This window comes from Chanos chanos, chromosome 2 (assembly GCF_902362185.1).
Source record: "Chanos chanos chromosome 2, fChaCha1.1, whole genome shotgun sequence".
Classification (NCBI taxonomy): Eukaryota; Metazoa; Chordata; class Actinopteri; order Gonorynchiformes; family Chanidae; genus Chanos; species Chanos chanos.
In genome coordinates this window covers 28904822-28971271 of record NC_044496.1, presented here as the reverse complement: position 1 = coordinate 28971271, position 66450 = coordinate 28904822, and the positions used below count along the sequence as shown (strand labels likewise).

Here is a 66450-nt window from a genome sequence, read left to right as displayed (position 1 = left end):
GATAACGACATCCTGGCCATTTGAAATCTTCTTTCTATCAAGCTCAGTGTCAGGACAAATGAGGTTTTCTTATCCTGGTTTACTGAAAAATTTATGGCGTGCCAATTTAATTAGCTCCTGTAATACCAGCCACTGGCCAAAAACAGCAAAATCTGTGCGGTAGCAACAGTAACTCAGTAGGGGAACATTCAGAGATTCACATCAGATAGGGCGTGAAAAATAGAAATAAAAAATAGATTTTCAGAAAGCTCGCAGCAGCCACTAAAAAATTGGAAATAAATATCAGAAATAAACATTCACAATTGCTAGAGAGCTAGCAGAAGGTATTAATGCAGGACTATGCCATGTGTGTGTGCAAACATCTTCTGAATTGTGTACTGACATATTGTACACACACACAGCCTTCCTGTACAGTGACATGACTAATGTTACATACACACACACACACATGCACACAACCTTCCTGTACAGTGACACGACTAATGTTACATACACACACACAACCTTCCTGTACAGTGACACGACTAACGTTACACACACTCTCACCAGGAAAAGACTCTGCATCTTCACTAAGTCAGCCATGCTCAGTCTGCTCTCCAGGAGCTCTGACTTTCCCCTGGTTTCCATGGTTTCCAGTCAAAACACCTGTCAATCAGTGGCTAAAGCAGAGAGGTGAGATCATCTCTGGGGTAAAGGGAAAAAGATAGGGAGGCTTCCAGGAGACAGGACTCCTCTGAGACTGAAACATGAGTTTAGGAAATTTTACTTCACAAAAAGAGTAAAAGCAGCCAAGGATTAGACAGAGTGGTGCGTGTGAGTGTGCGTGTGTGTGTATCAGTAAGTGCTGGAGTGAGGCACCTTTTCAGCTCAGTCTATTTAAGGTTAAGGTTGTGTAATGGTGTAACTGTGTGTCCATGTGTGTAATGGGATGCATCAAGGTTACCGTTTATTCATTTTGTACTCAGTTACCCCAAGACATTCATTGCAATTATAACCGATGCTGCTATTAAGAAATCACGGAAAACTGCAGTTATTTGAAAGGAAATTTCAACTCAGTGTCAGAGCAAGACCTGCCATGAAAGAGGATGCAGTGCATGTGTGAGAAAAGTGTTTCTCTAAAGTCCATCAGTCAGAGTAAAGCTCTCACAGTCCCCCTTTTCTCTCCCCGACGTCGCTATGGCATCAAGACCATAAAATGAGGGATGTAGTTATGAAAGCAGGCAGTGAGGTGGGGGCAGTGTGTTTATGGGGGTGGGGGGTAATCCTGCTTAAGCAACTACCGTTAAAAGGTAGGCAAGCTTTCTATTCAGTCTTTTTTCACACACCCTGTACAAAAAAAATCACCTTACAGAAGTATGGTGGTATCAAAATGATTAGGAATTTAAAAGTTATTAGGAATCTCTGAATTGAAGCATCAGGGCTAAGCCTGGGCTTTTTCTGCCCAGATTATAGTAATAACAACATAATTAAGATTGAGCATGTTTAAACTGATGGCTGGATATTTATGAATATAATGAAATACCAAGTACTCCTCATAATCACTGGTCTCCATGGATGACAAACTATTTGACTTGTCGACGAACATTTCAAACAGAACTAAAGTTGCCATCATTTGAACACAACAAATGTTAGAAAATGGTTAGAAAAAATGTCTTACCCAAAATCTTTTGTGTCCGAAATAAAGTCCAAAATTCCCTCAGTTCTTCTCAGAACAAAGACTACAAGTTTTTAAGACTACAAGTTCAAGTGTAGTCAGAGTAAATCCTCACCCTCTTCTATGACAAACATACACAACTCACAGAGAGAGAGAGAGAGAGAGAGAGAGAGTGAAAGGCCTTGAAGAGAATTAACTGCTAGTAACGGGCAGAGTGCACTAACACACATTCAACACTCTTCCATTCTTTTTTTTTTATTATGCCTCTCTTTCAAAGCTTTGGGTATGTTTCCCAGCAACCAAGGAGCAGGAGAGGTCTGTGTTTGTGCGTCCAAACCGGTTCTTCTCTTTACCAATTGGACACCGGAGAGAAGCTCATCTCAGCCTAAGGCACAATTACCCCCTCACACACACACTCTGCAGGAAGGAGGTGGAGGGAACAGCTTTTATTACAGTTTCCAAAAGCTCCTACAGTCACACTGTCTTCTCTTGAGAGCTTAAAACAGTTGTTGTTTAGAGCATCATAGAAAGTTTTCTCTCTCTCTCGCCTCCAGGGTCATACATATCAAAACAAACTAGTTGTTCAGGGGGGTATTCCAGAAAGCGGGTTTAGTGAAAACTCAGAGTTACTTAACTCAGAGTAAGTAGTAAACCTCCTAATAGAAGAGCCCTATGGCTTTGTATTGCTACAAGAATGAAGCCATAAGGCTCTTCTATTAGGAGGTTTACTACTTACTCTGAGTTAAGTAACTCTGAGTTTTCACTAAACCCACTTTCTGGAACATCCCCCAGAGAACTCCAAGGTATTAAACCTCAACCACACACCACCAAATGACTGGGACAGAGCTATTATCAATCATAAAAGGGTAATCACACACACACACACACACACCCACACACATCTGAAACCCTTCTTTTCCCTTATCTTCTTTAAAAAGGATGCCTAATAGGGGAAAAGGTCAGTGGAATGGAAGTGCAGGCATAAATTTCATAAATAAATGTCATATCACACTGTCGTTAATTCAATAATAAACCAATGTTAATTCAAATAACAAAGCTGAGGAAAAAGCGCACGCCAACACCACTTTCCCCATGCCTCTGAGAAGGGAGATCTGCCCATAGTCCATTTCTCCAGCAGAGCTGCAGAGTGAGGAACAATCTGCATTAGCTGATTACAGCCACTCTTAAAGCTGGCTGAATGTCTGAAATTAGGCCAGAACCATTTCATTAATGACCTTCTTAAATGATTTCTTTTGGATTTGATTGGAGTGAGAATAGATAGAGTAGAACAGATATGCCCTGTGATGCTGTATTGATGCTGTATTTGGCATTTTGGTAAAACCATGACAACCAAAGGCAATAAAACTACAGACAGGTTTTATGTAAAACTTTTCCAGCATGTGCAGCGTGTTTATTTGGAACAGTTCTGCTTAGACAGTTATTAAGTTAACAAAATCATCATCTTATAATTTCCCATTCTTTGAAGCATTGAGCATCAGACAGACAGGCAGAGCCATGGAAAAACAGACAAAAAGAAAAATGGGAGATGCAGTTGTGTACAAAACAGACGAGGAATGTTTTCATGACGTTGTCGCTAAGACTCAGAGTCGCGCTGGGACATTTTGTCTCAGACAGAATGGACAAGCAAGTCACGGGAGATAAGAAGAAAGAGACATAGAAAAATAAAAACAGTCTTGGTGTCCATAAACATGATGGTGAAGTGCTCAGAAGGAAGGAATTTGAGGAAAGACAAAGCTTGCCATTAAACAAAAGAGAGAAATTAAAACTGTTACGCCTCAAGTGGTTTCCCCTTGTGAGGCAAATTTTCATAAATTATACAAGTCCAACATCTTTACATTGTTCATATAAAGGTTATTTTTATGTTCAAAAAATAATGAAAAAACAGAGAAAGAGAACGTCCTATGCCACAGTTTTAAAAGTCTGCAGTATCAAGTTGGTCTGGTGGATAAGCCTGTTGGCACTGATGAACACATTTACTGCCCTGAGAGAGGGAGGGGGGGGAGAGAGAGAACAAAGAAAGGGAAAGAAAAAGCACATATCAGTGTGTTAACCTTTGAAGTCTGTTATTTTTTCCCCCATACAAAGCATATTGATAAATGAGAAGATGAAAATCAAGGTCTATATATATATATATAGTCTTTAACGTCTTAAAAACGCGCAGTCCGTACAGGCCTTTATCATAAACACGTTCAAGTCGGCCACAGAACTTCATTAATGAGCCAAAAATGCCCCATTATGGTTTACAGTAAAACATTGTAATTAATTAAGTACGGTATAACAGATTAAGAGCAGTAAATGTAGAAAGCCCCATAAAGTAAACTTTGAAAAGTTCAGGGTTGTGAAAACTTCCTTACTTTCCGTCTTTGAAGTATGTTTTCAGAGTGTCACTGAAGCTTTTGGAGTACTTCACAAACTCTTTCTTCTGGTGCTCCAATGCCTGGAAAACACACATACACACACACACACACACACACACACACACACACACACACAAAGTTTAGCAGCTCTGTCTCGATAATTGAGCGGAGAGGAAAGGACCGGGGGAAGTGATGATCTTATAAAGCATGCGTGTGTGTGTGTGTGTGTGTGTGCGTGTGTGTGTGTGCGTGCGTGCGTGTGTGTGTGCGTGTGTGTGCGTGTGTGTGCGTGTGTGCGTGCGTCGCTGACTCACCCTTCTGTTTTGATACTGGTATTTCTTAAAAACAGTGTTGACTGTGTCCAGCAGCTCCTTTATGGCACTTGCAATGTCTCTGTTGATGACAATTAGAAAGAATGATCAGAACATTTCTATTGCCCCCCCCCCTCTTGCTGTCTCACACACACACACACACACTCTAACCTGAACTTTCCAAACGTATACATCTTCACCCACTCATGCACAAGTTTTCTTTTATTTCTTCATCTCTCACTGTGTTAAAGTTCTTTGGAAGTGACTCAGAGATGGAAAAGGGAATTTTATGAAAATGAAAAAGCAAAGTGAGTAAGGGCGGGAAAAAAAACACTTCACAAGGAAAGAGGGGAGAATTCTAAGCCCTCTTTTCAGTCTGCTGCTGTGGAAATAAATGTCTGTATGAGGTGTGTTAGTGTTTGCCAGTGTGACACCACACTGACCACGTCTTTGGAGGAGTGCTCATCACTGTGTGTGTGAGTAAGAGAAATTAGGATGAGTAGAGTTTGTGTGTATGGGTTAGAACTAAAATCCTGAGTTCAGCCCAGGCCAGGACCTGTTGTTTTAATGAATTTAAGCGGCTTCCTGAATGTTACAAACTCAGGTAAAGTCTCTACTGAAATCTCAGGCCCGTACAGTAGTCCAGCTGAGGCACTGCTATGCTAAGGCAGTCAGGCCATATGGACATTCAGTCTGTTTGTGCTTGTTCCAAACTGACATGGCTAGTGAAAACAAACATTTCTGCACTGACTGGAACATGGTATCAGCCACTGATTTTCTCACAGGCACAGGTCATCACTGAATCCAGTGTACGACAGCTGAAAAGCAGATATGTAAAACTGTGTATTGTGTAACCAGGCAACTCATAAACGCATACTGTTTTCTATGCATTCTGCTCAAGAACACACCGGCAAATCACAGAAAATGATGCATTATTTATGTATTTAAAATCTGTGGCTAACGCCCCTTAAAAACTGTGTGTGTGTGCGTGTGTGTGTACGTGTGTGTGTGTTTCTCCTTACTTGATTGTCTGTAAAAAGCGTACTCTGTCGTTGATCTCGTCTGGGATTTTGCTGAGGATCTGTTTGAGTGCCCGAGCCCTTTCATTCAGGTCCTGAAATTCTGGCTCCGGCCTGTCAATCATGTATTCTGCCCAATCACAACACACTATCAGTGTCCATAGCAACAGCACAGACAAACAACAGATCAGCTTCACCAAAATGACCTTTAATTTTTCACAGGAATGTGAAAGTCTAAAGCAGGAATTTGCCTATATGCCTCATTGCCTGATCTGCTCTAAGAGGGAAATGCAATTCTTTTCCTCCAACAGCTTCATGAAATAGGAATCAGTATACATCAGAACAGATTTTAAAGGACATGTATTTCAATACGTGAATCACGGAAACCTGCAATGCACATGCACGTTCAACCAACATGAGTCTTACATTTACAATAGACAGATCATGATAGCATTACCCACATAATACCCACACATAACCTTAAATATTAATCAGTTTAATTTTACAGTTCTCATCACACACACACACACACACGATGGTAAAGGATTACAGAATAGAGGAAGGGGAGGAAAGGGGAAAGAGAAACAGAGAGAGAGAGAGATATGAAGGAAGAAGAACAGGCCTGGATTAATGTTGGAGGTAAATTTAGAATTCAAACATGAGTCGTTGGCCAGATTCTCACTGTGTGCCCATGAATTCATTAGTCACATAAATCTGTGAACCTCACAAAAAATGCTCAGCGAGAAGAGGAAATTCAATTATGAAGTGAGGAGAAAAAATCTACCACAGGAGATGCTGCAGTTTTCAGCCATTTGTGGTGAAACAGCACCACCTAGATGTAGGGAAGAATTCAAAAGGCAAGGCACACTGAAATATCACACACAGGTGGAACAAACACACACACACACACACCTTCGACATCATCAGCAGCCATTCGCAGCAGTGACTCAGTGAAGTTAATTTCCACATTCTTCTTCTCCAAAATCTTGAGGATGATGTCCTGAGTCAGACCTGGGTTCTCCTTCTCAGCCTGACCAAAGGGACAGCCAATCACAGAGAAGAGCGTCAGGAGAGGAGAAACACACACACCCTCCACCTCCACACACACACAGCTAACAGAGATCTACTGCCTCACACTTAACACAAGGCCTTAGAGCAGACACAGCGGCTCAAAGTGATCAGCTGACAGCAAGTATGTAAAGACCAACAAAGACAATGTACAATGGTATGAAAAGATAAAGCCTATTGATAAACCCAAAAAACACAGTGACTGACAGACAAACCATTTATTTGATGTCAAGCTGAACAATTACTTGTGTTAGCAAAAAACAATGACCAACCAGGAGCCATGTGACTGGTTTTTGGCCAAGATTCAATCTTTACAGCTGTATTAAATGGAGCTCTGAGTGTTTAGTGTGATGTCAGTGAGATATGACTTACTTTTATAAACGCAGCTCTTAGTGTCTGTGCCGCAGACATGTTCACTCTCTCCAGCTGTACAAAAATACACACACATACACACACACACACACATAATGGGAAAACACACACTCACTGGATCAACACTTTGCAAAGCTTTGGATAGAACATAGAGAGCAACTCCTCAGTGACACATGAAAATCAGAACCTTCCCTGTTCACCAAGTGCAGGCCTTCCTTTCCCATTAAATGAGATCTTAATACACTAGGGCTGTCCCGAATATCATTTTTTGGGCTCCGGTAGTAATGAACAGCAATTATTCGAATATTCGAATGTGTGCCTCAGGAGGGACTCAGCCAGACATTTTTCCCCAAAGTGTTCCCACATTACTTCTTCTGTTTTATTTTAAATATTCGGGTCAGTAGCAACTATTTTCCAAGCAAAGAAAGTGCACTTCACGTTCATGCATACGCACATGTATGCGCTTATGCACGCACTGTAGGCGTTTTCATTAATATGATCTTTTATGTTGGCATTTCCACCGTGCGCGACCGAAAATGTACCCCTGCAGTATGTGCAGAACACAGCTTTTTTGTTTCTACTTCACGTAGAAACGGGTAAGCCTTCTGGAGGTCTTTGGTCAAAACCGACTTTCTCTTCAGCATGATGCTAGCCATTAGCGTACTGATAGATTCTGTCAGACCGAGGCACAAGCGTCCGACCAACAGCCATGACAATGACACATTGATTGACACACAAATAGACAAATCAGTGTTGAATTTGTGGGGTTTTTTTTACTTGGGTTAAGTAATAATGAGTCGGACAGAACGTGATAAACGTCTATGTAAGTGCCGAAAACAAGAATATTATTTTAATTATTATTATTTTTATTATTATTATGGTGGTGAAAACTGGGGCAATTTGGTAGTGAATGACGAAAACCGTGACATTTTAGTGATTTAAAGATATGTCAGGACTCGGGACACCCAGCTTGAAACCGAGACAATCCCGCACCAACCGAGAGGTCTTGTCACCGTATGTGTAACGTTACTGGTTTAACAGTATAATATCAGTCAACTATAAATGTAGTGCAAGAATGTGCTGACAAAATGTATTTTGCAGTTTGCCTTTTATAGTGGCAAAATTTCGTTTTGTGTTCGTTATAATTAAACCACTTCTTTCACGTGGGCACAAAAGGTAATTCTGACTCGCATCTGTATCCACTTGTAACTTTTATCATTCACCAAAGCCTTGAAGCATGCAACACACAACCAAGTCCCGGTGAATGTCGGCGTCGTTTATTTTCAGTTTCATCAATCAAAGTCGTTGTAATTTTACAGAAAAGCGGTCAAAAAGCTGTTTGCTATAATGTGCGCACATGTCTAAGAAAAGCATTCACCTTGAAGCGGCGTCCCAACTTTCTTACCAACCTGATCCCACACATGCGCACCAGAGGATCCACAATCAACCAATCACAATCCACAGTTTGCACTAATCCCGACTCCACAATTTACAGGCAGCACAAAAAATGGCCTAATTCAAACAAAACAATATAAACAAATAACAATAACAATATATGGCTCTTACACCTTTATTGATAGCCTACATTTAGCAAAAAAAAAAAAAAAAAAAAAAACCAAAACAAAACAAAAATCAGAATATCATCCGAATCCCAAAATTGAAAACCGAATGCCTACCCAACGAATGAATATCCAAATAGTTGAATATTCGGGTCCAGCCCTATAAATACACACTCTACAGATCACCCAGCACTGACAGTCAGCATCACACCTCAACACATTACACCAACAGGTAACTGTCTGTGGGCTAGGAATTCCTGATAATCCCGTCAATAAAACTGCACCATTAAGGAAACCTGTGCATGGATGATTTGGACAAAGATGTTTGAAACTGTCTGAAACTTGGTAATGCGTGTACTGTGTGTATGTGCGTGTCCTCTGTAGTTATGCAGATAAATATTTTGCTACCACCTGGATTCTCTGACCGTACTGCACCTGGAATCTCCAGTGTTGATCAAAGACAGTGGCTGCATCATTTCCATTACAAAGTCAGAGCCACTGGACGAGAGTGATTACCACACACACACACACACTCTTTCACGCTCGATGCTGGACAGCTCATTATGGGCTGGGTTATGATGAATCAGACCTGACAATCCATCACCAGCCCTGTCACAACTTTCAATGAATTTTCTTCAAACAGTTTTGATATTCTCCTAATTTCTCATTTCTTTCTTTCTTTTTTCTGAATAGCAAATATCAATATTGTATTATTGCCTCTTGATTTACATCTGGTTGTTATGGGCCTCACACAACTCCATCCAAACTGGTGCTCAAACTCAAGATAATGGCATGGGAAAGACAGCAGAATTGAATGGGATAAGAGTGAGACATGATGATTTTTAAATGAGGGAGGTTACATTTGGGAATTAAAAGTGTCTGTAATAACATTAGACTTTAAAAATAGAGGACGACTCTGAGCAGCTGCTAAAATCAACGTTGGCACGCTGTACACATTTTTAGTGTTATTCAGCTGTTCCTAAGGTTTAAACTGAATATATCTGCATTGTTAGGTCACACAAATGCTAATTTCTGTTTCATTCACTTGCCATTAGGCCGTATAATTTAATGAATTGAATGAATTTCATTCTAAATTTAATATGCCTGGTCTAATACACTCCAGTGGACACCGAGTTTGACCTTGAATGTTAAACAGAAAAGTTTGGTGAAAGAGACATCCCTCTCACTCATACACACAAACGCAGCACACTGGGGCTCCACGGCTGGTACAAACACAGATCTGTCAGTACACTGAGTACTCAACTGATCCTCTCTCACTCAAAGCCTCCCTGCACTGCAGTCTACACTCAATCTGTGTGTGTGTGTGTGTGTGTGTGTCCGCCACTTATTTGAGTTACTAAAGAGTGTCGGGGACATTTACTTTAAAAATACTCATTTTATGCCCTTTCACATTCACTTAGCAATGAAAATATTTTGCCTTTGGATCACAGTGTTCCAATGAGTGAAGAAGACACAATTTAAAAATGGACTTTCAAAATGGTTGTAGGAATCAGGCAGCTTCAGGTATATTTCACCCATCAGTCTCTCAAGAGGAGGACTATCTTCCCTGATTAATAACAGACTGTTGTCATGTTAGCGTACCTCATTGAATACCGGGTACATGACAGCATAGAGTGTCATTGACACCATGGAGTTTGTCTCTGCTTCGTTCTTCATCTCTTCCATGGTCATCCTTGTACGGAGTGCGGTAGGGTGGTGCGTCACTCACTCGCTCACCCACTCAGTCGGTGGTGAGTGCGCTCAGGAGATGGAGAGAGGGATGAAGGGTGGCCTCAAACGGTTCCTGTCTCAGATAAATGAGAGAGAGATTAACTAAAGGTGAGGGTGTCCTGTTTCAGGCCTCGAGAAAGGTCACGGTGCTATAGCATTCAGGAGAGCCGTGACAAACACTGGGTTCTGAGGGAAGATTTTGTCACATGAGACCAGGCTTTAAGATGAATAACGACAGGGACAGTGCATCATCGTAAAAAGGGAGGGAAGGGATATTTCAGTGTCTCAGAACCATTAACCAAGACTGAATCTCTAGAACTGTTCCACCTCATAAGTGTTTTATCATTGGCTTGACTGAGAAGGTAAACATATGGGAAGGGTTATGGGACGAGATCACACTTGCAGTTTCCTTTTTAAGACAACAAAACCCCGATCACACTACAAGGAAACAAAATAGCCTCCATTCTTTCTCTGGGCATAGTATGCCAAGTGTGTATAAGATGGGTTTGCATTTCCCACGTCGGTGAATGCATCTTTGTAAACCGTGGGGATCATAACCAGATGGTTAAATAAACAGATGAATAAATGGATAAAATATATCAATATATTGATAAATAAGCAGCTTATCAGGATGCATAAATCACTCCTGTTGACACAGGTTTCAGTTTATGAAACTGAGTCACAAACGCAAATCCACAGCCATAATCTCCTGTTGTCCCTGCCTCATCTTACAAGCTTTGGTGGCACAGTGGGAGGTGGAAAAAAGAGCCACACGGAAACGTTTTATCTCGTTGACATTCAGCTAGAACATGAGCCACGTCACTAAATACAGTGTTGGCTAGTGTTGCTGGGATTACAGGCCCATAGTGACAGTAAAAGCATGTCCTTGTACCATAAAGTTTCCTGATTACCAAGTTTTCCACAACACACTTTTCTGACAAAGGGCAATCAACACCTGATTCCTGTAATGCTAGGCTAATGCTAAAAGAATCACCGCGGCAACCACAAACACGGCACACCCTAAAGAGCACAGCTTTCACTTTCATATAATGCTTCTTACAGAAAAGAACACCACTATAACCCATTATAAGACGGCCAGCGAGGGCTATATGGCCATTTGGATGCTGCAAAGGGCAAAATGTGTAAACAATGTAACACACAATGTGAAAACACTCTGTTCATTAGCTAGCCTATTATTTTAAGTCCTTAAAAAACACTCCAGCACATCTGTTTAAACTAGGAGCTTTGTTAGGGGTGGTTAAATCCGTCTTTTTATTAACATTCACTGTTCACATAACTGATGGACGCACACTGGCTGGCACCGGGCCCTCTGACTGAAAGAGGACCTCTGGACTGCAGAGCAAATGGGCTCGTAGTGATGAGGACAGGACAGATCTGTCCTCCAACACTACCGTTTCACGACGTATTCACACAGGAAGCCATAACAATCGGCTCCTTCATGTGAGCTCTGTAAGCTCGGTTAAAGATAAATTTGTCTTTTAATAATTGTGTAAGTGATTCCATAATACATTTCCAGTGCCTACTAACACATGATGGGTAGCCAATCTGTGAATGCAGGTATTCACAAAAATAACTAAATGACATATAGTCTCATTCATAATAAGCTTTGCTGTAGACATATTTCACAAAATTTGCATAGTTTTGTACTGGCTTTCACATGTGAAGGTAAACATGATCTGTACTATGAAATGACAAATGTTCTGTACATGTACTTTTTCATATTCAGTAGGTAATACTGACATGTTTCTATGGTAGGCTACATCACGTACTTTGTAATTTGTGACTTCAGCTATGTATCGCTATCCTAACCAATGTCAGAGTGTTTAAAGCCCAACTTCAGTCTCAGGCTCGGATTTAATATCCTACGTTCATTCCACTGTTAGCTACTGCTCGCTCGACTACTACCAGCTAATTACCGATTGCTTTGCCGAATTTGGTACAGATTACACTACAGTTAGCGAGAGCCGCGCTATAAAACGCTAGCTTTCAGATGCAAACTTGTTAGATGAATCGACTTCAGTTATCAATATCAATCATTAACCGTACGTCAGTGACCACAGGCCGACCAGGACTATGAGTCTTATGCTGAAACAAGAATCAGCTAGCAGTTTCTTTACCTCAAACCCAGCTAGGAATTTATGTTAGCACGGCTAACCTTGAAACGTAATATGGTAGCATAGCTTCACCCTAGAGTCATGGTAATCATAAAACACAGCTTTACTGACATGTTCTAGTAACATTTTTAGTGTACCTAATTATACATTTTCTGATGAATACGGTGGTACAGTACATAGTCTGTTTGTTTAGCCTAATCTCGGACAGTGGCATCTAACAAACTCTGTATGCTAATTTGCTATGGCTAGTTTTATTATATCTTGGTAATGTTTACAGAATCAAAGATGAATATAGACACTCGCCTAATCTAAATAACTGCGTCGCTGTTTAATTATATCTTACAAATACTTGCCTGTTGAGGTCGTTAGTTAGTTATGGTCTTGTCTTCAGTTTATTTCCCTTTCTGTCTACGTCTGGGCTGCTTGCTAAAGACGGAAGTGTTCTGCATAACCAAACTAGAAAGGTGTTTGCTCTTTGTGAATACCAATCAGTCAACAGTACAGGTTCCACCCTTCACATCCAAAGGCAAACGGAATTGTAGTCTTTTCAGGTCTCCAGCAAAGCGCACGATATAGAGTTGCACGATACAAAAGAATACAAGTCCTAGAATTGTACGTGAGGGCCTGTCTACTCGACAGTGATTGGCACCAGATTCACCAAATGATTATGATACAGCCTTTTACGTTTAAAAAATGATACAACTTGGAACGTGATTATTATGAGGGGGTATCAGTAAAAACCCTACAATAATGCCAACCAATAAAATGTCATCAGCTAATTTTCATATTTACCCCAAACAAGAGATGAATCGATGTCTCACTCAAAAGGTGTAGTCTGAAGTTATGAGTGGTAAGGACCAATCAGAATTGCGAGGGGGCTGGAACAATATTGAAAATATTTAGCCGTGTGAGAAACCTGTCTCGGTGTAGGAAAGGACAAACCAGGCAGCACGCGCGGACGCGGACCCCAGCATCCTCCTATAAGCTTACGATTCGGTAAGATGTTTTTCCTCGGATAATTCGACAAATAGCGGAAATCACCGTGCAATAACTACTCATAAGACTGTCGGTTTATACGAGTAGTATACATTTACCTATTGAATAATGTTGCTTGAATTTTGGGTATTCTTATTGTTTGTTACAATTTTAATCACAGAAACATATGTTGTATGACCGTAAATATCTTTTCGAGCTATAAGAACAATAATTTTCCTTTCAGTCCGTAAATAGCCCGCAGGATTGATGGTGAGAATACTCTGCTGTTTATGAGATGCCGCTCTCAGTGATCAGTATCGTTTAATATTGTGTCGAACAGTATTTTCACGCCCTGATGGTCAATATAGATATCTAAAAAATTCCGTATTATTATGCCGAAATTACTATAAAATGAATAAAGAAAAAAAATATTGTAAAACATGCTGCACTGCATGAGAAAAGGTTCCCTCATGCAGTGCAGCGCGCTTTCGTTCAACGACAAGTAAACGCGTGGGAAGGGACAGAAATAAATATGCTACGGTGAATATGTGGAGGATACAATGTAGCCTACGATTTAAAACAAAATACGATCCTGTAGTGAGATTGCGTTAATCTGTATATTACTTACATTTTGCCATTACTGATTTGACTAGTACACAAGATGTTAAAAAAAAATGCTCTCTCAGTAACGATTTGCTACTTTGGATCCTATCTGTGACCTGAAACTGCGCATCGATAGAACGGTCCATGATTTACAAGATAGCGCAACGAGTGTCTTATTGGGATTATTTTATAATTTGTGGGTAAAAAGATTCGCCTGATGATGTGCCCAGCAGTTATTTTTGATGTGTTCTTGGTCTCACCCATATTTCTCCCGCTGTGCCGCGTTAAGTGTATTTCAATAATTAAATGCCTTTTAAGACGAAGGAGACAGATGAACACCAGAGGATGCAGCTGCAGGCAGCACACGCACACATCTGGGTGTGGAGAGGTGTGTCGAGAAAGGCAAAAATCATCTCCTCCAGGAAATCCCGTTTTATTATGTTCCTGTAAATGAGATGCATAGAGAAGAGTGGGGCTCCCTGGTGAATACTTAGAAATGAGAAGACTAAACCAGCAACCACCTCACACTAGAGTATGTCAGTCAAATCATAAAATAGGTTTGTATGCACTATAAACTGGTGGAGCAGATTCAAAAGGGATTAGCACCATGAAATTTTGAAGAAGAGGGAGAGAAAAGAGGAACAGAGAGAGAGTAGGAAGGTGAGGACAGAAAGAATGAGATCAGTACTGAGATGGAAGCACAGGGGGCGAGGATGTCAAATGTGTGGATAGATGAGTGGAGAAAAAAAGGAAATTTCTCTCAGAGCTTCACTATGTATCATTCTTTGAGTCAGCATGTAACATTAAAACTCATGCACGCACACACACACATACACAGGCTTTGTGGTGGTCAGCTGCCATCATTCGCGGTGTCAATTGGGAGATTGATCAATGCTGTGTAGGGCGGACGACTTGCTAATTTGCAGGAATGACTAACCACAGCAGCTCAAACCTTCATCACGGCTGTCAGTGCATAGACACAGCTTTCCATGGTAACGTCCAGAAACAGCATGTAAAACACCACTCTCAAGCTTTTCCATCTTCTCTTTTTGCTTTCGTTTCTTCTTTCTTTTTTACCTGCTCTCATCTGTCCTTTTCACTTACCACCTTTTTACTTACATTTTTAAAAGCCCTAGGCTCTTTTATTTCGCTTGGTGACCCTTAAACAGAAGCGGATCCAATTACTGCTGCGGCCTGCCGTGTGTGCTCCCTTGGTGGCCGTTTTGGGGCTAGGAAGGCAGCGTTTCAAACTAGGCAAACTAAGCCTGCACAGCCTCTCTTGCCAGCACACGATGACAGCCCATAGAGCCTCCTTGGCACACACGCACACACACACACACACACACACACACACACACACACACACACACACACGCACGCGCGCAAACACACGTACACATACCCTGGATCTCCATGCCAGGGAGGCTGGTTTGTGTGCTCTGGGCTCCCTCACTTTCTGTGCTGAATGATCCTTTTCTTTGCCAGCCTGTTAACAAGGATTAATAACCTGCTGACCCCCTCAGCTACGACCTTGAAAAAAAATGTGTCATGGGAGTCTCAGGAAAGCTTGTGTGACTTGACTGATTTCAATTAAGAAGGAGTGGGAGGCAGTATGTGTTCGTGGAGGGGTTTTTTTTTGTTTGTTTGTTTCAGTTTGTCCAATGCCACGGTGTGCATTTTGTTCCTTCACATACCCTTTAGCCTACTCTTTCATTCATACACAATTGCAGCCTTGCAGGCTTACAAATAGATACCTTAGTTTCATTATTCAGTTAAATTTTCATTTATTTCTTTTTGAAATAAGAACTTTAAATAAGAGGACTGTGTGTGATGTCATTTTCAGAGTTGGGAAAGAGCTGCTTTAGTCATGTCAGGCTTCTTGACTAAAGTGAGCTTTGGTCAGAGTCTAAGCAGAGGTGACATTGTCTGTTATTAGGCTCTTACAGTAAGCACAGGAAAATACAGATTTTAGGCTTGTTTTTTTGGCCAGTCTACCTCTAGTCAGCAAGTATAGCCTGCTGTTAAACCAACAGAAGAATCTCAAAATCAATTATATAGCTAGTTTTATTTTCACAATTATATATTTCATGATAAAAAAAAAAGAAAGAAATTACGTTAACGGTAGATTTACCCGTTTTAACTTTAAACCAACAATGGATTCAGAAATGTAGCTTCAAAATGCAGAGAGCATAGTCTCATCCTTCTATAAAAGTCATGTGATTCCCAGAGATCGCTGAGATGTTGAGCTCTATAAACAGATCTGCTAAGCTGGCCTTGTTGACTCTCTCCTGGATAAATCTGAAACCCTGTGAGACATATATTTAAGTCATTACCCAGAGCCCAGCTGAACGTGGTGTAGAATAATACATACAGTGCAAAGCTGAGTGTGGTATTCAGGGTGCAAGTTGTGATGGAGATTAGAATGATGCTAGTGGGCAATCAAAGCATCTCTCTCTCTTTCCCTCTCTCTCTCTCTCTCTCTCTCTCTCTCTCTCTCTCTCTCTCCCTCTCTCGCTTGTAGGTCAAACAGGTTGTCGTATTGCATGAATAAAGAGGCACACCACTCATCCATCTGTTTGCCTGGCTGAGTGTGAAGGCGAGTGCCAGTACCCCCTGTGAATATTAGTGAATCCGTGTGGTAATGAAAAAGGGTATGTTAGGGCTAGTTTCTTCTTTTTAGCATGTTAATTGTACGTGTGTAATTATCTTGGCATCAACTGTAAACACACAAACCATTTGGAAACACGGTGAAAATTCTAGCAACCGTGAATTCCTGCACTGATTGTATAGTCATGAATACTGCAAAATATGCAGGTTAGCATGAAATGTGCTTTTAAGAGAGCTTGGCATCTGTTCACTCACTCTGATGTTCAGAGGGAGGATTTTGAAAGAGGACTGTTGTCATTTCGTCCATGGCAGCATGACACTCAAAGCTCATGGGGATTAAATGGCACGTGTCATTCATACTGGGCAAATCTGACCAATTTTAATTCTGTCATGTCAACTATCAACAAGATCACACATCTCTCTAATTTCCTGTTTTAACCTCACACTTCAGTTTGTTATATCTATTCCTTCTTTCTCATAATGGCTGTTACCTAATATTTTGGCAGCGATATAATATCTGAATCCTTTTGTATTCCTCTTCCTTTTTTCCTTTACTGCTGTCAGTCTCAGTCTCCCTCTCTTGTGTACATCCCCAGTTATAGCCTCTGCAATGCTCCCTGTTAGTCCGTCTCTCTCTCTCTCTCTCTCTCTCTCTCTCTCTCTCTCTCTCTCTCTCTCTCTCTCTCTCTCAGAGACCACCTATAGCTATTCAGCTCTATTCAGATTGTCATTTATCTACTCATATCCCTGGTGCCATAACACAGCCTTGAGCTGACATTGAAATTTTACATTGAAGTTGAAATGCTCCTGACTCTGGGGTCCTGACGCTGTCTATGCTGGAGAGAAGGTTACCACAGAAATACTGAAGTGCTGATGGAAGGAAGGGATGTTGGGGTATAAGTGAAGAGATCTGAGGGAGTCTGAGATGTTGACTCAGTCCCTGAGTGACAGGGTTTGACACACACTCTGCGCCACCTGAAAATCTCTCTGTGGGGTGTTTTTTCTGTTCTGACTCTGATGAGAGACAGTGGTTTAGATGGACACTGGTGACTGGAGCTTTGAGTCAGAGGGTTGTCTTATTGCCCAGAGGTGAAATGCATTCTTCTTCCTTTGAACTTGGCAAAGACAAATGCTCTGAGGGCTGTATAATTCCCATATGCATATATTGGGAGTGCAGAGGAAAGAGGAGAAACCTGCTTATCTACGCTCCTGAGGAAATGTATCCAATAAGAGGGTATGATGGAGGGAGAAAGAGTGGGGGAGAGATAAAAAAAAAAAGAAAGAGAAGGGGGGGTGTTAGAAGCACAACTTTTAAAGGGCATGATTGAGGGAATGGAGGAAGTAGAAAAAGAGTGAGAGAAGGAGATAGACGGAGGGAGAGAGGAAAGAGATGTCTCATGGTTCCTCTCAGAGGCGAACAATACAGGGCCTGTATTGGGAAGATAAATGTTTCTGTTTATTGCTTATTGGTGAGGCTGTATGATTGACAGGTGGATGTTGATGCTAGAGTAGCTTTCCATACTCTCTCCCTCTCTCTTTCCTCATATGAATGTTAGAGTAGGGAAGAAGGACAAGAGGTTTGGAACACACTCTCATGGCAAAAGGATGATAATATCACGCGCGCACACACACTCAGGAGAAAATCCTCTTACACTGAGCCCCTGTCTCTGTATGGTGAATGGGACTTTGCAGCACTCCACTGTCCATGACAGACAATCTGCTGTTTGAGCACACTGGCCGTGTGGTTTTGTTGTGCAGGTGTAGAGGTGTGGAGTCAGCTGGGTTTGGGTCTATACTGAATTCAATTAGAGACTAATGGTTGATTCCAGTTCAGTTCTTGGCATAGCAGTCTTGTAAAACAGAATCAGAACTGAAGTGGAATAATATGGAACAGAATTTAAATATATATAATTGTATAGTCAGGAGAGATGTTATTTGCAATTACTAATTATACAAATTACTTAATATATTAGGACATTAAATAAAATAAAATTTTATTTCGATGAATATGCTTACTTTAATATGTCAGAAAATTATTTATGTAAGGTTGCTTTCTTTTTTTCAGGATTTAACTCCCAACAAAGTGAACTTACACTGAATTTCATGGTTTTCAGTTAAACTTCCTGTACTCACAGTTCAGATAAAGTTCTTTTTTTGTCCATTCCATTTCGCTTTCCAGTTAATAACGAATTGACCTAAACCCAGGACAGGTCCTTATTTTACAAATGTGTCTCTTCAAAAATCCTCTTTCTTTACCTGCCCTCTGTTTTAGTTGTGTTTTCCTTTCTTTCTTTTGTTAGTTCAGTTTCAGGTTTCTGTCTAGTTTTTCTGACTAGTATGCCTTGGTCTTGTTCTGTTTTTTTTCTCTGTTTTAAGGTTGTTAGACTCTTCCTCTGTCCTTCTCTCTTTCTGTGTTTCTGTTTTCTTCTCTCTCCAGTCTCTGTTTTTGTGAGTGACCTTAGAATGGTGATAATGGGAATATCGTGTACATGAATTTCTCTCAGAGATTGAGTCTTAATCGAGGCTGAGTTAGGGTTGACCAGTGCTGCAGTCCAACCTCTCTCCTGCTTCAGAGGACCTCATTCTCTCAGTACATGGCTCCTTAGTTTCTCTATCAGTTTACCAGTCCCTCTCACAACCAAGCATAAAACTGTCCTCCCTCAGTGCCTCCATCACCTCCTCTGTCTTCTTTACCTCCCTCCTTACTGTTACCCTCTTGTCTTGTCCTCCCCCTCTCCTTTCCTTTTTCTCTAATGCCCAGGTCCCATCCTTTTCATTTTTCCATTTAATTTTCATTCTTTAATTTCTCCCTCTCTTGTTATCCCATGGCTCCTCCTTCCTCACAATTCCCGGTCAGTCCATGCTCTGCTGTCGCAGCAGATGTACTCCAGAGCTCCAGAGCGGGGGGTGGGATCAATGGCAGTGTACCCAATCTGCTCTTCATTATCTGGGGCACTCCAGCAGAGAAAACGGGGCTGATGGATGAGGGTTCACATACACCCTGCCACTAGGGATCCAGCTTGGCTGCACCCGTTACAGTGCCCTCTGTGTGTTTGTGTGTGTGTGTGTGTGTGTGTGCGCGCATGTGCGTGTGTGTGTGTATTTACATATTTGTGAAAAGCAGAGCAAACAGGAAGGAGGATGGTAAGCCCTGACTGAAAGCATGTTTGGGTTTTTCAGAGCACCAAAACCTAAGGATTCTTCTCCTTCAATCTTTAATTAACAATACATGTACATGAGTACCTTTTTACTCCATTAAGACATTAAGTTTTTCCCTTAGTCTGGATGGCAGTTGTGTGACCAACTTTCTAAACTTATGATCATGCAAAAAAAAAATTGCCTGTGAAGCCTAAAGCAGAAGAGCATTCATCCACTGGTCTTTTTTACTGGTTAATGGTCTCTGTGGAGCGAAAGGATGGCACCTCTTGCAGCAGTAACCAGCACTAAAACGAATGTGTGACAAGAACGTTCTGTTTAATCGTAAGACAGACATAACTGACATCAAGTACACAGCATTACTGTTTGTCCATCCAAACTGGATATATCTACATGTGCACACACCCACACGTCCCTGATTTTGCCACTTTCAGTGATTTCACCAGTTAACATTTTAGTTCACACAGGAAAATCAGAGGGTTGCAAACATGACCAAATTAGTCGCAGCCTGGTGCCCTTTTCTATTTGAAAAACAATACAAGGGATCTCTTCATGTTAACTAGCTTAGTGGATTGATCCTACTGCAGTTATCTGCCAGCTTTCTTGAAACACTTCTACATGCAAAAAGTTGTCATGGTTACGAAGCCCACTGTCTCTGCATATGGAGGTAGGAGAGACAACCAGGAGCAGACAGAAAAAATTACATTAAAAATATTTTAAATTTAAAATGTTATGAAAAACTTATTGCAAAATAGGGAATACAACTGACACACGGTCATGTGAATAATTATCATTTTGAATGGCACCGACAAGAAAAAATAATTGCAAAATGTTGATAAAAACAAACAAACAAACATACAAAAAGATTTCGGAAAGTGTAGAGTTTAGGCAGATGAAATCCTAAACTTGGATCCTAATCCTAAACTAAGCTTGGTGTTGCCCAACTCTTGGGCTGGTAACAAACATAACTATTAATTGTTCCTTTCCCTGGATTACAATGTACAACTCAACCAAATCATGGATTTCATGACTGGCAGGAAGAGTTGAATTGGATCTGGGGTTAAGTATGGTCTGAAACAGTGTAACTGGAGTGGATCTTTAAGTTCTGGATGGGGGTAGATATAGCAGTCCCTGAGGGACTGTGCTCTGAATTGGTGATGGAGACTTGGTTCCCTGAGTCTGGTTTACAGATCCACAGACTGTGTTTCACTACTGTCCTTACACCACTCCTTCAGTGGAATGTCGATTAGACCAGGTGACAGATTAGGGATAGAGCACGACAGAACTGGAGCAGGTGCTGTGTGTGTGTGTATGTGTGTGTGTGTGTGTGTGTGTGTGTGTTCGCGCGCGCACGCAAACGCGCGCATCTGTGTAAGACACAGAAATGGAGAAAAAGATTGGAGCGTGCCTCAAATCTCTGTCCAGCTGGCAGAAAGGCAGACAGGCACTTTCACTCAAAAATTCAGTAAAGAGGGAGAACAGCTTTGGACTGCTTGGCCTTGGCACACGGGAACAGTCGTCAGCAGGTGGGGTCAGGGTTTGATAGTGGCCTCTCTGGAATTAAGTCAAATATATGACAGTCTTTCATCAGTTGACATGTGAACGGAGGAGAACACAGCAGCTGCTTTGACTGAAGCAGTGCTGCATGTGGACTGACCATGTCAGTGAAGAGTTTGGTGGATGTGGACATGTCATTTATGTGTGCTTAAGGAAAGATAGAGACTCATGCCCAAACTCATTTAATTTTCTCTCTTTTTTTTCTCTACTCTCCCTTTTCTCTTACCCGCCTCCCTCTCTTGCATCACTCATCTCTCTTTCCTCATAACATGTTTTCTTCAGTGAGTAATAGTCCTCCAGTCCCCAGCAGTCTGGATCTGTCTGGCTTTCACTAACCCAGAGGCATCTTATGATGAGACAGGCTTGTGGCTAAAGACAGACCAGAAAAGAAAGCTCAGACAGGGACAGGAAATGGGGGTCAGAGCTTTGTTTTTGAATGTCAGTATTTTACTCAGGTACGCACTTTGGCATGACCACCCTGGAACTCTGAAGCTCTTGATTTGGCTGGTCAGGTTTTCCCAGGAAGACATCAACAAACCAAAGGTCAGACACTTTTCTTCTTTTCAGGTGGTACTCCCTCCCTTCCCTTCTCTCTCTCCCCACCTCTTTTCTCTTTGTTGTTCACAAACTGGGCATCTGTTTTCATGCCTGGATACCAGCCATCAGTGAGAGGTTCTCTTACACAACAGGGTCATGCCAACACACGTGAGAGAGTTCTCAGAGGTCCGGTTGGATTTCCTTGGGCCGTTCCACAGAAGGCTCTCAAACAAGGAGATTTGAATTAAGGACTCTGGGCGAGAGACATCAACATGCTGTTCAGGGATTATTGGGGGGAAAGTTTGAGGATGACAATGTCTAAGCAGAAACAGTGGAGAGTGTGTGATCCCTGTAATTGGATTATAATATAGAATAGAGGTCCTGGGGCTGGGGTCGGGGTCTTAGGGGAGACTGCAGGATCAAGTGGTCAAATTAGTCAATAAGAAAGTTCCAGAGGAAAAGTTGTGAAGCCATCCGAACCATCAGAATTTAGAAAAGCTGCATCTTTTCAGGCTAGAACCTGAAAACATTTGTCTTCATTAGGATCAAAACAAGTCTGCTTGTACATTTTAAAGGTCTTGTGGCCGACAGTCTGGTCCACAGCCTGGTTTAGATGTTATGATTTGGCTTTAATGTAAAACACAGAGGACGTGACCCAGCCTTAACACATTAGTAGTGACTAGCAGTGTTTTGGGACGGAATGGGGGAAGGAAGCTACAGTACTGAGCTATGTTTGTTTACTGAGGTGCCAATGTCACAGCGGTTAACGCGGAACAATGTTTGTGAGCTCGCTGATGCAAAAATAATGAGTACTCTTAGCCCACGAGGTTAACTCATACAAAACCACACAATGGACAAGTCATGTTCTGGTACATGGCAGCACAGTGCATCGAGGCCCACACCCTGTGCACACCCCAAGCTACAGATGGCTTTTCTTTGTGCTATTTTATCTCTCTCTCTCTCTGTATAGGCACCGCTATGACATACACTTTCCAATTTTCTTTGTTTGTGCAGAAAACAACGTTGCCAAGCAACAGCAGAGGCAAAGAGATGGAGCATTTGTGTGTGCCCTGTGTGTGTGTGTAGATGCAGTGAAGCTGCATATGTGAACATATGTACTCTTTCACTCTGAGGAGGTGCATAATGTTTAAATTGTCTTTTTGTATTTGAATAATTGTGCATACCTGCACTGTATGTGTGTGTGTGTGTGTGTGTGTGTGTGTGTGTGTGTGTGTGTGTGTGTGTAATAAACAGCAGTGATGATGTAGCAGCCACCGAGAGGTGCAGGGAAGCCTTAATTCCAGATGAGCATATAGTATGTCAGACAAGGGCAAAGAGAGAGAGAGAGAGAGAGAGAGAGGCACAAGGTACATCTCAATCATTGATAGCCCATGCTGAGCTGGGAGTTAGAGATGATAGAGTAGAAGGTATGTTGACTTAAGACATGCGTATAGTACCACACACATGCACACTCACTGATGCAGGGATGTTTGAAAAGAAGCCTGGGATCGATTGGATGGTCAGCATGAATATTCATGAGACTGTAGAATACATTAATCTCCACAGAACTGTGATACAAGCTGTGGGTTAATGTACAGTAATGAGGCATACTGCTCAGCCTGTCTCTGCTGCTGAGAATTCATTATCTCTCTCTCTCTCTCTCTCTCTCTCTCTCTCTCTCTCTCTCTCATATCAGAGCTCTCCCTCATTTCATGCAATGTTTGTTCTTGGACTCTTGCCGCTGTTGCTGCTGCGGGTGTGCTGTAGCCGGGCGGCGGACATTTCAGGGGATGTGACTACCGAGTTCTCGGTCAGACTGTACCATCAGCTCCAGGCGGCGGGGGGCGAGGACAACATCATCTTCTCCCCTCTGAGCGTGTCCCTGGCCCTGGGAATGGTAGAGCTGGGAGCCAGAGGTTCCTCGCTGCAGGAAATCAGAGAGGCAGTGGGTTACAGCCACTTCAGACAAGGCACGTAGTAAAGAGACTTCACTTCTCACATTCAGAAATGGTACAATTAAAAAAAAAAACAAAAAAAAACCAGCAAGACACACAGTACATCCTATAAATGCATAGTACATATGCAGAGTACATACTGGAGCTAGACCTGTAATGGAAACGTCCGATGGAAAAGGACTTGAGCTTTGAAGTAATTAATGACATTTACAAAGTCAGCTACAAAAGTGAGTCTTATTAAAATGAACATTAATTGCCAATATGTGTATTAAAGAGTTAAAGCAGTGTTTTAATGTGTACATCTAAAGGATTGTTAAAGATGTAATGTTAAACGGAAGCCCATGCTCAAATCGCAGGTTCATTGGTCACAAAAACAGTTTTTTCTTTTTAATGTGGAAACGGTGACAGAGACCAAAATCCCTACAGCAAGGAAAACTGATGTCAAAACAGTGGGAGAAGGTTGAAGGTTTAAGCTCACAAGACAGGAACAGAAAGACCCTTTCATGGACCACAAGACAGTGGCTGTAAAACACAAAACAACAGACCTCAGAAATGACCTCAGGACTCAGCATCTCTGACCCAGTCTGCTGTGAGCTTCAGAGAGGGTTAGATTTACAGTAGGCTTGCCATTTGGAAACTGCTTAACCATGGCCAGGCACAAAAAGATATGACTTTGTGTAATGCGCCAAAGAGAAAAATCTCTGAGAAGTGGAAAGCCACAGTATAGTCGGATATGTCATCCATTACTCCTACATTCAGACGAGTATGTGTTTGGAGAGAGTCAGATGACTGGCAGCCAGTGCTTGTGAAACAGAGTCGTGATTCAGTTATGGTATGGATAGTCATCCAGTGGGAGTTTCTGAGTCTGACAATTACTCTGCATGGTAGAGCTACAGAACAAGCTTAAGGCACTCTGTAGTACAAATCCTGTTTCCTAAAGATGTTTCCATATTCCAAGACCTTAAAGCCCCATACTCACTGCTGAATGGATCCAAGCCATCTCAGTGGTCCTCAAATTGAATTGACCTGAAATGTATTGAATCAGGCTGTTGTGAACTGATGTTTTGTGAAATCTGTGACCGACATCATTCCAGATGAGGAGTTCTCTTTACTCAGGAACCTGACCCAGACCCTGTCTGTGGACGAGGCCCAGTACGTCGTTCGGCTCGCCAACTCCCTCTTCCTGCAGAACGGCGTCCATTTCAACAAGGACTTCCTCCGTCTGATGAAGAAGTACTTTAAGGCAGAGGTGGAGACGGTGGACTTCAGTGAGTCGGCGGCCGTAGCAGAACACATCAACACATGGGTGGAGAACCACACTGACAGTAAGTAAGGAAAGAATCACAGAGGAATACACACAAATTACCTGACGTTACGCGCTTCATCCCACAAACACAGAGAAAAAGTGCTTACCTTGACCTTAACAAACATACTACAGACTGTATTCAATGTTAACTGGGAGACACTCTACTCTCTCACCAGTATGAAGGAGAATTTCAAGCATATGTGTGAAACTAATGTGTGTTATGAAATGCGTAAAGCAAGTCCTAAGAAAAAAGGTTTCTGTAAAAAGATCCTTCTCGTCCAGTTTAGCCAGCTCTGTTTCCACACACAGGTAAAATCCACAGCCTGGTGTCAGCGGACGACTTCAGCAGTGTGACCCGGATAGCCCTGGTCAACGCTGTGTATTTTCGCGGCAGCTGGAAGAACCAGTTCCGACCAGAAAACACCAGAACTTTCTCCTTCAGTAAGGATGATGGGAGTGAAGTTCAGACTCTGATGATGTACCAGCAGGGAGAGTTTTACTATGGTGAGTTACAGATTGTCATGTGCAGTGGGATTTCTCTTATGGTGAATGTTAAACTGATGGATGGATGGAAATTATTACTATTGTGAGCCCAAAGCAGACATGTGGTTAAAGTCTTGCTGGAGATCTGGTTTGTAGTCTGAGTGGAGCTGAATCTGGGTGGAGGTGGTGGCTTCAGTAGGTCTGATAAGAGGTTTGTCTGGGTGGCAGATTGAGCTGCCTCACAGCAGATAGAGAAGAAGGATAAGGAGAAGACAATTCAGGTTTTATAAAGCAAAGGGAGTTCCAAATACAGGATTTGCAACAGTTTTTGTTTTGCTTCTTCTCACTTGACTGGATGGACTGAAATCTGGTTTCAAGTAAATATCATTTCATCCATAATCAGGTGACAGTAAAATAAATATATTTAGTTTTTAGAGAAATTTAGCGAGACTACAGCAGAAAATTCAAGAGAGAGATCCTCTCTCAAACCAGAAGGAGGAGGAGAAGCCTGGGCTGGAGAGGAGCATGACGGTGTTCAAATCCCTAACCAGCCTCCAAGGCTGCCCAACTGAACAGAACAGTCTAGATCACAAAAACTCAGATCAACATTTTTCAAGTGTGTGTGTGTGTGTGTGTGTGTGTGCACGCGCGCAAATCCTCGTAAAAAACAGAAAACAAATCATTGTACAGAAATAGACAGTGTAGTGTCTAGATGTTAGCAGATTACACATCTGTTGTATTGATTAATTTATTTCTCATCTGTATCATGTATGAGTGTGTGTCAGTTAAAAGGTGCTTTTGCCAAGGGCATCATGACAGGGATTAGGAATGAGCCAGTCTGAAACCCTAATATCTCAGTTCATTTCCATAACTGCTGGTATTCCTATGTAACACACACACACACACACACAGATCTACACACGGATATACACACACATCAGGCATTTAATTTTGAAGTTGAGAGATAACTTTAATTTTTTTTTCATAAATGAGAAACAAGTTTGATAGACAGGCAGAATTCTTTCGCAAAGCATTCAGAAGATTAAATGAGCAATGACTTGATTCATCCCAGGCTTAAAAAATATCCTGTCTTGAAAAAGCACAGTTGATTATATTTGTTCTCTTTAATGCTCAGAGTTCGAAAATAACCAGTTTGATCTGTGATTTCTCTATTGACTGAACACATTTTATGCATTTGCTGCTTGTGCCAAGAAATGGACGTGCATGTGTGTGTGTGCATGTGCGTGTGTGTGTGTGTGTGTGTGTGTGCATGCACCTTATTTGGCTGCTTGAGTGTGCAGTGATTTGAATCTGGGGAGAGAGGGCCGGCACAAACACATCACAGGGTCATTGCAATGTCACAATGTGTCAAAGTGTGTGAGCTGTTCTTTATTCTCTGTATTACACAGAGTTAGAACACGGCCCTGGGTGAGAATGACAGATGTGGTGAGAAAACCTGCAATAAGATAATTTACGTGTATCAGTCATTTAGAAAGGTTAAATGAGTAAAGCAGAGTCTGTTTAATGTCTATAATAGTAAATAGAATAGCTTTCTGATCTGACTAGGGCCAGGTTGGAGTTGTGTTTGTCAGCTGCAGTAAGGACAGTCAGCCGGCTGTCTGACTCGACAGTCTTCCTCTCTCTTAGGCAAACGGCTGTACGTGGAACTCTTTAATGTCATAGGCAGTGCATAACTGGTTTTGTTCAGTTCTGTTTGAGTTGAGTAGTTTGAATTGAGGTCTGTCCACTCAGACACCAGAAGAGGAGATCTCTACTGCACTAGTGCTGCAAGTCTCTCTCTCTCTCTCACACTCACACACACACACATACACACACTTCACACAATACAGTACATAAACACACACCCAACTTTCAGTCTCATTGATTAAAAACTAAATGCTGTCTGTTCCTTGAAGGCATTTCAGACTTTGTCGACTGCTGGTCCTACTAAAAGCATACGATTTTTCATATATAGTGTTATGCATAAATATATATATTATTTACATACACTTAATACAAAATGCATACAAATATTCAAAGAACATGAGGTTTAACATGCTCAAACTGCCGTGGAACTGGCTGTTTTGTTACGATGAAACAATCTGCGTTAACCACTGTTCAGTATATTTGTCTACAAGCTAATTGATTAACACTTAACTGCATGGGCTTTTGAGAAGTTGGAGCCTCTTTTCTTGCTGTGGCCATTCACCCTGAACAAAAGCGACGTTTAAGTTTTTGTGTTTCTGACTGAGTGAACACTGGTTGTATTTGCGGTCTGGCCCATTTGAACCTGGCACAGGTTGTTACACATCACACCTGGAGGTGAGAGAGAGAGTGAGAGAGAGAGGAGCACTGACTACCCCTGTCTTGTTTGGCAGGCGAGTTCAGTGATGGTACGTCGGAGGCTGGTGGCGTGTACCAGGTGTTGGAGATGCCATATGAGGGAGAGGAGATGAGTATGATGATTGTGCTGCCGAGGCAGGAGGTTCCTCTGGCCACACTGGAGCCCATCATCAAAGCCCCACTGCTGGAAGACTGGGCCAACAATGTCAAACGCCAGAAGGTGGAGGTCTACCTGCCCAGGTGAGATTTAAACAAAACACCCCCACTCCCTCCCCTCCCCCATCAGGCTGAGTGCAAGCCATAGCACAATCCCAAAATCCATCCAAAACAAACAAATCATACACAATTTTTACAACTGAAATTTTTACAACTGAAAGACTACATTATGGGCAGCCTTTGCACTGAGTTACTCAGAAATTTGTGCATTGTAATAATTAAGGTTTATTGTGAGACGGCATATTTTTAGGTAACATTTCAATATGCTTCAGTACATGAGATGTACTATTTAATTTTCCTCATTTTGACAAGGCAGTATTTACATTACTGATGGGATTATGACAGGTTTGAGAAGAATGTGCAGAACAATCTGATTAAAGCACCTATGGGATTATGATCAGATAATGGAATATTCCAGTTTACATGGTAAGAGAAGTAGTAAATCGGATTCACATAATGAATCTTCACTCAAGGAGGGATGGGTATCAGTTGCCTAATTAGCCTACAGGTATATTTTGAAAAACTCGCAGGTCACATTTCTTTGTCATATATTGCTTGCACGCTCTGTGAGGTCTGTAATATTAAAGAGTATAGCTGGGCCTACACACTCAAAAAAACAAAATAGTTGCCGTTGTCGGGTTTTCCAATGGACTCGGATCTGTTCTGGAGTCCTGATGCAACCATCATCAGACAGTTTACTGGAGACTTTTCCAAACAGCTCACCATTTCTGGTCTTCCTGCCCTCTAGATATTTTAATACGTTACTTCTTTTAAAACTCTAAATATACTCTCCTCTTCTGTCCAAAAATGATTGTCATGTCGCTCCATGCTAGTTAGTAAGCAGCCTACCATAGATTTGGTAATGGTAAACTAAATTGGAAATGTCCGTGCAGTATCAAAGACCAGGCAAGCGGAAATAAACTCCAACTGAAATCAGAGTATCAGTTACATGCAATATCCAATCAGATCGAAATCAAATACTCCAGGTTATTCTTTTGGATTTCATGAAATTTGATTTCAGTCAGATAACCAAATCTACATGACGTTTTTTTAATCGGAGTAAAGATCATAATTGGATTGAAATCGGATTTTTTACCTGCATGTAGCCACACTGACCGATTAATATCTGATTGCTGTAGTAGTTTGACTCATAGTGAACATTATGATGCTGACTGTTATTCTCAGTGTTCTTTTCCTGTTCCCCATCAATGAGGCTGGTCTCCAAACGTAACACTGGCCGTCGGTGATAAGATTTTCAGCTGCATACTGTTCAGATGTTTTATTTGTTTTTGAAGAGCGGTTTGTTGATCTAAGAGAAGCTGAGTAGAGAGGAGATGAAACTGTAAAAGCTAAGCTAAGCCCTGTGCTCACTGTCTGGGTGTGCCTGCTGTCTGTGGCAGGTTTAAGGTGGAGCAGAAGATTGATCTGAGGGAGAGTCTAAAGGAGCTGGGCATCAAGAATATCTTCACCAAGGATGCAGACCTGTCTGCCATGACTGCCGAGATGTCTGGTACTGTATTTTAACACACACACACGCACACACACACACTGCTTTTTTCCCCTCTCAGGTGGTGCTTTTAAAATAGTTTATAAATAACGTGTGTGGTTTTGTTTCATGCTTAAAAAGCCTTTTTTGTAAACCACTTGAGCACCACAATGTGAACATGTGTGCCTCATGAAAAAATCTCTTATGAAGCACACACACACACACACACACACACACACACAGATATACACACACATCTGCTTTGTTAGTTTTGAAAGCTTATGTTCAGTTGTCTCTGTGGTTCCATCATTTCAGAGGGGAAGGATCTATTCATTGGGAGAGCAGTTCAGAAAGCTTATCTGGAGGTGACTGAGGAAGGAGCAGAGGGAGCAGCAGGATCAGGTGAACTCACCCACTCTGTCTCCCATCCCTATAATTACATTCTCCACTGGAATGACTGCATTTAATAAAATCTCTTTCTCTCTGCCTCTCTCGCTCATTCTCAACCTGCTCTCTCAAATTCCTCTGCTCTTCTGTTTACATCACTGTCAGTTTCGTTTATTTTCCCTGTCACTCATTTTTCCATCCATGTATCTCTTTCTCTCTCTCTCTCTTACTCACTCATCATCTCTATTTTGTGAGCAAGGTTTTCGCTCTCTTTTTTTTCCCCCCATTACCGCAGCGTGGGAATATTTTAAAAAGCAGTTACTTTGCGATGCTAAATGCTAACGGCGCCCCCTCCTGTTGACTGACTGACTCATGCAATGCCTTGTGGAAAATAAAAGTTGTTTCCCGAACACAGAGTTGTGCTGAGAATTGTACTGAGAGATGCTGTCATTTGGTTTCTGTAATGCTGTCATTTGGTTTCTGTAATGTTGTGTGGTTTACTGTGCTGTAGGAATGATAGCTCTGACCAGAACACTGGTGCTGTATCCACAAGTCATGGCAGATCATCCTTTCTTTTTCATTATCAGAAACAGAAAGACAGGTATGCTTCCTCCCTCTCTCTCTATTTCTCTCTCTCTCTCTCTCTTATACATACATATAGCCATGACATGTAAAACTACTTTATAGTTTAAACCTTAAGACATGACCACTGATGGCCAATGATACCATCTTTAATTTAATGGTTATCTTAGATGGAAAAATTGCAAATATTTGTGAAATAGAATTAACCTGTGACTTGCAAAGTTTTGATCATGTTTTGTTTGTTTTGTTGTGTGTTTAATTTTTTTTTCAAGGCTCTATCCTCTTCATGGGCAGAGTTATGAACCCTGAAGTCATAGAACCCATTGACCATGACTTCGACTCCGTGTAGTAATCTCGACGTTTATGCCTCGTCCTTTTCCCTCCACTGAGTTTTAGTGCTCTGCCCCCAGAGCACAGAGTCACGAAATCCACCGCCTCTCAAATTACTCCCCATGTTTTTAAGACCTAATTAAAGCCCTGCAAAGCTACACACACACACACGCATATATAGAAATATATTTGGAAAAGGTTGTGTTTTTGATACTGTAAGCTATAGCCATCTGAGGAAAGCTGTAAATATAGCTACATTTATGAGGTAATGGTAACTACGACCATCTGGTGGACACGTATATATTTATCTATGGGCTAAATACCTTACCTTTCCTCCCAAATACTCTTCAAGCCCAGCACTCTGGTTCTGCACTTTTCTGTTATTGTATATTTGCTACTGTGTTACATAGGAAAAAGTAGATATTTATTGAGAGAATGTGTGCTGTACTGTAGATATAGAAATAGATATAGATATATTATAATCACTATGAATCTTAGTAATTATTTTCTTCTTTTTCTTTCTTTCTTTTTTTTTAGTTTGGTCTGTCAGGTTTTTTTTTTTCCCCATGGCTGAAGTACTGCTGAATTACTGATATGCCTTATATGCGGTTTTGATTTTAATGGATGATCAGGGGTGTATAGTCAGGTAATGGAAACAGGTTACCATGGAAACGTGCCAGGAAGGCTGACTTGCTGAGATTGTGTTAGGTATACAGGGATAAAACTGAAGAGAAAAAAAGGAGAACAGAACACCAGCTGTATTCTCTCTTCACAGAAATAAAACATGAATGTGCTCAAATTAAAAGACTCCTCTCCTCTCTCAGACTGGTTGTAAAAAAAAAAAAAGCCTGCCAGTGTTTCCAATACTCATTTCTATCTCTATCCCTGCATATTAATACACATGGAGTCTGTGTGTACAGACATATACATATGGAGTACATATGGGTCTACTGAGGGTCCTCAGGGTGTTAGTGAGCTGGATGCTGATTTGTGTAGAATGCTAATTTGTCAAATCAATGCTGATGACCATGTTACTGAAATAGTGTCTTAGTGTCTCTCTTTGAAGGAAAACAAAATAGAACTCTTCTGTTCCAGGCCAGAAAGTGAATGCATTCTTCTTTGATTCACAAACTAGCATACATCTCCCATATGTCATCATCATTTCAGCAAATCAGGCTCTCTCAATAACAACTGCAGATATCTCAGGTCCAATCACATCACACAATCTTTTTATCCAATGAGGTTTGGCAAGTGAAAGGCTTGTAACATGTCAGTTGAACTTAGTCCACTCTTATTCATCAGTGATCACTGTGATCCAACCACCACACACTGAACCCTTTACCTGTGATTGCATAAAATAATGGTAATATAATCAGTGATAGGTTAAATAGCCTTTAGCTACTGTTATGCACTATACATCTTGTTAGCAAACCAGGTAATTTGAACTGATGTCTAGTTTAACATTATACATTTAAGTTGTTGCCATTTTGTTGCAACTGTGTTGTTTACAAACAAAATAATAATTTATCTATTCATGAAGCATCAATCTGTATATTTATTTCATTTAGTCAGTTTTTTACAATATGCATTCCAGTACCAAAGATGATAACGAGAGTCTTGTATTTTATTTCCGTATACAGAAGCTCGTAAGAGCAGAACACCCGCAAAGCCCCTGCGTCTCAGGTGGAGGTGAGCTACAAGTGTCACCTGAGACTAAAATTGGCCATTGAGGATGATGTTCACAGGTGGTTGACTGATTGAGTAAAATAAAAATATGAAATATAAAATATGGAAAATCATAAAAATACAATGGTCACAGGGCCATCATAAGAATCCACATCCTTTATTTATTATCATTCTTACAAGCACTTCCTATCTGGCTCCTGACTGGACTGTTGCATGACAAATGTGATTCAAGTTATTGTATAGGACAAATATTACTGTATTATAAAAACTGCTGAAAAGGTATCTGGCTCCTTTTCTGAGAGTGATCCAACCACCATACATCGAATCCCTCATGTACAATAACATATCATAAAGTCTCACACAAAATCAAAATAATATTAGACATGTATGAGTCTATATTCATTAGCACTACAAGATCTGACATTTGCTAAACTCTCTCTTTAATATGAAATGTACTTCTCATATTTGCGATGTGTCTGTTACAGTTCAGGTGCTTTCTTACGCCACAGTCAAATGCTATTACAAACTTAGTTGATGAAAGAACTGTTGATAGCACAGTTTCTCAGGAATCTTACATCACTGTAGAGTTCAAATCATGAATTATTTATGACTTATTTATGAGAATGGGAATGGGATTTGGTGCTGGTACTTTATCAAACAGTTGATCAAATCCATGCAATTTATTTTGTCTCATAAAAAAGGAACTTTTGTTCCCATAGGATGGAATATTGCTTGCAAAGTGGAAGTTAGTGATACTTAGGCGTGTAGAAAAATCCAGACATAGATCATTTAAAGGGAAAGCTTTATTTTGCGCTGATTTTAGACAAAAACATTTATTTTTAATTATATTTTACTGCATGACAAACATATGACATACTATCAAGGTATTGTTAAGGCCAAGGGGAGGGCGCATATGTGTGGGGGTTGTATCATAAGGGAAGTCTTGTGTCACTCTCTGTACTCATTGTGCAGTTTTATCATACTGATTATTTGCACCTGACCCTGCTGATTATCTGCCAATAAAAGCAGTGTTCTGGGGACCAAACAGGCAGAGTACACCTAGTGTGGTATGGCTTTGGGCTCTTCACGATAGCTTATGCAGTGTTGATTCAGGAGCATGGAGAATTTTAGTAAATAATACATTTTTCATGAAAATATGACCCATATATATTACATATAATTGAGAGCTGGCGAGGATTCATCATCTTAGTTTAGCTTTATGCTTATTTTGGGGGCTCCCTAAATGCCTCTTCTCCCGCATCATCTCATTTTGATTTGAAGGAGAGAGAGAGAGAGAGAGAGAGGGTGGTAAAAGGTGAACATTTGACTTGCAAAGAGTCTCTTAAGGGCCAACATTTCCAGGTTATGCTGTTGAGTAGCCAGCTATCAAGTTAGATTGAGAGCGCAGATTTCACAGTAGTTTGTTTCACAGTTTGCATGAAGTCAGTAAAGTTACGACCAACCTACAACTTCTGTGAGAATTGCTTCAAAAAATGGCCATCTGCCCATGACAGCATGGCCCCATCATCTCTGTCCAAGCACACCTCAGTGTTCATCACCTCTGTGCTCACATGGTAGAACATTATGCTTCTCATTGTAATTACTCTATTGCAGCAGTAAAGTTCTTTTCCTTTTTTTCCCCATGGCTATGTTGAACGTGTGAAATTTTCTCCTCCACTTCACTCACATTTATGTTTAGACACAGGACAGATGTTTTTGTCCAAATTGACTTACAAAAGAGCATGGGCTCAAATCAGCCTGTCTTGGTACACAAAACTAATGCTAAGAACCACTCTCAGAACTGTGGTTTTTAGTGCTTTTGTGTCAATTTGTTGTGCAATTAAAACAGACATGCAGAAACCGGTCACAATATCTGTGTAAAACTATTAATGGACTGGGGCTAATGGACATCCTGGGTCAGGTGACCCATGAATGTGTCTGAACACGTAATTGAGCAGAGCAATTCATTCCACCAGTATGAAGCTAGGTGAAAACAAGATTTGAGATTGATACCAGGGGGTATTCCAGAAAGCAGGTTTAACAAACTCTGAGTTTAATCCATAACTCTGAGTTGATGAACCCTGAAATGGGAAACTCCTTGTTTTCGGTTCCAGAGAAGCTGATCTCAGTTAGTTCAATCACCTCTGAGTATGTTCACTCTGAGTTAAACGCGTGCATGACAATTATAAAAAGCCATCATCAATGGAGCTCCGATGCTATTCACCCTGGCAACTGGCGAAAACAAAAGTAGTCTTACTTCACCCCACCGCAGTTAGAAATTGTGATACATGCTTATGGCGAGTATAAGCACATTTTCCAAAAAAAAAGAAAAAAAGTGCAACATCACTGCATCAACAAAGGCGAGACAATTGGCGTGTGAGAGAATTGCTGCTCGAGTCAATGCGTAGGTTTGAATGCAGAAGTCTATTCATTTAACCACACTTTCTTTTAATATTACAGGTGAAAGTGGAGGAATGTTATTGAATAAAATTCTATTTTCTTTTAGGTGCAATCCCATGGGCACAAAGTGCACTTGGCAGCCGCTAAAAATGAAATATAAAAATATAGTTCAAACAAGTAAGGAATATTTTGCTTTGGCCTGTAGGCTCATGACTGTACCTCATTTTGGTTTTAATAATATTTGACATTAACTTGGAGTAGCTTTAACCCCCAACAGAATGCTGTTTTAAGACACAAATGTCCTCTCGCCTAATATCCTGCTTAGCAGATTAACGTTTGAGTTCTACTCAGCTAACAAAAAGAAGGGAAGAGGCCTGTAAAACAGGTGAAGGGCCACCACCATCACCTCTAACAGAGGCAGAGGAGCTGGCCCTGAGCCATAAAACTGGGCAACCAGTGGCTGAAGGCATCCCTGGAGGGAGCTCATCCATATCAATATATATTCCTTTTTGGGTTTTTCATTTCTCCCAACAGTCACTGATGATCTCATCAGCCTTGTTGAGCCTCCTGCCACAACAGGACTCCTTGCAGTTGTAAGTACTCAATACTCCAGAGATTTTACCAAATATAGTTGTTGAAAGTATACTGAAACAGAATGTTCTTCATCACAGGAAGAGGAGGAGGAGGAGGAGGAGGAGGAGGATGAATATGATGATGAGGAGGAGGACATGTTGTCTGCTGCCACAGACAGGGATTCAGAAAAGCCTACAGAGGTTTACATCTTAATATAATGTATGACAGCTACTGATATTTCTCTCCCCATTTAAATGTTTTTACATTCTTGTGTGGAATTTTGAGTTTGAAATGCACATTGAAGTGATGACACGTTTTTAACAGAGCATGAATGGGCATTACCAGGAGGAGAGTCCATCAACCTCCACAGCACAGACTGAAACAGTGAGATGTTCAGTAAATGCCAGGTTAATTCTGCATGTAGAACTGTAGAATAATGTCATCCTTATGTTTTCTCTGTTACCAGTAAAGGAGTTGTATAAAATGCATCCCCTGAAGAAAATGGCTAAAACTGACTTAGAAATGGTGTACTTAGAGCGGCAGATTACAAAGGCCTATCTTAAAATTGAATTACTACAACACCAGTTAGAGGTGGGTGCATGGTCACAGGTGAATTGTTAATTGTTGGAACAATATAAATATAGTAATTGTTGCATTTGTAGGAAATAAAGACCAAATGAAATGTGACTGATTTTTCCTTATTTGACTGCTGGGCATGGTGGTATCTTAATCTGTGAAATGATTGGCAAATTATGTCTGACGGCTCCTCCATCTGGGATATCTGCAGGGTGGATGGAACGGTCTTCCTCATGATCGTTCATTTGTGTGGCAGGGTGCTGCTCTCCTCTAATTGTGGCGATATTATGGAGAACAACACATGCCACAATAATGTCACACGCCCTCTCTGGGGTTACCCTGAGTTTATGCAGACATTGGAACCGGGCTTTGAGCATGCCTATTGTCATCTCAACCCGGGCTCTAGTCCTGCAGTGGACCACACTAAAACATTGTTGGGGGCCCAGCTCAGGGTCAGGGTAAGGGCTCAACAGAGAGGGCTGGCACAGGTACTCTCTGTCACCAAGCAGGTGGCCATCAAACTCTCTTGTAATAATATAGTGGATACATTTTGAGGGTGTTAAAGGAGGGAGATAAAGGAACTACTGATCCCAGACTGAGGTCGCAGCAGAATGTCATGAACACAATATCATTTAAAATATCGTCATTAACTTCAACGGAATGATTCTACATCAGTAACTTGCAATCCTGTGAAATTCCTCTTTAATGGTCCTAGAGGTTTGTGCCCAGGAAACACGACGAAAATGCGCAGTAGCTGTTTAAGTGCAAGGGATCAAGTACTCACTTCGTGGGCTTGAATGCTAGTAGAGTTTTATATTGATAGTTATAACTATAGTTAAAGACAGATGATAACATTATCGGATTAGTTCTTGTGTCTCCTCGTTGAGACTGTATATTCAATGTAGCACATGCTTACTACTGTTCGTTTTTAGTTAACCATAACATTAGGCTGGCCAGATAACAGCTGTTTGTAGATACGGCTTTATATTGAGTATGCCTGCTGCTGCTGTTAATGCATTTAGTGAGTACATAGTTCTGCTGCTGTTAATGCGTTTAGTGAGTACATAGTTACAGATTGTATATAATGCAGCTGAAGATCGAGAACTCGCTACGACAGCAGAGAACAAGAGGGCCCCCTCCCCGAAATAAGGACAGAGACAGCGTCACCCACCGGGGAGGTCACCGCCATTAAGAACGACAAAGGCAGCGCTGGATTGGAGATCACAACCATTAAGAATGACAAAGTATGATTTTAAAAGTGAAATTCTGTATTGTACTTATAACCATTACCAGCGAATGTTGTATGCTTAGTTAACCATGTTTAGGCCTATTAAGTAGCCTAGAATTTGACACTGCTGTTTAAATGTTCAGAAATTTCCATCCTCCAACATACTGTATAGCCTATTAAATCAATAAAAAAAAATTTAAAAAAAAAACATTTCCCGAGGCACTGCATTGCCACTTGTATATTTGTATTTTTATGTTTCTATATTTTCTTTATGTTTACATTTTGTAGTTATATTTTAATTCTTTCTATGTAGCTTGGTACTGCACTCTGAATCTCGTTGTACATTTATGATGACAATAAAGGTATTCCTTATACATTTACTTGTTGCCTGTATTTCAGTATTCTCTGTTAAATTGTTATTATCAAGGTGTGTATATATAAAAACAGCACACAAAGGTGTGTGTGTTCTGGACCTGTAAACATAAATTAAATGCAGTGATGTATTCGCTATAATTCCAGGTTCCACTAATTGAAATTAGTTTAATCCATTTAAATACCAACTGTAACATTTGAGACCAGTTCAGCCAATACAGACCATCTGAGACCAGTTCAACCAATACACACCATTTGAGACCAGTTCAACCAATACAGACCATCTGAGACCAGCAGTTTCTATCACTTGTTTTTCAACTGGAACCAGACCAATACATTCCAGTAGAAATTCCTACTGGTTTTTCTACTGGGCATTCCAGTAGAAACCAGTTATGAAACCAGTTGAATGTGTTTCAATTTCCCTATAACAACCAATAGGAACCAGTTAAAATTGCTATTGGTTTTTAAATGGTGTTCTACTGCATATCTACTGGATTTCAACTGGATGTCTACGGGGATTTTCTACTGGATTTGAACTGGAATTTCCACTAGGGGACACTTTCTTACGGCTCCACAAACAGTTGCTGTTCTAAGTCACCATTGTTATGAAGGAAACTCCCGTTGGCAAAAAAAAAATGAAGAGCAACGCAAAGAATTTGCTGTGATCTGAGAGCCAGAAGTCCACAGTGTCTAATATTAGACATGTAAGGCTGTTAGGTTCATTAACACTAGTACCCCTTTTCCACTGACAAAATACTGGTGCCGGAGAAAAAAGCTGGCACCAGCACGGCACCACAGAATTGCTGGTCCTAAAAGTTGGAACCACTGACATCAGAGGCTATACAAATAAAAACCATGCAAGAACCAATCAGTTCAGCGTTTGATGTGTTTGGTACGTGACGTTCTCTAGAGAGGCGGGAGTAACAAAAAACGTCTGACCAAGTAGCGGTAGGCTAAAGGCTACACGGGCTGTTGTTTACATGTTACATGAACGTAGTCGGACCCAGAGTGGTAGAAAAAGACACTCTCTCTCTCGGCTCTGGCTGGTGTAAATAGACCACTGCAGACCTTCATTTAAACACTCGTTTTAACTTTTGAGCTAGGTGACAGACAGACCGCAGTGACCAAAAAAATTACTCTTTGCACCCGATCAAATTCCAGGACCCTCCTTTCATTACTTTTCCTTGATTTGTGCGTGTTATCACCTAGCATATTTAAATTTTCAAAATCTCACCGGTGCAAGCTAGTTTAAAGCTATTTTTCTCCCATTTATGGGAAACTGCTGCCAGTGTTGGTGTTCGGCCATGTTCTTTCCTGCTTTCAAGGCTGCGATTCTCTTTTCTCTCAGCAGATGTCGCAAGGGTTCGCTCGTACTAGTTTGCTGTCTTTAAGATATGTGAATAAGATTTGTATTTATAGCAGCATAATAGTTCATATCTATCTATCTATCTATCTATCTATCTATCTATCTATCTATCTATCTATTTATCTACCATAGATAGATAGATAGATCGACCTCTATCTCAGGGTTCCCGCTAGGATTTTCCCTTATCCGTCCTGTGTCCAAAAAGAATTTACTTTACCGGACAAATTTGAAACTTACATAGTTATTGAAATGGTAACAAACGCAAATATAGTGTGTGTATATGTATGTGAAATGATGACAATAACTTAATTTAATAACGTAAGTAATCATATGACATCAGCTACAAAAATTTACAATGTCGAAATGCAAATGTTTTACAAAGCGGATAAAGGTAGATTTGTTTGATGTACATGGTTGTAACTAATCGTTATGACAGACAGTTTGCAGGAATTTTGCAAATGGCAATTCATTCAATATAATAACACCCTTTGAGGGCAATTGGCAGGTGATAACAGCCCCACCCACGCGGTCGTCTCTTTTTATGATCATTGTATTCGCAATAGCATTTCTGAGACGTCACGAGCTATAAATTGGTCCACATGTATGTCTACAGGTCACCGTGTAGTGGGGCGGCTACACAGTTTGGGCAGTTGCGCGGTGCATTATTTACAATGAATCGAAGTGTGCGATATACCCCACAGCAAGCGCTGGAGCTGCTGTGTAACATTAATGAGATGGAATCGGAGGGCGAACAATGTGAGGTGTCAGATGGAGATGATGAGAGCGAGTGCGGAAGTTCAATCTGAATTCAATCTGAACCTTGAATCTGATTCAGGTTCAGAATCAGACTCTGAAACTGAGTGTGCTAGGGGCTCATTTAAAGAGGCTAGAGATGCCACAGTATGGGCTGAACAAACTGCTGGCAACCCTCAGGGTAGAGTGTGAGAGTGCAATATAATGAGAGAAACCCCAGGATCCACATGTTATGCCAAGGACAATATTACAAGTCCACTGAGCAGTTTACTGTGTTTGATTGATTAGATTCAAAAGTACACTCAAGCGGAAGCTGACCGAAATAATGCTGATAAATTCAAACTGACAGCTGACGAACTAAAAGCATTTGTGGATGTCCTCTATTTGAGAGGTATTACAGGCGGTAAAAGCATGAACCTGGATGAGTACTGGTCTGCTGACTTGGGAAATCCGAGATCTTCGCTAAATTTGTGAAAAACAGTATTGCTTCTTACACACTCGGTGAGAGCATAACTGTAGATGAACTGTTCCCTACCATGTCGCGCTGAGGTTTCACACAGTACATGGCCAATAAACTGGACAAATTTGGTTTTAAATTCTGAGTGGCCGCTGATGTTGAAACAACAAAATACATGCTGAACGCAGTTCCCTATCTAGGGAAACATGACAGTAGGCCGGCTGGTCAGTGGCTATCGGACAGTATTGTAATGCATCTCATGGAGCCTTTCCTGGGGAAAGGAAGAAATGTCATGACAGACAATTTCTTCAGCTGGCTGGCACAGGCAAACAATCTTTTAGAGAACAAAACCACAATTGTTGGCACAATGAATAAAAACAGACGAGAGATGCCCCCTTGTACACAGGTTCGGTCTGAAAGATTTTCCACCAAGGTGCTGAGGGCTGGAAAAGTTACACTCACCATTTACCAGGCAAAGCCAAAGGAAAATGTTTGCAACACGAGGCTGAGCACAGTGCATCAGACAGTTTCAACTGATAATGGCAGAAAGAAACTGCCTGAAACAATTTCCTATTACAATAGCACTAAAGTTGGTGTTGATGTAATGTATCAAATAGCACGGCTGTATTCGGTAAAGGGAGGCAGCCACCGTTGGCCTGTGGCTGTGTTTTACAACCTCCTAGACCTGGCTGCAATTAATGCACATGTTCTGTACAAACAGTGCATGAACGTCACCATAAGCAGAAGGAAATTTATTCTCGAGCTGGTAAAAGAGCTGTGTGCACACCAGAAAATAGCAAAGGCAACGGGGCGACAGCACGCAAGTGACTTTTGCCTGAAACTCTTTCTCTCCCTGCGAAAAGGAGACATGTAAGCAGACGTTCAGGGAACAAAGCTTATGACGTCTGTCAAACAACTAAATGGCTTGTCTGTGGCAAATGCCCCAAGAAAACACCAAAGCTGTGCTTGGAATGTTGATAAAGCGATGTATGCCTCCCAAGCACAGTTTGAAGGGAACTTGACTTGAGTTGAGACAGTGCCAAATCGGCAGATGTTCAGGGAACAAAACTTATCACATCTGCGAGACATGTCAACCAAATATAATTTAAGCCTTTCAGTGGTGATAAAGGCACTTGTGTAACAGGGCTAAGAGTGTTTCCCTGAATTTCTGTGTGTGTGAGCTGCTATTTCCCCCACATACCTCCATGGATCTAGGGAACAGATGTGGGCGTGGCGGGGGTGGGGCGTCAGGGTCCTTTAACTGTTGGCTCCACTCACTCCTCTGTTTCTTAACACACCTCTGCCACAGGACAGTGTTCAATGTCCAACTAAAAAAAATTAGTCTGTCCTATTTCGTCTGTCTCCACTGCGTGAAAAGTGGTGTATTCGGAAATATCCGGACAAAGTAAACTTCCGCTAAACCTGCTGTTTGCTGGAGGTATTCGGATGCCCGCAGAACTTTGTTATGCGGACCTGAAAACTCCCGCAAATGTCCAAATATAGCTGTTAGACGGAGGTTTTCGGGCATCCGCGTGACCACAGTCGTTAGCTGATGGCTTGGCCTCTCAAATGCTAATAACAGTCAGAGAAACGCTTGAAGACAGAAGTCTATCGTCCAGATGAAAACAGCCTTCATCCCGTTGGCCAGGGGGACAACAGAGGTGGGGAGATCTGGCTTAGGTCATCCGCGTGCCAGGCGAGAAGCGATACGGCGGCCCTGGAAGCTGAAGTTACGCCGTTGCTGGGAGCCGGTGGAAGCGCGGTACGGAGGAAGATGGGGCGTGCTAGCAGCCAGAGGGACCGCACCCTCCAGCAGCAAGCGGAGATGGTACAGTGCCTGCAGCAGCAGATTAACAAGATGGAGCGCGCTCTCTCACGTCTCATGCTGCCACCAGACCACACAGTGAGCCCCAGCCTGAGGTATCCTGAGCAGCCAACAACATATCCAAAACTGGGGCGGTATGACGGTACCAGCAGCTGGGAGGCATACCTTTTTCAATTTAATCTGGTGGCAGCTGCCGCGAAATGGACTGATTCCCAGAAAGCAGCTAGCCTAGCTACAGCACTGGAGGGGCCGGCTCGCCAAGCTTTGCTGGACATCAGCCACCAAGGAGAGGTCTCCTATGCTGAGATGGTGGCAGCCCTGCAACGGCTGTTTGGAGAGCCTGTATCTGTCCTGGGTTTGAGGGACCAGTTTCACCAGCGCAGCAGGCAGGATAAAGAAAAACTAGGTGCGCTGGCCGCTGATGTCTTACGCCTAGCCAGCCTAGCATTGGATGCGTTTTTGAGAGGTCTAAGGCCGGGTCAGCTGCGGCAGCAGGTGCGCCTGGCCCATCCTGCAACATTTGAAGAGGCACTGCACCAAGCAGAGGAGAAAGAGGCCATCTTGATGGATGGGGCCGGATCAGCCATGCGTCATCCTGTGGTAAGAGCAGCAACCGAGATGCCAGAGGGTCACCCTGTAGTGAGTGCAGCACGTCCAAAGGAGCTAAAGCGGTGCTGGGCCTGTGGGGAGCTTGGACATCTGCGACGACAGTGCCCCAGCAACCGCCCTTCCCCAGGGTCAGCGCCGGGAAACGACAACAGGTCAGTGTAACCGGGGACAAGCTGACCCGTATGCCCCCTCCTTCCCCGGAAGAACCAGAACGACTGAGTGTGGGCCGGCTGGGCCATGGAGGCACCCTGCGAGTGATGTGCCGTCTCCAAGGGGTGCACTGCAGGGCTCTTGTGGACACTGGGTCAGATATCAGTCTGGTGAGGCCTGGTGTGTTACCTCATGTTGAGTTCCGTCCAGCCACTAGGGTCATGGAGACAGTGACTGGCGATTTGGCACCAATGCAAGGCTGGTGCACCTTGTCACTGGGGTTGGGTGATGGCCATATAGAAGCAGAATTCTGGTTGGCTGACATAATGGAGGACTGTATCTTAGGGGTGGACTGTTTGGAAGCAGTGGGGGCTGTAGTAGATGTGGGGAGGAGCATCTTGTCAGTGAGTGATGCCCTGGTAGCACTCAACACACCAGATCCGACATCTTGCACAGTGAATGCTTCCACGACAGTAGAGAGTCTAGGCATGGATGATGGACCTACCTGGGAGGACGTCTCTACAGAGGCTGCAGCTGCCTTGGAGGACCTGTGGGAGCGGAGCAGAGAGGGTCTGACACCAGAAGAGCAGCAGGAGCCTGCTAACGGAATACCGCCATCAGTTTGCAGCCACAGACGGTGAGTGCACCCGTACCGATATTGTGACACACAGCATACATACTGCTGATGCTGCTCCAATACGACAACGTCCCAGACGCCTGCCATTAGCAAAATTCCAGGAGGTAGAGGCCGAACTAGCAAAGATGGCAGCAGCAGGGGTGATTGAGCCAAGCGACAGCCCATGGTCATCACCTGTTGTGCCAGTCACAAGGAAAGATGGCCGATTAAGGTTGTGTGTTGACTATGGACGTTTAAATGAGGTGACACGGAAAGACTCTTACCCAGTTCCCAGAGTCGACGAGGCCCTCGATTCAGTAGCCGGGTCATGTTGGTTCAGTTCGCTTGACCTTAGAAGTGGGTATTGGCAGGTGGAACTGACTCCAGAAGCCCGACCCAAAACAGCATTTTCCATTGGCCGGGGCTTGTGGCAATTCACAGTCATGCCATTTGGCCTCTGCAATGCCCCGGCCACCTTTGAAAACCTCATGGAGAAAGTCTTGAGCCCTCTGTCACGCTCTGCCTGTGTGATCTATCTGGATGATGTTTTGGTTCATGCTGCTGACTTCACTTCTGCACTGGACAACCTCCGTAAAGTGTTTGAGTGCCTCAAGACGGCAAACCTCCGCCTTAATCCCAGGAAGTGCACCCTGCTGCGAAAAGAGACACGCTTCCTGGGGCACATAGTGGGGCCCCACGGAGTCTCAACAGATCCTGACAAGGTCAGAGCAGTGCAGGAGTGGCCCATCCCCAGTAGCAGAAAAGAGGTTCGGGGGTTTCTTGGCCTTGCTTCATACTACCGCCGATTCATCCGGTCCTTTGCTGATGTGGCCAAGCCATTGCATAGGCTGCTGGAGAAAGGGCGAGACTTTCAGTGGGACTCAGACTGTGAGCAGGCGTTCCTAGCACTCCGGCAAGCCTTGGTAAATGCACCCATTCTGTCCTTACCTAAACTCGGCCAGCTCTTTATTTTGGACACAGATGCCAGCGAAAACGGAGTCGGTGCAGTGCTGTCACAGCGTACAGACGGGGAACATGTGATTGCTTACTACAGTAAGTCTCTGAGCCCAGCGGAACGAAATTATTGTGTAACCGGACGTGAGCTGCTGGCTGTGGTGCTTGCTGTCCGACACTTCCATCCCTACCTGTATGGCTGTCGCTTCCTACTGAGGACTGACCATGCTGCCCTCCGTTGGCTACTCAGTTTCAGGGAACCGGAGGGGCAAGTAGCCCGGTGGATTGAAATTCTGCAAGGGTATGACTTCCATATTGAACACAGAGCAGGACTGCTACACCGTAATGCAGATGCGCTCTCACGCCGACCCTGTGCAGAAGGGGCCTGCTGACACTGCTTGAGGCTGGAAGAGAGGGAACAGCACAGGGGGCAGGTAGCTCGGGTGAGAACCCAGCACACACCTAGGCCACTGGATGGAATGTCAATGGAAGAAGTGCGAGAGCTCCAGGAGGCAGACCCGGACCTGGGGCCAGTGATGAGGTGGAAACAAGGAGGGGTGAGGCCTGGACGGGAGGCGAGTGCACCAGTGTCCCCAGCCATTAAAGCACTGCTTGGGCAATGGAACTCCCTAAGCGTGCACGAAGGAGTGCTGTACTGGGCCTGGCATGCGCCCGGTGACCGGGTTGTCTGGCAGTTGGTTGTGCCCAAGTCCCTGCGAGAGAGAGTGATGAGGGCAGTGCATGGGGCCCCGGGAGCCGGCCACTTTGGTTTTTACAAGACGTTACGGAAACTGCAGGGGAAGTTCTATTGGGAGCGACATCACAAAGATGTGGAAATATTCTGCCGCCAATGTGATGAATCTGTAGCCAAGAAGGGACCAGCTGGGCAATCACACGCACCCCTGCAGCAGTACCAGGTTGGTGCCCCTATGGAGAGAGTTGGAGTGGATGTGCTGGGGCCCTTTCCCCTGTCAGAGAGGGGAAATCGTTACGTCCTTGTGGCTATGGATTATTTTTCAAAATGGCCAGAGGCGTATGCGATCCCTAACCAAGAAGCGAGCACCATCCTTGACTGCCTCCTAGAGGGCATGTTCACCAGGTTCGGCATCCCGATGGAGATTCATAGTGATCAGGGACGCAATTTTGAGGCACAGATATTCACTGAGCTCTGCAAGCGGCTGGGTATCAGGAAGACCAGAACTACACCTCTCCATCCTCAAAGTCATGGGTTGGTAGAGAGGTTCGATCGGATCCTGGCCACCCAACTGGCTATCTTAACCTCTGATGACCAACGGGACTGGGACCAACACCTGCCTCTCGTTTTGTTTGCCTACCGATCTGCAGTACAGGAGTCTACTGCGTGCACCCCAGCAGAGCTTATGATGGGGAGGGAGTTGCGGACGCCTGTAGATCTTATTTTTGGACGACCACCCGAGACCACAACATCCGGAGCCCCAGGACTGGACTATGTTCATCGGCTGCAGAATCGCATGGATGCCGTGCATGCAGTGGCCCGAGAGAGCCTAGCCCGTGCTGGATTCCGTCAAAAGAAAGCATACGATGCTTATGGTAAAGGGCGGGAGTTCCAAGAGGGCAAAAGGGTGTGGGTGTTCAATCCTAGACGCAAGAAGGGACGTTGCCCCAAGCTTGATAGCAACTGGGAGGGGCCATGCCAGGTAATAAAGAAAATCTCTGATGTAGTGTATAAGGTAAGAATGAGGGCAAGACAGTGGGCAGTGGTGTTTCACAGAGATCGTCTGGCCCCATACTCGGGCTCGGCGGGTGCTGCTGATACTGCTGAAATGGGGCCAGAAGTAGACAATGCTCAATTAACACCACAACCTGGTAGCAGCAGGGTCAGCGAAACAGCCGATGTCTATTGGGGGTCAGCGGCTCAGCAGGAGCCTGCAGCTTCCTTGGTAGAAGGTTCCTCGGCAGGGGGAGTGGACACTCCCATCAGCACAGTACCACTGGAGCAACGCCGCCCAGCCAGGCACAGACAGCCTCCTCACCACCTCAGAGACTTTGTGTGTAGCCATTGAAGTGCAAACGGGACGTTTGACCCTTGTGGCGGGGGGCAGTGTAACAGAGTTCTGTTACCATTATTTCCTGGGCTGGTACAGGGCATGCTGGGAGTGGATTTCTGTTGTGGTTTCTATTGGTAAAAGAGTTCTCTTGTTGAGATTGTGCATTGTTCTGTAATGTTCTGTACTGTTTATGGTGTGTACTTGTTGTCTGTGGTTATCAACTGGGGAATGTCTGAGACATGTTGTGTCACCGTTTTGTAGTTCAGTAGAGCACATGGGTATATAGCAGGGATGTAGTTAAGAGAAGGCAAGTTTGTAATATTACATGCTGATACACTGGCATTTGACTGAGTGAAGGCTCTGATCAATAAAAAGATCTGTTCAGTCATATTCACCGGCGTCTGCGTTACTGACCATTGTTACAATACATTAGACATTCCAGAAATGGTCATTGTTGGGGGACATAAAATACCGGTAAAATAAAACATAAAAGCCATGTCTCCCCTCCTACAATTCCAGACATTTTAAGACATTTTCAGACATGAATATCAAAAGCTAAATGCAATACGTTCTAAGACTTTATATTTTGCATGGATCTTTAAAAATGGTGGTTGCAATCATCATATACCTGCGTCTGGACCAATGGCTGTACACCGACGTCACAAGGTTCTTATTGTGCTGTGAAAGTACTTACCCTGAAGTAGGAGCTCAAAAAGCCCCTCAAAACGGCGTTCTAAGAACTATGATCGTTCTAAGTTCCTGTGGCGCGAACACGCGAAAAAGGGGGAACTTTCTCCCAACAGTTGTAATAACTATGGAAAAGTTCTTCTGTTGCAAAAACGCTGTTTTGAGGGGCTTTTTTAGCTACTACTTCAAGATAGATACTCTCGCAGCGCAATAGGAACCTTAGGTGTACAGCGATTGGTCCAGATGTATACGGTGATTGCAACTGCCATTTTTAAAAATCCGTGTCTTAGAATGTCTGAAAATCGTTTTTTGATATTCAGATCTAAAAATGTCTTAAATTGTCTGGAATTGTAGGAGGGGAGGCATGTTCAGTTTTTATGTTTTATTTTACCAGTATTTTATATCCCCCACTATAATGACCATTTCCACAACGCCCAATACCTATTTGTATATGCTAAAGTGGTAGCATACACTCCGCTTCGGTAGGTGCTTGTGTGGCTGTGAACCCCATTTTAATCTGGAAGAACGTGTTTATCCAGCTTATTATTTGAGGGCTGCGGCGGAGGGGGGGGCCCAAGACACGACACTGCAAGCAAGCATCAGCACAAGCGCTATGCTAGCACCCGAAAAGTACTATGCCCATCAAGTCGTTCACTGCTACTGCGGTGGTAAATGCAGGGGGACTTTTTTTTTTTTTCCATTGGACTGGGTCTATTGCCGTATAGTTTTATTTTAGTTAATGAGAATGTAGCAGGTTAGGTTTTCCACCGCCCTCCTTGCTCCCTTAATTGTTTCTGTGTGGGGATTTGCGGAGCTGTGAGCACCTTAATTACTGGGCGGTCGCTTTTAGTGGTATAGCTAGGCAGGTAACTGTTTCCTGGGCATACGTCTTCTCCCATTCTGCCCTTCCTATTAGCTTGGCTTCCACGTTGGTGGCGTGGTCTGGAACTTGGTTTGGCTGTTTGCGTTGTCATGTCTCTCTGATTTCCTTTTCCAGTGCTTATTTTTCATGCACTGCAGGTCGATAGTATAAGTTACCGATGTTATCTGCCTGAACTTTTTGTTTTGTTATGGAGTTGGCTCATTTCTGAGCTGCATATACGGTGGTATTGTTCCTCTGCTTAAAACAGCTTCACTTTGTTTGAGGTAGGCTAGCTCCTTTCATGTCCCCAACTTCATTCGGTTTCCATTTTTACCTTTGACTAATGTAATTCTCTCTGCTGTAGTCTCAGGTCCGTTGTCATAGTGCATGGGCTACGGTTTTCGCAGCTCTCACCCTTCCGCCGTTGGGGAAGCTGCACCTCTGTTTCCTGGCCTCCGTAGGCTCAGTTGTGCACGACGGTGGATGGCCCCTCTTTCCAGCTCACTGCCTCCATTTCTCCAGGGTGCTGCTGTTCTCTTTATATTAATTTGGTTGTTGTTGGTTGGTTTTATTGTGAATTTATTTTGTTTTCTCCTGTGTTGTGTTGTATTATTATTGATATTAGTTAAGTGACTGTACTTTTGGTTATCACTGCATGCACACGGCCAAGCAACTGCTGGCCACTTCACCTACCCCCCCTTATTTTGTTTGCTTTGCTTTGTGTCAGTACATCTGCCAGGATTGGGGAATCTGGCTGCCCTGCTGGCCATCCTGTGTATTGTCGAGTTGTGCTTTTGTTTGTTATGGTTTTGCCATGTGCTTCTGTTTGTCCCTGTGTACTCCTGTCCCCGCCCCCCACCTGATCCCTATTATTACCTGGTTTGTCTCCTCCAATAGTCTGTCTCTGCTGTTTATTGTTCTGTGCATTTAAGTCCTGTGTTTTTACCTGTTTTTTGTCAGATTGTGACCTTTTGTTCTCTCTGCCAGTCCATGTGTTTTGCCTTCCATGTTCTGTAATTTTGATCGTGTTTACCTGGACCTGTTTTTGCTTTACGTTTGGGATTTGGTTGCCCTGTGGATCTCTGGCTCTGACCTTGTTTGTATCCTGTTTTGACCATTCTTTTGCCTTATGATTTGGATTTGTTTGCCCTCTGGATTTCTGGATTTGACCTTGAACTGGACACTGTTTTTGAGATTGGATTCTGATTTTTGTTTTGAATAAATCTTATTTTACTCAGTGGGTCTTGGTCTGTCAAATCCTCACACTTTGTTTCTATTTATTTTTGCCATTTTGTTTATATTTGGTTATTTGTACTGAGAGATTACTTTGTTCCTTTAGTGTTACGGTTTTGTATTACCCATCTTGTTTGTTTCGGTTCTATCCTTTTTTTTCTTATTTTGTTTTTTTTCTTATTTTGCTTTATGGTGAACAGAACATCTGTGTGGGGTTGCCGGTGCTGCCATTTACTGTTTGGTTTAGTGTGTATTCACGTGTGGTGTTTAGCCGCAGGACCCCTTCCCCTTTCAGCTTGCCCCTTACTGCCGTGGTAAGCCAGTGTTTTGTTCCTTTTCCAGTGTAATATTGTGCGTGGAGATACACACAGAACACAAAGTAACGTTCCGTGTCCATTCCTGCTGCCGCAGGTGTACTGCCCCACTAATTGGAGGGATGACCATTTGTTTGTTTTAAATAAATTGTTAATAAAATTTATTTGGTGGAATCACGTCTCTGCTCTCGAGTTAAGAACCTGTGTGGTCCTTTCTTTCTTTTTTTTTTTGGGTTCCAAAGTAGTCAGCCCTCCTAAGAAATTTCCTAGGGGTGAGATTCCCCTAGCTGGCATTGTCAACACCTTAATACTTCCCCTAAAATATCCATCCCAAATTTCCTTGGTTCCCCACCCCCGCTCGCCACAAGAAGGCAGTTATGTTATCTAATGTGCACTGAATATTTCTGTCATTCAAATTCAATAAAACTCAGTAACTGTTTATACTGTAGTTTGTCAATTTCCTTTGCCACAGTGATGTATCTTTTTTTTTTCCTTTTAGAGGTATTTAAAAGTCCTTAAATTTTACTTAATGTGCAGCTACCCTGGTTAGTCATGTAAACAACAGCTCTTAGCGTGACGTTGCTATACCACCATTGGCCAGCTTACGTCACTTCAGCATTCCTACTGGCGGTGCAAATGCAAACAGAAAAAAAACTTCTTCCGGAGGTTATGACTTTAGAAACAAATAAATAATCAAAACATTATGCTGAATGATGGAAGGGCTGGACAACAAACATTCTACTGAAATAATCACCGACTATCAACACGGAAATGAATGATAAGCAACTTGCCGAACGCAAGTTGATCTTGCATGCAAACTATTTGCTTTGTGTAAGAGGTGCCATCTAGCGATCATTGTCAAGTAACAGTGTCCTTGTCTAATGACTCAGCAGTCTTTTGACCGCCTAGCCGCATTTTAAGCAGGTAAAACCAGCATGCCGCTACTGGTAGGAAGTCACAGCTGTCAAATGACTGGCGCTTCAAGGTATAAGTAGGTCAAACTGGCGCGGCACTTCTAGTTTTAAAGAAAACCATGGTAACTGACCCAGAATCTTTCTGGAATGGAAAACCCAGAGTCTCCCTCATCTTAGGCTTAATAGACTCAGAGTTTTCACTAAACCTGCTTTCTGGAATACCCCCCAGGTTAACACCACTACAGATCTTGCCAGAGCAAACCTGAGTTGGCATCTTAGAACACGGGTATTTTTGTAATGTTATTTTGGCTACAACAGCAACAAAACAGGAAGCATGGGCGTTTTGTTCTTTAGTTAACGCAGAAGGTGAGTGAGTGGTAGATGAGGTTGGGGTAATGAGCCTGGACCTGGTGTGGGTGGGGGAGGAATGTGAGCATTTCTTTATCTGCACAAAGTGGTCCCACATAACCAAGACATAGACTGACAACCAATAGACAGAGAGAAGAGTCTGTTCATTAGCTTGGTTTCTTTATTACTTGTGCCTAGTTGGAAGTTTACCTACGGGATCTGTGAGTTTGCGCAGCAGCAGGTTAATTTAGCACCTCATTCAGGTCATGAATTTCTTGGTTTTTGCTCATTTTCAATTGCAACCTGTGAGGATGCCCACCTGTTTTCTTTCGATTGGCTGTACCAGTGGAGGAGTCATCCATCCACCTTGCCACTAAGATGAGCCCAAACCAAGTGCAGTATACAGTGTTGAAGGCCCTGAACTCCAGTTTGAGGGGCCAGAGTTCCACCGCTTTCCCTGGCCACTGCCAGATATGGAACATTGACCCGAACGCTGAGATCAGGATTAGCTGACCTCCCGTAGTTATTACTCAAAATGTCACAATGCCCAGTCACCATCATGATCATACCCTAGACCTGATTTTGTCCTTTGGGTTAACATTAACAATATTTTACCACAGAGCAAAGACTTTTCTGATTACTACCTTATTGCAAGATGCCCCTAGCCAATAATGCTGCTCCTAAACCCCCACTATTGAAATAGTCAGATAATGACACCAATCACAACCTCACAGATTTCGCCCCACTACTTCATGTACCATTAAGTCCTGTAGAACTGGACAAGCTGAGTAAGGGCTTGGTTATTAATTTATCTAGAACACTGGATGCCGTTGCAGGGCTGCAACCTGGTTTAATGACCACACCCGTGCACTTAAAAGAGCTACTCAGAATATGGAGCGTAGATGGAAGAAAACAAAGCTTGAGGTATTTCAAATAACATGGAAGGATAGTGTGATAGACTACAGACTGGCTCTGACAGCTACACGGTCCACATACTTTCGCAGACTTATTGAAGAGAACCAGAGTAAACCCAGATGTCTGTTAAGCACATTGGCCAGACTACTAGGAAACCAGCAGTCACTTAAACACAGATCCCATCACAAGTAGTGTTTTAACTTTCTTTAGCGGCAAGTTTGAGGACATTAGAAAGAAAAATGGGAGCAGCAGACCCCTAGTTGAAGCATCTTAGTCAAGTGACACCATCTTAACTAAACCCCCTGAACAACTAAATTTCTTTTTTCCCATTGGCTTGATGAACTCAAAGATAATAGCAACATCAAATTCCTCAACTTGTATACTTGATTCACTCACTCACACACTCACTATCTAAGCTGCTCATCCTAATTAGGTTCGTGGGGATACTTGATCCAGTGCCTACTAAACTATTAAAAGACTTACCTCTCAATTTCAGAACAGTTACTATCCCAGATAGTTTCAATGATTGTTTTCTATGTTAAATCAACATTCCGCTGTCAACGTTAAGTTCATTGAATCAACGCCGAACTCCGATGTTGATTCTTCATCACTTTTGCACCCTTGGTTAATATTGAAACAATGTTGAAATCATAACTAAAGATGATCAGGACTTCAATGGTATTTCAACTGAAATTAAACCACAGCAAATTACTATTATTACTTTTAAAATATTTTGAAAAAATATGTCTTGCTTTTTCTACAGCCAGGATGTTATTAAATATATTTATAGCTCTATATTTGGTTTTATCTATATGTAAATGACAATGGACAACTTTACATCAGTTAAAAAACAATTTTATTAAAACAAGTTTATTTTAATTTCATTCTTTGCAAATTCACTTCTGCGCTGTCTGTCGTCCAGCCCCACCCAACCGGTCTGGAGTCAGGGTATCTAAAACAGAGAAGCAAAAAAATAAAGTCAACAATTTCAGTTACTGTAAAACTGTATTACCAAAATAATACAACAGTGTCAGTAATATCAGTGTTCCATACCATTTTATACTGACTTTACAGCACAATATCCGAGCTCCATCAATAACTTAGTAGAATAATTTCGCTAACACAAAAGCAAATGCTAACTTTGTCATCAGAAGAAATGATGCTGCACTGTAGAACTGTAATTCATGAAAATAGCGTGTATTTTATCTTTGTTCAGATTTTGGGTTGTCTACAAAATATATGCATGCCTCTCTCTTCCCCATCCTAGCCTCTTTCTTCCTCACCCTAGCCAACGTTATTGTGGGTGAAATTCTCAGCCTGGGCCAAGTGAGTCCCAACGCCACACGATACCTGTTCTGAGACAAAACAATAGGAGTCTAACAATGAGTCAGATGCAGTGTAAGTTTATTATATAGTTCAAAAGGCATACAACAAACTGAGTCAGGTCCCGGGGAGTGACTGATGCCTTCTCACAAAGCACCGTTTTTTATACACGTTTTCTCAAAAAAAGATACACATTACTTTGTGTCTTTGTATGTGGGGTGCCTCTGCCAGCCCATCTTTACAGACCCCTCTCATCGCTGGTTTATGTTACTTTATTATTGTTTAGTTCCTTTACGTTTACCATACGTCGTCACCAATATTTACTGCCTTGCTAAGTGGTGGAGTAAGATATATCACAAACCTGGAATATTTCACCTTCTCCATATATTATGGCTGACCACAACACTCTGGCAGAGGCGCCGTTCTTTCCCCATATATTATGACTGACCCCAACACTCTGGCAGAGGTGCAATCCTTATCTCACATGCTGTCCCCTAAAGGGCCACACAGGTATCTTCTTTCTGAACAAAGAGAACTTGATGTTTCTTACAATACAAAGGACTGTATAGTTATAGCTGTTAATATAAATGATTACATTGATTCACCCCTATAATAATGAATACATTATTGTTACATTGTTTATCATGGTTACTACAGTGGTTATCTTAAAGGAGAGTGGTATTTCTCCAACATTATCCTGTCATCTAATGCTAACTTTAAAGTTATCAGTTGCGTTAGCGTGCTAATTTAACGCATCTGCATCTCTCGGTCTTGACATTGACAATAAAACATCCCAAATATTTAATGTAATTTATAGCTACCACGAATACAATAAAACCCTACAGTAGGCTAAGGCTAGCTAACAGACTAAATTAACTTAGTGTAGCTGTTTGTGAAACTGTAGAGTGGTCTGTGATGTCTAAATCTGGCAACAGATGCTAACGTTTCAATGACACTTAAAGGTGTCTAAATTATAATAACGACCATTGTGACAGGCACGAATGTATGACAGCATATAATGTTAGACACTGTAAATAAACCATAAACGTTTACAAATATTCAATTTGATACAATTCAACATTCAAACATTAGATAAATAAATGCCTGCTTATCTGATATGGATTCACAATTCAGATGTGTGAGGTGCCACTGGTCTTTCATACGATGGTCGCCCAGTCAACTATAATTCGATGACTTTTCGATCATATTGGTCAACCATAAATTGATGGCTTTTCAATGTCACGTCATCATTTCCCGGTCAACTGTAAATCGATGACTTTTCAATATCATTGTCCTTGCCTGGTCAACTACAAATCGATGCGCAATCATTTATAATCAGGACAACTATAAATCAATGTTATTCCAACGTCACTGTCATCAACATTACTATACTGTCGGGTTTTAATTGGTATTGTAATGGTGATCCAACATCTATTTAGCACTGATATTTCAATCTCAACCATAATGATGATTCAGATGGAAAATCAATATTTTTTCAATGTCGTCTTGCTATCTGGGTAGTCATCGTTAGTTCCTCTCTAAATACCTAGCACATTCAAAATAGCAGTCATCAGACCACTTAAGAAATCTGATCTTGACCAATGTGATCTGAATAGCTATAGACCCATCTCTAACCTTCGTTCATATCCAAAGTAATAGAAAAAAGCTGTGGCTTTTCAAGTGTGCTCCTTCCTACATAGGAATGGTGTACACGAAGACTTTTACACTGGTCAGAGTAACTAATGACCTACATTTGTCTTTTGACTGTGGATGTATCTCACAACTTGTATTACTATACCTTAGTGCAGCATTTGACACTGTAGACCACAGTATACTTCTGGACAGGCTTGAAGCATGTCAGTATTTTTGGACAGGCATTAGCATGGTTTAAATCTTACCTGACAGATCGCCACCACTTTAAGTGTAAACAGAGAACTGTCATACCTCAGGTTAAATATGGTGTGCCACAAGGCTCTCTTTTAGTCCCTTACTGTTCTTGTGCCTGTTACCATGAGGAGACATTATCCGTGAGAACAGTGTTAACTTCCATTTTTATGGTGACGACTTACAACTTGTGTGGGTATTTATTATTTATTTTTATATACATATATATACATATGCACACAACACCAGATGAACGCTCCCAATTCTCTAGAGTAGCCGATTTTATTAGGGAAGACTGTATGGCCAGTGACTTCCCCCTGTCGAACTCTGATAAGACGAATATTAGTGCTTGGACCCAAGTCCTCTAGACACAAGCTGCCTGAGCTTGATTTCTGTTTAGATGGTCTCAGCACCATATCTTGTGCTACAGTTAAGAATCTTAGTTGTGATGCACACTGACTTAACATTTGTCACCCATATTAGTAACATAGCATTCTTCTTTCATCCCCATAATATGCTGTCCTTGCATGATGCAGAGAAGTTAGTTCATGCATTCATAACATCTAGATTAGATTACTGTAATGCACTATTAGCTGGACGCCCTGTGTGATGGAGGTTTGGTAAGGACAGTATGAACTCAATGGTGGGACTGACATTCGCCACGGTATGCTGGTTAGAGCATATAGAACAGTAGGCAATCTGAGATTTCCTCACTTTACTGAATCTTCAATAAATTCAAGTAGCAAAGCACAGTCAATCCGAACAGCAATGCACAAAGGGAGGTAAATGGAGGTAGATATTCATACATTAAATGTATGCAAGACTGTGTGGGTCTGTGTTTGTGTGGTTTTGTAAGACATGAACAGGTACAGATAACAGTATTAGAAGCATTAAGTACAATCATTTTTTCACGTGCAAATAACATACAAATACTGATCCTTACATTTGCATCTGCATAAACACTAACATTAACATCAGTTAAGTAGCTGACCAAAACCAGACATACGCAGCCCTTGCGGCAAGGAGAGTAACTGAACTGCATGGCCGCTGTCTTATGCCTTAAAATTATGCTGCGTCACGAGGTATTAGCACCTTGTTTGTCCACATAACATGTACATTCGCTACATTTTACATCAAACAACAACACAATACGGCATATTAACAGTCAGTAATACACCGTAGGACACGAATTACATCATCATTGTGCAGAAACAAACAATAATGACCACCACAACTGCATTAGTAGCTGGCTGTGTTAACTGGCCCATACAAACATAATGTACAACATAGGAATTCGGTAACAACTAACATCATGCACAACTAAAACTGTAAATAAGTTTAAAGAAGTTGGCAACACTCACCCTTAGTCATTTATGCACAATACACATGAACATGAAGTGCCTGTTCAGCGGACATGTCGTCTTTACTGAACTGCTTAAGGCTTCGTAGCTATCCGATGGCGGCAGTTCATTGACTAACTACAACTGCACGTATTCACTAAACCTGTAGAGGTACTGTTTCCTCAAAGTCAATGGCCTTTAAAACACCCTGTCATAGTAAACAAGCGTCAGTTGGTTCGGAATGCTGCAGCGAGGAAGTGTGAAACATATTAGTCCAATATTATCCTGTCTACACTGCTTGCCTATTATGTTTTTTATTGACCATAAAATTCTGCTGCTAAAGTATAAGGCCCTTTTAATGGCCTAGCCCCCATGATCTCTGAATTCATAGCCCGTACCGCCCTCCTGGATAACAAAATGTAAACCTTCTTTCCAAAAATAACGAATTCTAAAGACCTACCTGTTCAGCCTAGCATACAGCTAATCTTAGCCAAAGGGTTGAGGCGGTGGAGTGTTTTTGACCTTTGTGATGACTCAACCTGAGGAAGTAAGAACAACCTGTCCTTTTTATAGCCATGCCAAAATCTCATTTTAATTATAGCAAAGCTAATTGTTCTCAGCCACTATATAAGAGTGACATATCCTACACTTTTCTGTGAAAATGATTTGACCCCTGTGATTTGACCCCCCTGTCAGTCTGACAGGTCAGTTGATGGACATCTAGATTTATGATGTTTCCTTGTCGTACTGATTGACGAGCATGTGTCTCGGTTTAGATGTGACTTTGTGTGTCAGAATCCATTGTGTTGATACTGTGTGAGAAAGGTGTGATTGTATGTGGTAAGCAAGGGAATGGTAAGGTTGGTGCGTTGGTGTGTTGTCTGGGCATGTCATGACGTGTGTTGTCGAGTCCTGACGGTTATAAATGTGTTTGACCAGTAAAACGGTATAAAGTTGGCCGTAAATCTGTGGAGGTCAACATTTTTGTTTATCGAGTCAGCCGGTTGTCGAAGAGACTCTTGGGACGACTACAATGGATCCCTTTACTCTGAGTGAGTTGATTCATTTGTGCTTACAGAATTTTGCTTTATTTAGATTTTTGCATGTTGCGTTGTCGCCGTTTCGTTGTTGTTGTTGTAGTTGTTTTGTTTTTATTTTTCTTTTAACAGGTATTTATTTGGTCTAGGTACCACGGAGCATGAGAGCATCAACGCTATCTGCGAGATTCAAGGAGTGAGAGCGTCAGGTGATAGTGCCGCATGGTCATAGTGCATCTAAGCAACCTCATGGTAAAGACATATAGCTACAATTCTCTTACCTCTTCTTGTCAAGAATGGTTATTTTAACGATAAAATTTAAACTGTACTAATGCTGGTGAATGCAACTGTACTAATGCTGGTCCAATCCATTGTCCCAATCACACCACTGGGGTTCGAGTCATCGCTGCGGAGGGGGACAAGAAACATTCCGGGCCATTTGTTGGAAAGCCCTACGTTTGCCGGTGGTAAAGCGTGTGGGGAGAGCTCTAAACAAAGGCCTTGAGGATGACGCTACAAATGTTGGTGCCGGTGTTTTGGAAAAACATTTGATTTTGTGGGAGGATGGTGTTATGGGTAAGAACAAATCTATATACCTTTAATCTTCCCCATTTTAATGATGAGCTGTTTGATAAAGGAAAATAAAATCTATCAATAGCACAGCTAACAATTTTTATTACTCTGAATTGCAGACCTTTACAGTGCTGCAGATAAGGCGTTTGTCTGAAGGGGAAGAACCGCCAATCCAAACTTCGGACCCTAATTTGGATTACGTTGGAGTCAGGGCAGATTCTCAAATTAAAGATTGGGACGACGCTGACCCGCAGATCTGGAAACGACCTCAAAGGAGAATGTGGATATAGGCCTACCTACTGACGCGAGGAGTCGATCTATGGAAAGTCCATCATGGATTAAAAACATTAGACTCTGGATTTCGCAGATGGAATATGCAGTAACCAAGAACACAATGAACAATGTCTACAGTGGAGGTATGGTCACCTTTCTTTGCCTATAATCGATCATTGTAACAAGCTTATTTGTGTACTCCAGCATTTATAGGACCGATGTGCTTTCGAGAGACACTATAATACCATTGAAAAGTTAGCAGAGAATGTTTGTTGACATAAAGGATGTTTTGCAGATGTTTGTTAATGCTAATGAGAAATGGGAACGTAGATACAAGGATTTGACTAGAACGTTGAACAATCAGACGAGGGTTATCCAAGAGGTTTTCACGTTGTGTATAGTAGATTGTGTAAATGCTGATCTCTTAACCGACTAGTGTGAATGTTAGTGTTTTGCTTTTATTTTCGTTTATGAAATCATTTTATCAGACTATTAATTTCATTAAATAAGTAAGTCTACAAATTGGTAAAGAGTCAGAAAGTAGGACACAACTAACATCCAAATAGACACAATGCAGCTGCCAACGAAGCGTAGAAGGCTTGATGGCGCGGTTGGCGAAGGCCAACATGGTATACCTATTACAGAGTTCATTAACACTCTGAGTACCATTAATGTAATGTTAGCTGTAGAGGATAGTGCTCAAGACCCAGACACAAATACAAACAGCCTCTTGAATGATGTTTCCATACGTCTGATGATATCAGTAGTTTCAGTGATCCACTACGCGCTCGGCAAAACAGTGCTAGTCATTCTTGCACGTCATCTAATCACAGTTTAAATGACAGGGATATAGAAAGATTGGTGATTATACGGTAGTGGCAAGGCCCCGATTTAATAGTGTAGTTTTACACAAGTCACTTAATTTCAGAGAAATCTTAAACACAGACATGGCTGCATACATAGTGTTTCTACATGATACACTGGGTGACATGGTCGAGTTTTATAAACTCATAGCTGGTGAAAATGATGCTCTGAATTTTTGCTTGAGAGGGTCTAGCCTAACGTCTGTTGTAAATGCAAAATTGTCTCCAGAAAATGCTTATGGGGTTGAGCGTTTTTGGATGCCATTGAAAGAGTTTTGCAGAGTGAGAATGGTGGTGTGTATAGAAAGTTGCGTGACCTGGCACATAATGAAGTGATTAAGAACAGAATGAATTTGTTTTGCCCTTCTAACATTTCGAACAACCTGCGTTTCACAGTCTGTCTTCTGCATTATCTGAACCCGCAAGCACTCCCCCAACACGTTATAGAAGACCTTCGACAGACATACATACAGGCATCAGTTTCACAGTTCAGCAAAATAGGGTTTAAAGATGTTTCAAAGTTTGAACGTCCCATAGGGATGAAGATTGTTGTATTCTATAGGTCCGGTACAAACATGTTGCAGAAGTACCAAGAAACACAAGCAGCCAGTTTCCACAGGTGAGTCGGGTGTGGTAGTGGTGCCATGCAATGTTACAAAGTATTGTAAGAGACGCAGCCGACACTACTGTGTTCATGTAAAAAAAACCAAAGGCTCACAACTACGTTATGGGGTGTTGTGTTCGCTGTGGCGAAGGCTTGTCTCCAGACACTGCACATGATTGCTACATTCAACCCATCAAGTTGAAAAAAAAAACAAACAGACAAGTACATTTTCTTTGACGTTTAGACTCGGTTTTAGAATGGTAAACATAGTGCCAACTTTGTCTGCGTTATCACAGGTGTAGGCTGGTTTTCATGTACAACGAATCTTTGAAGCAGTGATACATAGAAAGCTACTTGTTCATCCCGATGCGTCTTGCTGAAACGGCCACTGCGTTAAATCTGAGCACTGTGGAGGGAGGACAATTCCCACACAAATTTAACAAGCAGGAAAACGACAACTACCGTGGCGCTGACAAATGGTACAACGAAGTGGCTGGTGGTGTTCTTGACTTCAAGAAAGAAGTTTACTCAGTGTTTCAGTTCAGTTTCAGTTTTATTAGTCATACAGTATGTAGGTTAACACAGGGTCAACGGTACAATGAAATGTGTTGGATGAGACAAACAGGTCAGCTCAGTAATAAGGGCACTAGTCTTATAAAATATAGAATATAAGAAAAAAATTTAAATAAAATGGGTTGAGAAATAAAATAACACTATAATCCTCATTTTCAAATATGTTTAATGTGTAAAAGTGACATGTATACAACAGTATTGCACATTGGGTATGTAGCAGTCCTGAGGGCTGTACTACAAAGCGAGGTATCTGCCTTATCCAGGTAACTTCAGGAGTAATTTTGACGTCAGGTGTAACTTCCTGATTTACCCGTACTACGAAAGGTGGATAAGTTTTACCTGAGGTATGCCGTCATGGCACTTTAACCCTTTCAAGACAGTTTATAGATGCAGTGTATCTTCATGGTTACGTCGATGTTACCCTATATAAGCACCGCTCCTCCGCCCACAATCTTGTTGAGAAAAATTCCAGCACATTTGGATGACCAAATTAACATTGGCGCATGGATTGTGAGAGGCTCACTCCGCAGGGCGAGGGTGTTTCGAGACCGTCACACTCCTTGAGCTTACCCCGATGAGCTTACCCGTCCTCTATGAAAGATATCAATTCTCATCTGAGGGAATTCAGTATCTCTGCTGGCTTCTAGGGCCAGACGTCTCCAATGCCACTCGCCAGACTAATGTCCTCACTGTTGAACAGACAGTGTGCCTTGCTTTGCAATATTTTGCACGCTTCATGTATTCCGTCGTGATTCTGAACATCTGACAAGAATACTGTATGCCCTACAGTTCGCAAGGTGGTACTTGCTCTCACTAAACTGCTGGATGCATTTGTTGTGCTCTCTGGCCATTTAAGCGCTCTACGGATCAAAGAGGCTTTTCATGCGATCGCAGGTAATTCGCAATATAAAAATACTTGGTCTATTTTTAATATACATAGGCTAGGCCTACGTAGAAGTCATTTTTTCCATAGGAATCCGGAGGGTGATTGGAGCGATTGTACGCATATCCTCATTAGAGTGCCCCTGGGAGAACATGAGGAGAATTATGTGAATAGGAAGTCATTTCACAGCATGGTGATTTTCTTACAATGGTAGTATGTTAAAATGGCCTGAAATCTTTTGTCAGATGACATGTCTGGACGCTAGGTGGCTTGGGTCGGTGCATGACTCACATTTTTCAGGAATCCACTCTTGAGCCATTCACATATGCACTACGGACACACAATCAGGTTTGCATTTTGTGGGAAGTTGCCCTTTCACACATGCAGCACACAGCAGCAGATAGTCCGAGTCATACGTATTCTCACCTACAGAACTTTGACGATATGCAGTGGAGACATCATTTTTGCATGTCCCGGTGTACATCTGGTGAAACCCGCCCTAACACTGTTTGGTGGCAATTGGAGGAGAGTTTTTACATTGCAATACATGGGCAAATAAAAATGTACTCGTTTGTATATCTGAAATTGCATAGACTCTTCCTCTATCCCCCTCTTCTCACCCTTCCTTGACACCTTTTCCTACTCTCATTCCTCCTCTCTGTCTCTGTCCATTTGATCATGGCCCAAGTCCCCCTGCATTCAGACACAATGCAAAACCTTAGACGTCGTACCACCTAACAGATGCCAGAGTTAAGATCACTTCAGTGATTAGTTCACCCTGTGAATGGAAATGGGATCATGTCTCAAGTACAATCAACATCCTCACTCTAGACAGAGACACCCCCAAAAGGATAGCAACAGATAAAATGCCAGATGCCCTGATGTCCTACAGTTCAGCTATGCTTCAAGTTCCGCTATGCTACAAGCTCAGCTACACTACAGTTCAGCTTAGTGTCAGTTGTGCTCCGGTTGTATCCACCGTAATGCAGTCTGTCCCACTCATGTCTGCAAAGAATCAGCCCAGCCTCACCACCTTGGAAGATCCACAACGCTGAAAGACTCTCCCGGCACCAACACGAAGTCTTACTCACGGTCTGCTGCTGCTAGCCTCGGTAACTCCAGTATCTCTTACCCAAACAGCTGGGCTTAACATCTTCATAGTTCAATCTTCTTGACATGTGAGAGGGGAAAAAAAACTCTGTTCACCACACGGGGTAGACATAAAATCTTGAACCTGTGTGTTTGAAAATTGTAGTCTTGTACATGTAGTTCTTAAAAACATATAGATGGATGGCAGAAACAGCTTGTGGTTTGGTTTGTTTCCAAAGCTGTCAAAAAAACCCTGACACACTCCTTGCTAATGTAGCTGGCTTACCAGTGTTGTCCGGGGAGGTCCGAGCTGTGCGTGTTATTACAGATGAAGGTCATTTTTGTTCAGGCCTATCTGGTAACTGATCGCACACTAACACACCAAGAAAATTGGTATTCGCGGTGATTTTCTCCATAACCGCCATTAGTTGCACTGTAATCATTGTCTCAGTAGTAGCTAATCCACCAGAACTTGTCTATGGTTGGACACCTCAATTATGCTATCAAATATGGCATAAACTATCAAATTGATAGTACACGGCAGTGGTTGCCTGTTTCCAACCTTATATTTCCAGGCTCGGATGCTGACTGCATTCTTTGTCAGGTGTGAGCTGTGGAAAGGAGAGAGGCCATGTGCAGGCGCACTAAAGAGAGGAGGAGGGGCAAAGGAGAAAGGCCATGTGCAGGCACTCTGAAGAGAGAAGGGAGGGAGGCTGTGTGCAGGCACACAGGCAAGAGGTATATGTGGTATGGGAGTGTAGTGCACAAGCATTTGTGCTAGGCACCAACAATAGTGGGGATGAGCAACAAGAAGCGCGTGCGAGGGAGAGAAACAAAGGATCTCTAACTTAAGAGCTAGTCTCAACTGGCCTTAAACCCAGACTTCTACCCAACCCTTAGCTAATCCCGAAATCCTAATGTTGAGGTGTGTGATGTGATGGAGGGAGTTAGAGAGAGAAAGAAAGCATGCACGATCTGATACAGATAATAAACGAGGAAAACAAGTAACACATGGTCTAAAACCAAATTTCACGTGAATTACAGTGTGTACATTTAAACCACAAATGAATTCAAATAACTTTCCTCACGTTAATTAAACACAATTAAGATTAACAATTGCCCAGATGCCAGCCTTGCTTGAGATCGCTCTTGTGTGGTGACCGAAGGTGCGTCTCCTGTTGTCCGATGAACAGTGCGGGGTACAGGTCCAGGGAAACAGTTCTTTTCTTTCCCAGCTTGTCAACTGAAGATCCTCAGGGTTTTGTTGGTCGTCCGATGATCTAGAAGGGGTTTTGATTGAAGTTCATTGACATCTTTACGAAATGAAAAGGGATCCGGTCACATTTTCTTCCTATGAAACTGCATGGGTTGCAGTACAATTATCGGTTTTAAGATAAAAGTCGCAACTGCGAGAGAAAGTACGTTCAAACTTTGGCCAGAAGTTCTGTACAGACGACTCGCTCGGTTGTTCTTTTGTTCTTCTCTCAAGGTTACAGTATCACCTCTTTTACATGTGGTATCCACCACCAGAGGGTAACGGTATCTCGTTATGTGCGAGAAATTCACATCCAGAGCAAGAATTTCAATTTTGCCATGGGTTTTAAGGCAAAATTGCGTCATCACCGTATCTAGTATCAGGTATCACTGCTGTATCCAATACCATTACAGTGAAAGGTAAGAAAGTGGGTTCTGATTACCCGTGAGGTCAAGCAGGGAATTATGGGTATTATGGTCTACGGACCTGGCAGCCCCTACATTCCACCCTTTGGTCTCAGGACTGGGATTCTACCATAGTCCTTGAGAGCAACATAAGGCTGTACAGTCCGTGACTGTAGTCCATCAATCCATGTGACTGTAGTCCATCAGAGTCCTTCAGTCCTGGTAACAAATGGCTCATACAGGCTTTGGCATCTGGACAAACTTAAAGACTGTGCACAATTTCACATTTTCAAGAATACATTTCAACACATTTCAGACACATTTCAAGTATGCATGGAAAAGGAAAGAAAGGGTGTTAGTCATAAGGGTTAACAAGCCTACCCCTTAGGAACGTCAATGACAGCCGGCGGTGTGAGAGAATAGCGAATACTACAGCATCTGAAACTGTCGGAGACATTGACCATGGAGTCAAGTTTAGTGTAGTGCTTACAGCATACAGTGCTCTTACAGTGTGTATGCAATGCCTGCTTTGATGATCCAGTTACTGAGGAGTCCCATGGTGACCAGACTGATGGGGTGTCCTAAATCAGATGACTGTAACGGTTATGATCAGTTAGTTAGGCAAAGACAAAGTCTAAATAACAAAATGGCATTATGCAAATAGCATCAAACAAAAATACCTGTGGGTGATTACCCTTCAGGGTTAGTGAGGACTAGGGATGTTAGCAGAGGTGGACAGAGTACGCAACTCCATTACATCAGACTATAGATACTCCTGGTCAAATATTACTCTGATACAAGTGAAAGCTGTTAAGTCAAATTTTTACTTGAGTTAAAGTAAGTATTCAAAAGTACATTTTCTTTATAGTGTCAAGACATTGTTGTATTGTTACAGAACCTAATGACTCTGAAACAACGTACTGAATGCACTGACTTGCTTGTTTGAACCTGTAGCATAATAAGCTTGTGGATTATGCTATAAAGCCTATAGAGACACAGTTGAATCAACAAAAGGACAGCCTTTGTCATTTTCATTTTTTTATGTAAGACCCCAGCTCACACCCTCACCCCACCCCCACAAAACAACATGACAGTGTTATGACACAGGTCTAGCAGAGTGTGTGTGTGTGTGTGTTCTGTCTATAAATCAGAAACAATTATACTTTTTCATCATCATAATCATCAGACAGAACCATTGCATCAATGGGAAGTTCCCTCCACTCATTTTGTGATTTGATCATTTTGTTCATGCTCTCACTGATATTTTTTGCTGGGCTTTTGTGTTTGAATGCTTCAAAGTGCTTGGTGTGAAAGGAAGCCATGTTCTCAGACAAATGTAATTTCAAGTGCTGGTCAAAGTATTTCACAAATTCCTCTGACCATCCTGTAAGATTATAGTGACATCTGAACAGACATGGTTCAGGATAAGAGAACTGTTTAACCTGATGGTCGTATTACCATAGATACAAAGAAAGCTTCACACCTTTGGCGCCACATTACAGTTGGAGCCAAGAGCAATTGATTATGGCAAAATACAACCAGTAATGGGCAAATGGCAGCCATCACAGACAAAAGGGGACTTTAGCATTAACACCTAGATTCTGATTTGCATCAAGCAACGTTGTACACCTGTTGTCTGTTTGCTTCATGGTATAAAAGGCTGATCAGGATAACAGTTCTCTGAGTTAAGCTTCGGTGCAAGCAGACATGCTGCCGGATTCCACCACCACCAAATAAAGCTTTTCTCCAAGCGTGCTTTTGGTCCGGTTCGTTACTTGTAAAATCACAAGAAAATCCAACAATCCCTTGGAACATTGTACCTCAAGTTAATCCCTGAATCAATAAGTTTGTCAGTTTGGTCTTTTAGTACCTTCATGTCGTCCTGTTTACCCCTATGTTTTTTGGCCCAGTGTTCAACATCGTGCAACACATGGTTCCTGCAGAACGCTAGACTTATGTTGGGAAACCTCATCTTTAAGGCCCAAAAATTCCCTTTTCTCTGTCCACAGTGACAGGGACTTTCTTGAATTTTCTGGAACCCATCCCAAGTTTCCCCAGAATATCATCCATAAACATTCATGACGCTGCATGATCTTGCACTTGTGCAGCATGAAACCAACAGGAGATACCGGGTCATTAACTAGAGAAGTGTTTCTCATGGGGAGTACAGAAACATAAGCCACCCATCTGAAAGTTTGTGTCATAGCTGAGCAGAAAGTGATGGCGACCTCCAAGTTGGCGCGTGCCAGATCCAGTACATACATTACGCACACGCACACACACACACACACACACACACACATATATATATATATATATGTGTGTGTGTGTGTATATGTATTAAGGTGTGTGTGTGTGTGTGTGTGTATACATATATATAACATGTATATATGTATGTATAAATAAATAAATTCCCCCCTCACCTCTGTGGTCGGTCTTCTTTCCCCTACAAGCTCGGGAAGGTAATTTTTCAGATGTAGGTAATTTTTGTTCAGGCCTATCTGGTAACTGATCGCACGCTAACACACCAAGAAAATGGGTATTTGCGCTGACGACCTCCTACACTCCCCTTTGGGCATCAGGCCCTCGGGCTGATTCTGATAAGCGACATAATGTTGTGGATCCAGAGTGTATGGGTTAAACGGCTCCATAGTTTTAAAATCTGAGCGTTTGTTTCACAGGTCTGAAATGAAGCTTCGCAACCAGTTTAAAAGGAACTTTCTCGTCTTGATCA

General features: G+C 42.2%; 3 protein-coding genes across 3 annotated transcripts in view; 1 reads left to right on the top strand and 2 right to left on the bottom strand.

The window, feature by feature from the left end:
• zbbx (zinc finger, B-box domain containing) overlaps positions 1–627 on the bottom strand; it is a 42847-nt gene extending 42220 nt beyond the window's left edge. Inside the window, exon 1 of the mRNA XM_030765228.1 lies at positions 547–627. Within this exon, the coding sequence (XP_030621088.1) occupies positions 547–627 (81 nt within the window). The remainder of the gene's footprint in view (positions 1–546) is intronic.
• A 2410-nt stretch (positions 628–3037) lies between these two features.
• pdcd10a (programmed cell death 10a) lies at positions 3038–10163 on the bottom strand. Its single transcript, XM_030764984.1, has 7 exons — positions 9964–10163; positions 6803–6856; positions 6275–6392; positions 5366–5492; positions 4347–4425; positions 4030–4112; positions 3038–3656 (listed from the first exon to the last, which is right to left on the bottom strand). Exons 1-7 carry the CDS (start codon positions 10051–10053, stop codon positions 3575–3577), a joined length of 633 nt encoding a protein of 210 aa, XP_030620844.1. The 5' UTR covers positions 10054–10163; the 3' UTR covers positions 3038–3574.
• A 13216-nt stretch (positions 10164–23379) lies between these two features.
• serpini1 (serpin peptidase inhibitor, clade I (neuroserpin), member 1) lies at positions 23380–30769 on the top strand. The gene is made up of 8 exons (XM_030766734.1): positions 23380–23632; positions 24712–24942; positions 25233–25427; positions 27785–27989; positions 29366–29475; positions 29767–29853; positions 30350–30439; positions 30693–30769. The coding sequence occupies exons 1-8, from the start codon at positions 23380–23382 to the stop codon at positions 30767–30769; spliced, it is 1248 nt and encodes a 415-aa protein (XP_030622594.1).
• The last annotated feature ends 35681 nt before the right edge of the window (positions 30770–66450 follow it).

Excerpts from the sequence above, each read along its gene's own strand:
- pdcd10a (XM_030764984.1), bottom strand. The coding sequence starts at position 10,053 with ATGACCATGGAAGAGATGAAGAACGAAGCAGAGACAAACTCCATGGTG. Across the intron at positions 5,493-6,274 it reads GGCTGCTGATGATGTCGAAG|AATACATGATTGACAGGCCG; the intron begins GTGTGTGTGTGT and ends GTGATTGGGCAG. Across the intron at positions 4,113-4,346 it reads ACCAGTATCAAAACAGAAGG|GCATTGGAGCACCAGAAGAA; the intron begins GTGAGTCAGCGA and ends TGTGTTTTCCAG.
- serpini1 (XM_030766734.1), top strand. The coding sequence starts at position 23,380 with ATGTTTGTTCTTGGACTCTTGCCGCTGTTGCTGCTGCGGGTGTGCTGT. Across the intron at positions 24,943-25,232 it reads GGTGGAGAACCACACTGACA|GTAAAATCCACAGCCTGGTG; the intron begins GTAAGTAAGGAA and ends TTCCACACACAG. Across the intron at positions 25,428-27,784 it reads GCAGGGAGAGTTTTACTATG|GCGAGTTCAGTGATGGTACG; the intron begins GTGAGTTACAGA and ends CTTGTTTGGCAG.